At 41.9% G+C, this 70980-nt stretch overlaps 4 protein-coding genes across 5 annotated transcripts; all 4 read right to left on the bottom strand.

The window, feature by feature from the left end:
• Positions 1 to 15947: 15947 nt before the first annotated feature.
• On the bottom strand, positions 15948 to 22995 carry ppp1r35 (protein phosphatase 1, regulatory subunit 35). Its single transcript, XM_070923677.1, has 6 exons — positions 22865 to 22995; positions 20694 to 20940; positions 20200 to 20299; positions 17467 to 17582; positions 17271 to 17361; positions 15948 to 16429 (listed from the first exon to the last, which is right to left on the bottom strand). The coding sequence occupies exons 2-6, from the start codon at positions 20937 to 20939 to the stop codon at positions 16128 to 16130; spliced, it is 855 nt and encodes a 284-aa protein (XP_070779778.1). The 5' UTR covers position 20940; positions 22865 to 22995; the 3' UTR covers positions 15948 to 16127.
• A 6289-nt stretch (positions 22996 to 29284) lies between these two features.
• Positions 29285 to 45534, bottom strand: lin7b (lin-7 homolog B (C. elegans)). 2 transcript variants are annotated; one of them, XM_070923153.1, is made up of 6 exons: positions 45304 to 45534; positions 39829 to 39947; positions 38757 to 38828; positions 33794 to 34003; positions 31947 to 32110; positions 29285 to 29916 (listed from the first exon to the last, which is right to left on the bottom strand). In XM_070923153.1, the coding sequence occupies exons 1-6, from the start codon at positions 45377 to 45379 to the stop codon at positions 29895 to 29897; spliced, it is 663 nt and encodes a 220-aa protein (XP_070779254.1). In that variant the 5' UTR covers positions 45380 to 45534; the 3' UTR covers positions 29285 to 29894. The 2 variants fall into 2 exon arrangements, with proteins under 2 accessions (XP_070779254.1, XP_070779255.1); XM_070923154.1 differs by lacking the exon at positions 33794 to 34003.
• Positions 45535 to 46479: 945 nt separating this feature from the next.
• On the bottom strand, positions 46480 to 57648 carry snrnp70 (small nuclear ribonucleoprotein 70 (U1)). Its single transcript, XM_070923466.1, has 10 exons — positions 57506 to 57648; positions 56977 to 57130; positions 56829 to 56891; positions 55192 to 55246; positions 55031 to 55095; positions 54860 to 54922; positions 54121 to 54202; positions 50113 to 50214; positions 47838 to 47937; positions 46480 to 47747 (listed from the first exon to the last, which is right to left on the bottom strand). The coding sequence occupies exons 2-10, from the start codon at positions 57121 to 57123 to the stop codon at positions 47021 to 47023; spliced, it is 1404 nt and encodes a 467-aa protein (XP_070779567.1). The 5' UTR covers positions 57124 to 57130; positions 57506 to 57648; the 3' UTR covers positions 46480 to 47020.
• Positions 57649 to 58769: 1121 nt separating this feature from the next.
• Positions 58770 to 68106, bottom strand: scaf1 (SR-related CTD-associated factor 1). Its single transcript, XM_070923667.1, has 5 exons — positions 64587 to 68106; positions 62558 to 62640; positions 60565 to 60870; positions 59453 to 59581; positions 58770 to 59208 (listed from the first exon to the last, which is right to left on the bottom strand). Exons 1-5 carry the CDS (start codon positions 68011 to 68013, stop codon positions 59050 to 59052), a joined length of 4104 nt encoding a protein of 1367 aa, XP_070779768.1. The 5' UTR covers positions 68014 to 68106; the 3' UTR covers positions 58770 to 59049.
• Between the last annotated feature and the right edge of the window lie 2874 nt (positions 68107 to 70980).

Raw genomic sequence — 70980 nt, 5'->3', positions numbered from 1 at the left:
AAGAGATCTGAAAGTCAAGTTTCCACTCAAAACAGCAGGAAAGGTCAAGTTTTGACTGAAAGAGGCCTGAACGTGAAGTTTTCATTCAAATCAGCTCCAAAGTCACGGTTTGACTCAAAACAGGTGTAATACGCAGCTTATGACTGAATGAGGTGCGAAAGTGATGCTTTCAATCAAAACAGCAGGAAAGGTCAAGCTTTGACTGAAAGAGGCCTGAACTTGAAGTTTTCATTCAAATCAGCTCCAAAGTCACCGTTAAACTCAAAACATGTGTAATACGCAGTTTATGACTGAAAAAGGAGGAAAGGACAAGTTTTCAGTGAAAGAGGCCTGAAAGTCAAGTTTCCACTCAAAACAGTAGGAAAGGTCAAGTTTTGACTGAAAGAGGCCTGAACGTGAAGTTTTCATTCAAATCAGCTCCAAAGTCACGGTTTGACTCAAAACAGGTGAAATACGCAGCTTATGACTGAATGAGGGCGAAAGTGATGCTTTCAATCAAAACAGGAGGAAAGGACAAGTTCTCAGTGAAAGAGGCCTGAAAGTCAAGTTTTCAGTGAAAGAGGCCTGAAAGTCAAGTTTCCACTCAAAACAGCAGGAAAGGTCAAGTTTTGACTGAAAGAGGCCTGAACGTGAAGTTTTCATTCAAATCAGCTCCAAAGTCACCGTTTGACTCAAAACAGGTGTAATACGCAGCTTTTGACTGAATGAGGGGCGAAAGTGATGCTTTCAATCAAAACAGGAGGAAAGGACAAGTTTTCAGTGAAAGAGGCCTGAAAGTCAAGTTTTCAGTGAAAGAGGCCTGAAAGTCGAGTTTCCACTCAAAACAGCAGGAAAGGTCAAGTTTTGACTGAAATAGGCCTGAACGTGAAGTTTTCATTCAAATCAGCTCCAAAGTCACCGTTTGACTCAAAACAGGTGTAATACGCAGCTTTTGACTGAATGAGGGGCGAAAGTGATGCTTTCAATCAAAACAGGAGGAAAGGACAAGTTTTCAGTGAAAGAGGCGTGAAAGTCAAGTTTCCACTCAAAACAGCAGGAAAGGTCAAGTTTTGACTGAAAGAGGCCTGAACGTGAAGTTTTCATTCAAATCAGCTCCAAAGTCACGGTTTGACTCAAAACAGGTCAAATATGCAGTTTGAGACTGAACGAGGGCCTAAAGTGAAGATTTCATTCAAAACAGGTCAAATATGCAGTTTGAGACTGAACGAGGGCCTAAAGTGAAGCTTTCATTCAAAACAGGAGGAAAGGACAAGTTTTCAGTGAAAGAGGCCTGAATGTCAAGTTTTCACTCAAAACAGCTCTAAAGTCACGTTTTGACACAAAACAGGTGAAATATGCAGTTTGAGACTGAACGAGGGCCGAAAGTGAAGGTTTCATTCAAAACAGGAGGAAAGGACAAGTTTTCAGTGAAAGACGCCTGAATGTCAAGTTTTCACTCAAAACAGTTGAAAAGGTCAAGTTTTGATTGAAAGAGGCCTGAACGTGAAGTTTTCATTCAAATCAGCTCCAAAGTCACGGTTTGACTCAAAACAGGTGTAATACGCAGTTTATGACTGAAACAGGAGGAGGGGACAAGTTGTCAGTGAAAGAGGCCTGAAAGTCAAGTTTCCACTCAAAACAGCAGGAAAGGTCATGTTTTGACTGAAAGAGGCCTGAACGTGAAGTTTTCATTCAAATCAGCTCCAAAGTCACGGTTTGACTCAAAACAGGTGTAATACGCAGTTTATGACTGAAACAGGAGGAGGGGACAAGTTGTCAGTGAAAGAGGCCTGAAAGTCAAGTTTCCACTCAAAACAGCAGGAAAGGTCATGTTTTGACTGAAAGAGGCCTGAACGTGAAGTTTTCATTCAAATCAGCTCCAAAGTCACGGTTTGACTCAAAACAGGTGTAATACGCAGCTTATGACTGAATGAGGGCGAAAGTGATGCTTTCAATCAAAACAGGAGGAAAGGACAAGTTTTCAGTGAAAGAGGCCTGAAAGTCAAGTTTTCAGTGAAAGAGGCCTGAAAGTCAAGTTTTCAGTGAAAGAGGCCTGAAAGTCAAGTTTCCACTCAAAACAGCAGGAAAGGTCAAGTTTTGACTGAAAGAGACCTGAACGTGAAGTTTTCATTAAAATCAGCTCCAATGTCATGGTTTGACTCAAAACAGGTCAAATATGCAGTTTGAGACTGAACGAGGGCCTAAAGTGAAGCTTTCATTCAAACAGGAGGGAAAGGACAAGGTTTTCAGTGAAAGAGGCCTGAATGTCAAGTTTCACTCAAAACAGTTGAAAAGGTCAAGTTTTGACAGAAAGAGGCCTGAACGTGAAGTTTTCATTCAAATCAGCTCCAAAGTCACGGTTTGACTCAAAACAGGTGTAATACGCAGTTTATGACTGAAACAGGAGAAAGGACAAGTTCTCAGTGAAAGAGTCCTGAAAGTCAAGTTTTCAGTGAAAGAGGCCTGAAAGTCAAGTTTCCACTCAAAACAGCAGGAAAGGTCAAGTTTGACTGAAAGAGGCGTGAACGTGAAGTTTTCATTCAAATCAGCTCCAATGTCACGGTTTCACTCAAAACCAGGTGTAATACGTAGCTTTTGTCTGAATGAGGGGCGAAAGTGATGCTTTCAACAAACAGGAGGAAAGGACAAGTTTTCAGTGAAAGAGATCTGAAAGTCAAGTTTCCACTCAAAACAGCAGGAAAGTGTCAAGTTTTGACTGAAAGAGGCCTGAACGTGAAGTTTTCATTCAAATCAGCTCCAAAGTCACGGTTTGACTCAAAACAGGTCAAATATGCAGTTTGAGACTGAACGAGAGCCTAAAGTGAAGCTTTCATTCAAAACAGGTCAAATATGCAGTTTGAGACTGAACGAGGGCCGAAAGTGAAGCTTTTCATTCAAAACAGGAGGAAAGGACAAGTTTTCAGTGAAAGAGGCCTGAATGTCAAGTTTTCACTCAAAACAGTTGAAAAGGTCAAGTTTTGACAGAAAGAGACCTGAACGTGAAGTTTTCATTCAAATCAGCTCCAATTTCAGGGTTTGACTCAAAACAGGTGTAATACGCAGCTTATGACTGAATGAGGTGCGAAAGTGATGCTTTCAATCAAAACAGCAGGAAAGGTCAAGTTTTGACTGAAAGAGGCCTGAACGTGAAGTTTTCATTCAAATCAGCTCCAAAGTCACGGTTTGACTCAAAACAGGTGTAATACGCAGTTTATGACTGACACAGGAGGAAAGGACAAGTTTTCAGTGAAAGAGGCCTGAAAGTCAAGTTTTCAGTGAAAGAGGCCTGAAAGTCAAGTTTCCACTCAAAACAGCAGGAAAGGTCAAGTTTTGACTGAAAGAGGCGTGAACGTGAAGTTTTCATTCAAATCAGCTCCAATGTCACGGTTTCACTCAAAACAGGTGTAATACGCAGTTCATGACTGAAACAGGAGGAAAGGACAAGTTCTCAGTGAAAGAGTCCTGAAAGTCAAGTTTTCAGTGAAAGAGGCCTGAAAGTCAAGTTTCCACTCAAAACAGCAGGAAAGGTCAAGTTTTGACTGAAAGAGGCCTGAACGTGAAGTTTTCATTCAAATCAGCTCCAAAGTCACCGTTTGACTCAAAACAGGTGTAATACGCAGCTTTTGACTGAATGAGGGGCGAAAGTGATGCTTTCAATCAAAACAGGAGGAAAGGACAAGTTTTCAGTGAAAGAGGCGTGAAAGTCAAGTTTCCACTCAAAACAGCAGGAAAGGTCAAGTTTTGACTGAAAGAGACCTGAACGTGAAGCTTTCATTCAAATCAGCTCCAATGTCACGGTTTGACTCAAAACAGGTGTAATACGCAGCTTATGACTGAATGAGGTGCGAAAGTGATGCTTTCAATCAAAACAGCAGGAAAGGTCAAGCTTTGACTGAAAGAGGCCTGAACTTGAAGTTTTCATTCAAATCAGCTCCAAAGTCACCGTTAAACTCAAAACATGTGTAATACGCAGTTTATGACTGAAAAAGGAGGAAAGGACAAGTTTTCAGTGAAAGAGGCCTGAAAGTCAAGTTTCCACTCAAAACAGTAGGAAAGGTCAAGTTTTGACTGAAAGAGGCCTGAACGTGAAGTTTTCATTCAAATCAGCTCCAAAGTCACGGTTTGACTCAAAACAGGTGAAATACGCAGCTTATGACTGAATGAGGGCGAAAGTGATGCTTTCAATCAAAACAGGAGGAAAGGACAAGTTCTCAGTGAAAGAGGCCTGAAAGTTAAGTTTTCAGTGAAAGAGGCCTGAAAGTCAAGTTTCCACTCAAAACAGCAGGAAAGGTCAAGTTTTGACTGAAAGAGGCCTGAACGTGAAGTTTTCATTCAAATCAGCTCCAAAGTCACCGTTTGACTCAAAACAGGTGTAATACGCAGCTTTTGACTGAATGAGGGGCGAAAGTGATGCTTTCAATCAAAACAGGAGGAAAGGACAAGTTTTCAGTGAAAGAGGCCTGAAAGTCAAGTTTTCAGTGAAAGAGGCCTGAAAGTCGAGTTTCCACTCAAAACAGCAGGAAAGGTCAAGTTTTGACTGAAATAGGCCTGAACGTGAAGTTTTCATTCAAATCAGCTCCAAAGTCACCGTTTGACTCAAAACAGGTGTAATACGCAGCTTTTGACTGAATGAGGGGCGAAAGTGATGCTTTCAATCAAAACAGGAGGAAAGGACAAGTTTTCAGTGAAAGAGGCGTGAAAGTCAAGTTTCCACTCAAAACAGCAGGAAAGGTCAAGTTTTGACTGAAAGAGGCCTGAACGTGAAGTTTTCATTCAAATCAGCTCCAAAGTCACGGTTTGACTCAAAACAGGTCAAATATGCAGTTTGAGACTGAACGAGGGCCTAAAGTGAAGATTTCATTCAAAACAGGTCAAATATGCAGTTTGAGACTGAACGAGGGCCTAAAGTGAAGCTTTCATTCAAAACAGGAGGAAAGGACAAGTTTTCAGTGAAAGAGGCCTGAATGTCAAGTTTTCACTCAAAACAGCTCTAAAGTCACGTTTTGACACAAAACAGGTGAAATATGCAGTTTGAGACTGAACGAGGGCCGAAAGTGAAGGTTTCATTCAAAACAGGAGGAAAGGACAAGTTTTCAGTGAAAGACGCCTGAATGTCAAGTTTTCACTCAAAACAGTTGAAAAGGTCAAGTTTTGATTGAAAGAGGCCTGAACGTGAAGTTTTCATTCAAATCAGCTCCAAAGTCACGGTTTGACTCAAAACAGGTGTAATACGCAGTTTATGACTGAAACAGGAGGAGGGGACAAGTTGTCAGTGAAAGAGGCCTGAAAGTCAAGTTTCCACTCAAAACAGCAGGAAAGGTCATGTTTTGACTGAAAGAGGCCTGAACGTGAAGTTTTCATTCAAATCAGCTCCAAAGTCACGGTTTGACTCAAAACAGGTGTAATACGCAGTTTATGACTGAAACAGGAGGAGGGGACAAGTTGTCAGTGAAAGAGGCCTGAAAGTCAAGTTTCCACTCAAAACAGCAGGAAAGGTCATGTTTTGACTGAAAGAGGCCTGAACGTGAAGTTTTCATTCAAATCAGCTCCAAAGTCACGGTTTGACTCAAAACAGGTGTAATACGCAGCTTATGACTGAATGAGGGCGAAAGTGATGCTTTCAATCAAAACAGGAGGAAAGGACAAGTTTTCAGTGAAAGAGGCCTGAATGTCAAGTTTTCACTCAAAACAGTTGAAAAGGTCAAGTTTTGACAGAAAGAGGCCTGAACGTGAAGTTTTCATTCAAATCAGCTCCAAAGTCACGGTTTGACTCAAAACAGGTGTAATACGCAGTTTATGACTGAAACAGGAGGAAAGGACAAGTTCTCAGTGAAAGAGTCCTGAAAGTCAAGTTTTCAGTGAAAGAGGCCTGAAAGTCAAGTTTCCACTCAAAACAGCAGGAAAGGTCAAGTTTTGACTGAAAGAGGCGTGAACGTGAAGTTTTCATTCAAATCAGCTCCAATGTCACGGTTTCACTCAAAACAGGTGTAATACGTAGCTTTTGTCTGAATGAGGGGCGAAAGTGATGCTTTCAACAAAACAGGAGGAAAGGACAAGTTTTCAGTGAAAGAGATCTGAAAGTCAAGTTTCCACTCAAAACAGCAGGAAAGGTCAAGTTTTGACTGAAAGAGGCCTGAACGTGAAGTTTTCATTCAAATCAGCTCCAAAGTCACGGTTTGACTCAAAACAGGTCAAATATGCAGTTTGAGACTGAACGAGAGCCTAAAGTGAAGCTTTCATTCAAAACAGGTCAAATATGCAGTTTGAGACTGAACGAGGGCCGAAAGTGAAGCTTTCATTCAAAACAGGAGGAAAGGACAAGTTTTCAGTGAAAGAGGCCTGAATGTCAAGTTTTCACTCAAAACAGTTGAAAAGGTCAAGTTTTGACAGAAAGAGACCTGAACGTGAAGTTTTCATTCAAATCAGCTCCAATTTCAGGGTTTGACTCAAAACAGGTGTAATACGCAGCTTATGACTGAATGAGGTGCGAAAGTGATGCTTTCAATCAAAACAGCAGGAAAGGTCAAGTTTTGACTGAAAGAGGCCTGAACGTGAAGTTTTCATTCAAATCAGCTCCAAAGTCACGGTTTGACTCAAAACAGGTGTAATACGCAGTTTATGACTGACACAGGAGGAAAGGACAAGTTTTCAGTGAAAGAGGCCTGAAAGTCAAGTTTTCAGTGAAAGAGGCCTGAAAGTCAAGTTTCCACTCAAAACAGCAGGAAAGGTCAAGTTTTGACTGAAAGAGGCGTGAACGTGAAGTTTTCATTCAAATCAGCTCCAATGTCACGGTTTCACTCAAAACAGGTGTAATACGCAGTTCATGACTGAAACAGGAGGAAAGGACAAGTTCTCAGTGAAAGAGTCCTGAAAGTCAAGTTTTCAGTGAAAGAGGCCTGAAAGTCAAGTTTCCACTCAAAACAGCAGGAAAGGTCAAGTTTTGACTGAAAGAGGCCTGAACGTGAAGTTTTCATTCAAATCAGCTCCAAAGTCACCGTTAAACTCAAAACATGTGTAATACGCAGTTTATGACTGAAAAAGGAGGAAAGGACAAGTTTTCAGTGAAAGAGGCCTGAAAGTCAAGTTTCCACTCAAAACAGTAGGAAAGGTCAAGTTTTGACTGAAAGAGGCCTGAACGTGAAGTTTTCATTCAAATCAGCTCCAAAGTCACGGTTTGACTCAAAACAGGTGAAATACGCAGCTTATGACTGAATGAGGGCGAAAGTGATGCTTTCAATCAAAACAGGAGGAAAGGACAAGTTCTCAGTGAAAGAGGCCTGAAAGTCAAGTTTTCAGTGAAAGAGGCCTGAAAGTCAAGTTTCCACTCAAAACAGCAGGAAAGGTCAAGTTTTGACTGAAAGAGGCCTGAACGTGAAGTTTTCATTCAAATCAGCTCCAAAGTCACCGTTTGACTCAAAACAGGTGTAATACGCAGCTTTTGACTGAATGAGGGGCGAAAGTGATGCTTTCAATCAAAACAGGAGGAAAGGACAAGTTTTCAGTGAAAGAGGCCTGAAAGTCGAGTTTCCACTCAAAACAGCAGGAAAGGTCAAGTTTTGACTGAAATAGGCCTGAACGTGAAGTTTTCATTCAAATCAGCTCCAAAGTCACCGTTTGACTCAAAACAGGTGTAATACGCAGCTTTTGACTGAATGAGGGGCGAAAGTGATGCTTTCAATCAAAACAGGAGGAAAGGACAAGTTTTCAGTGAAAGAGGCGTGAAAGTCAAGTTTCCACTCAAAACAGCAGGAAAGGTCAAGTTTTGACTGAAAGAGGCCTGAACGTGAAGTTTTCATTCAAATCAGCTCCAAAGTCACGGTTTGACTCAAAACAGGTCAAATATGCAGTTTGAGACTGAACGAGGGCCTAAAGTGAAGATTTCATTCAAAACAGGTCAAATATGCAGTTTGAGACTGAACGAGGGCCTAAAGTGAAGCTTTCATTCAAAACAGGAGGAAAGGACAAGTTTTCAGTGAAAGAGGCCTGAATGTCAAGTTTTCACTCAAAACAGCTCTAAAGTCACGTTTTGACACAAAACAGGTGAAATATGCAGTTTGAGACTGAACGAGGGCCGAAAGTGAAGGTTTCATTCAAAACAGGAGGAAAGGACAAGTTTTCAGTGAAAGACGCCTGAATGTCAAGTTTTCACTCAAAACAGTTGAAAAGGTCAAGTTTTGATTGAAAGAGGCCTGAACGTGAAGTTTTCATTCAAATCAGCTCCAAAGTCACGGTTTGACTCAAAACAGGTGTAATACGCAGTTTATGACTGAAACAGGAGGAGGGGACAAGTTGTCAGTGAAAGAGGCCTGAAAGTCAAGTTTCCACTCAAAACAGCAGGAAAGGTCATGTTTTGACTGAAAGAGGCCTGAACGTGAAGTTTTCATTCAAATCAGCTCCAAAGTCACGGTTTGACTCAAAACAGGTGTAATACGCAGTTTATGACTGAAACAGGAGGAGGGGACAAGTTGTCAGTGAAAGAGGCCTGAAAGTCAAGTTTCCACTCAAAACAGCAGGAAAGGTCATGTTTTGACTGAAAGAGGCCTGAACGTGAAGTTTTCATTCAAATCAGCTCCAAAGTCACGGTTTGACTCAAAACAGGTGTAATACGCAGCTTATGACTGAATGAGGGCGAAAGTGATGCTTTCAATCAAAACAGGAGGAAAGGACAAGTTTTCAGTGAAAGAGGCCTGAAAGTCAAGTTTTCAGTGAAAGAGGCCTGAAAGTCAAGTTTTCAGTGAAAGAGGCCTGAAAGTCAAGTTTCCACTCAAAACAGCAGGAAAGGTCAAGTTTTGACTGAAAGAGACCTGAACGTGAAGTTTTCATTAAAATCAGCTCCAATGTCATGGTTTGACTCAAAACAGGTCAAATATGCAGTTTGAGACTGAACGAGGGCCTAAAGTGAAGCTTTCATTCAAAACAGGAGGAAAGGACAAGTTTTCAGTGAAAGAGGCCTGAATGTCAAGTTTTCACTCAAAACAGTTGAAAAGGTCAAGTTTTGACAGAAAGAGGCCTGAACGTGAAGTTTTCATTCAAATCAGCTCCAAAGTCACGGTTTGACTCAAAACAGGTGTAATACGCAGTTTATGACTGAAACAGGAGGAAAGGACAAGTTCTCAGTGAAAGAGTCCTGAAAGTCAAGTTTTCAGTGAAAGAGGCCTGAAAGTCAAGTTTCCACTCAAAACAGCAGGAAAGGTCAAGTTTTGACTGAAAGAGGCGTGAACGTGAAGTTTTCATTCAAATCAGCTCCAATGTCACGGTTTCACTCAAAACAGGTGTAATACGTAGCTTTTGTCTGAATGAGGGGCGAAAGTGATGCTTTCAACAAAACAGGAGGAAAGGACAAGTTTTCAGTGAAAGAGATCTGAAAGTCAAGTTTCCACTCAAAACAGCAGGAAAGGTCAAGTTTTGACTGAAAGAGGCCTGAACGTGAAGTTTTCATTCAAATCAGCTCCAAAGTCACGGTTTGACTCAAAACAGGTCAAATATGCAGTTTGAGACTGAACGAGAGCCTAAAGTGAAGCTTTCATTCAAAACAGGTCAAATATGCAGTTTGAGACTGAACGAGGGCCGAAAGTGAAGCTTTCATTCAAAACAGGAGGAAAGGACAAGTTTTCAGTGAAAGAGGCCTGAATGTCAAGTTTTCACTCAAAACAGTTGAAAAGGTCAAGTTTTGACAGAAAGAGGCCTGAACGTGAAGTTTTCATTCAAAGCAGCTCCAAAGTGACGGTTTGACTCAAAACAGGTCAAATATGCAGTTTGAGACTGAACGAGGGCCGAAAGTAAAGCTTTCATTCAAATCAGCTCCAAAGTGACGGTTTGACTCAAAACAGGTCAAATATGCAGTTTGAGACTGAACGAGGGCCTAAAGTGAAGCTTTCATTCAAAACAGGTCAAATATGCAGTTTGAGACTGAACGAGGGCCGAAAGTAAAGCTTTCATTCAAAACAGGAGGAAAGGACAAGTTTTCAGTGAAAGAGGCCTGAATGTCAAGTTTTCACTCAAAACAGTTGAAAAGGTCAAGTTTTGACAGAAAGAGGCCTGAACGTGAAGTTTTCATTCAAATCAGCTCCAAAGTGACGGTTTGACTCAAAACAGGTCAAATATGCAGTTTGAGACTGAACGAGGGCCTAAAGTGAAGCTTTCATTCAAAACAGGAGGAAAGGACAAGTTTTCAGTGAAAGAGGCCTGAATGTCAAGTTTTCACTCAAAACAGCTCTAAAGTCACGGTTTGACTCAAAACAGGTCAAATATGCAGTTTGAGACTGAACGAGGTATGAAAGTGAAGCTTTCATTCAAAACACAAGGAAAGGACAAGTTTTCAGTGAAAGAGGCCCTAAAAGTCAAGTTTCCACTCAAAACAGCAGGAAAGGTCAAGTTTTGACTGAAAGTGGCCTGAACGTGAAGTTTTCATTCAAACCAGCTCCAAACTCACGGTTTCACTCAAAACAGGAGGAATACTCAAGTTTTCAGTGAAAGAGGGCCTAAAGTGAGGTTTTGACCCAAATCAGCTCCGAAGTGAAGTCTTCACCCAAATCAGCTCCGAAGTGAAGTTTTCACCCAAATCAGCTCCAAAGTGATGTTTTAACTCAAATCAGGTGGAAAACTCAAGTTTTCCCCCAAATCAGCTCCGAAATGACGTTTTAACTCAAATGAGGTGGAAAACGCAGGTTATGACTGAAAGAGAAGTTTTCACCAGAATCAGCTCTGAAGTGACGTTTTAACTGAAATGAGGAGGAAAAGTCAAGATTTCATTGAAAGAGGCCCGAAAAGGAAGTTTTCATTCAAATCAGCTCCAAAGTGACGTTTTCACCCAAATCAACTCCGAAGTGAAGTTTTCATTCAAATAAATTGGATAACTCAAGTTTTTACCCACATCAGCTCTGAATTGACGTTTTCACTCGCGTGAGGTGGAAGATACAAGTTTCACAAGTTTTCAGTGAAATCACTTTCAAACACGTTTTCACCCATATCGGCTCCAATGTTGTGTTTTTCCTCAAAACAGGTGGAAAAGTCAAGTTTTCACTGACGGAAGCACCAAAGTGAAATTTTCATTCAAATCCACTCCAAAGTCACATTTTCACTCAACGCAAGAAATCACTGGAAGAGGCGCGAAAGTGACCCTAACTTGAGTTTTCCACCTCTTATGAGTGAAACCGTGACTTTGATTTGGGTGAAAACTTCACTTTTGCGCCTCTTTCAGTGATAACTTGCGTTTTCCAACTCAATTGAATGAAAACTTCACCTTTGCAACTCTTTCAGTGATAACTTGCGTTTTCCAACTCATTTGAATGAAAACTTCAGTGAAAACGTCACGTCAGAGCTGATTTTGATAAAAACTTGAGTTTTCCACCTCATTTGAGTGAGAACGTCACTTCGGACTTGATTTGGGTCAAACGGTCACTTTGGAGATGATTTAGGTGGAAACGTCATATCGGAGCTGATTTGGGTGAAAATGTCACTTTGGAGCTGATTTGGGAGAAAACTTGTTTTTTCCACCTAATTCGGGTGAAAACGACACTTCGGAGCTGATTTGGGTATAAACTTCACTTCGGAGTTATTTTAGTTGAAAATTTGAGTTTTCCAACTAATTTGGGTGAAACGTGACTTTGGAGCTGATTTGGGTGAAAACTTCACTTCGGAGGCGATTTGAGTAAAGAGGTCACTTTGTAACAGATTTGGATGAAAATTTGTGTTTTCCACCTCATTCGGGAGAAAACGTTTCTTCTGAGGTGATTTGGGTGAAACGTCACTTCGGAGCTGATTTGGGTGAAAATGTCACTTTGGAGCTGATTTGGGAGAAAACTTGTTTTTTCCACCTAATTCGGGTGAAAACGACACTTCGGAGCTGATTTGGGTATAAACTTCACTTCGGAGTTATTTTAGTTGAAAATTTGAGTTTTCCAACTAATTTGGGTGAAACGTTTCTTCGGAGGTGATTTGGGTGAAACGTCACTTCGGAGCTGATTTGGGTGTAAACGTGACTTTCCACTTAATTTGGGTGAAAATGTGACTTCAGAGCTGATTTGGGTGAAAACTTCACTTCGGAGCTGATTCGGGTCAAAACCTTTGTTTTAAACCTCATTCGGGTGAAAAGATGACTTCGGAGCTAATTTGGGTGAAATGTCACTTCGGTGCTGATTTGGGTCAAAACTTCACTTTGGAGCTGATTTGGGTGAAAACTTGAGTATTCCTTCTCCTTCGGGAAAAAACCTTTTATAAAGAGGAGTTAAGTTGGTCAATGCCACAAACTTGCTTAAATTTGATTGCTGACCTAAAAATAGTGCAGAATCAAAACATTTCTAATTGATTTTACATGTCATAATTTCTTGTGTTTCTGAATCCTCTTTTTGTGATTTTTTTGTGACCTTATTTCCAAGTTTATGTGAAAATATTTGAGATTTTCGATGTGGTCTCAGACTTTTGGACCCCACTGTATACACACACACACACATATATATGTAACTTTATAATAAGTAACCATTAGCCAGCTGATTGTCTAGCTATAAATATTCATAACATTCATAACAAAAATAATTAATAAGAGTACCAGATCGATAAGCAGTATCAGTAAGAGTAAGTTAAAATCTTAACCGTGCCCAGTCAGATGGTATGGTGGAAGTAGGGTTTCCGCCAGTATATTGCAAGGCTCCCCCGCTGGGCCGAAGTAGCGGGATTTTTTTTCTGAATGTATTTTTAAGGTGTTTTTTGTAGCTATTGTTATGCAGTACAAGTAGTATAACAAAGATGCAGCTGCTGCACAGATTGGAAGTCAGACTGTAGACGTTAAGCAATCACTGAGAATCCCCCTCCCCTGGGTTAGGCGAAGGAGGAATTGGTGCTACACATGTCTAAATGTCTGTATGTAGATGGTAAATGGTCTCACTTATATAGCACTTTTCAACCTTCACGGTTCCCAAAGTGGTTTACAGCTAAGTCTCATTCACCCATTCACTCACACATTCACACACCAATGGCGACAGAGCTGCCATGCCATGCAAGGTGGTCTCCTTTGGGAGCAACTTAGGGTTCAGGGTCTTGCTCATGACGGGGAAAGCTGGGGATCGAACCCCCAACCTGCTCTAACCAGCTTTACCTCCCATGCGACAGTGCTAACCACTGCACCACCATGCCACCCCAATTGGAGTTTCCATTGTCACTCAGCTGGCTGTGCACCTGCTCCCTCGATCAAACTTGATCATTCTATGGAGAAAATGTGTTCTGGTTTTCCCTCTGATGTCCTCTGGCTGCTCTGCCTCAACTCTCTGTGATTTATGGAGTTTCCTGATGGACAGAAAGCTTTAGAAAGTAACTACTAACTGCTGCTAACTGTAGCTACAGTTCACTCTGAGCACCAGGGGAGTGTTAGTGTTTACACCGCCAGCACGGGAGCTTTGGACTGCCAGGAGGAGGAGGTTTTCAGGCCCAGGCTCCAAGAGTCAGATGGTTAGAGTCAGCTAACTAAGAGTATAAATATAGATATATATCTGAAATATATATATATGAAAATAAAGAAAAGCATAATAGGTCCTCTTTAAGGAACAGGGCAGTGCGAGTGTGTGGTTGAGAGAGTGAGAGAGAGAGAGAAGGTGGCTGCTGTGCTCAGCGCAGACAGGTGAACAGAGGGAATGGTTAGCAGTGAAGTTGTCTAGTGGCAGTAAATATACAGTGTAGGTTATAGTTTGCCCATGAATAAACACTGCAGCTCCTCAATGGCAAAGAAGTTCCCGCATTTTGCTTCCCAGCTGCTGGATAAAAGTGAAGGAGGTTAGCCCTGAAGACGATCTGCCTGGAGGAAAACAAAGTCTTCCCTGTGCTACCGACAAGGGTTTGGAAGCTAGCACAGGAACTTTGGTCTGCCAGGAAGAGAAGGTTTTCAGGCCCGGGAAGGGGAGATTTAGTGGGGGAGCACCACTGGAATGGGCAGTTAGACATTATTATCAGGCCTCAAGCAAGGAATGACACTTAAAATTATTGATGATGTATTTGCCTGTAATTAAAAATTTATGGTGGTTTACAATAAAAAAAGACATTGAGGAAATTTGTTACAAATTTGGACAGATTTTTGAAATCATACTGAAATTGGTAAGAATGTAAATGCAACAAGTCACGTCAATTAACAGGACTGCTCAGCAGAAGTTAGGCAGAAAGTAGTTCAGATACATGCCTGTTGTTATGCAGAAGTTACATAAAAGGTAAGTAGTGACAATTCATCCCCTGCTACCCTGACGTGAATTAGTTTTATATTATATTTTTTACTATTATATAGGTCTGTATGGTCAATGGTATCAGTTCATTTTAAAAATAAAAAACCTCACGGCTGTCGATTAATTTAGCATTACTTTCCTATAAATGTATTAAAGATATTATCAGCAATTTATTACCTGCATATTGGGAAATAGCAGAATATAATTATTAACTAATGTTGGGGTTATTTTCTGGGGTAAATATTGGGGTAATTTGGGTGTCATTTCAAAGAAATTTCAAATACATATCTAATCATCACCTACTTACCATGAAATTTTTCTTGTCCTCTCCAGACAGCAGATCTTCACCGGTGAGATAAGTTCATTTTCAACAGTTTCATGAGTTATACTGTCAACCTGGGTTGTTTTAGGTGTCTTTTATACTGTAGAGTCAGCAGATGTCCATTTGAGCTGTTTTGAGTGATAACTTCACTTTTCCCACTTTTAAAGTTTTCATCTGTCTTTTTCTGAAGGATTTTACTCCAGACAGCAGATGTCCACTTCTGAACTTGTTTTGGTAAGATAAGTTAATTTTCAACACTGTGATGAGTTATAATGTCAACCTGGTGTGATTTAGGTGTTTTTTTATATTGTAGAGCCAGCAGATTCCATTATTATTATAGTTGCTATGGCTATAACTGGTGCTGCTATACATATCTGTCTGTCTGTGTCAGTGTCTCTATGTCTCTCTCTCCCTCCAACCCAACCGGTCAAAGCAGATGACCACCCACCTAGCGTCTGGTTCTGCTTGAGGTTTCTGCCTCTCAAAAAGAAGTTTTTCCTTGCACTGTCGCCAAGTGCTTGCCCATGGTGGGAACTGTTGGGTCTCTGTAATAATATCATAAAGAGTACGGTCTACACCTTAAGTTTTGGCACTATGTAAATAAAATTGAATTGAACTGAAATGTTAAAAATCCCCTTAGTTATCACAGTGTGCCAAAATCTTGAACAACTCCAAGTGAAAATGCAAGCTTTGGTTAAAGCATACAATTCAGCTGACAGTACAGAGTGATGGCCTGGAAGGAGTGCACTTTCAATAATGTCATGAACCCCAGTGTGTGTACAGTCTGCAAATGGTCTGTTTAGATCTGGTAGTCCCAGTGTTGGTGTAGTAGTCAGTCTGTACAATTTCAGTCAATAAAGTAATTCTGATTCTGATTCCGTTTTAGTTGAGTAAATACTGTGTCAGCATCTTCTGTCCATGTCAGATCTTCTGTTGGACTGGAGCGTCCAGGGATGCTTTCCTTTTGATAAAGCTTATAGGCCTAGACTGCTGGGGGACTTCCCATAACGTACTGAGCTCCTCTCTCCTCCTCTCCCTCTATACGCATTCATGTCCCACCAATGCATGTTACTAACTTGATATCTTCCCTGGAGTTTCCTTGTGCTTTCTCATCTCGCAGGTTCCTGTAGATCATGGCCATGGTCATTTTTGCACTCTCTGGCTGACACTCCTTACACATACATATTGATCAGTTCTAAGGTGCTAAATGTTTTGATAAATCAGGCTACTCTTTTTACTCACAAAGCTTTTATTGCACTTTCAGTAACGAGATGTTACACACCAAGTGGAAAATATCCCACATTTGGCGCTTGGCGGGAGTTAATTTCGTACCTTTCGTGCCCATATACTGACACAGTAAGGACACACTTTCACATTTTGTCCAGTATCTACAACTAACCCTTCTGACTGAACAACCTGTCATGACATCATCCAAGCATGAACGCATTTGAAAAGACTTTATTGGAAAAAAAAAAAACAATTTTGCACATTGCAGGAATCAAAACAGATTTCAGTTTTCATTCATTTATAAATTGATTAGATAATTTTTATTCAATGACATCACAGAGCCTGTCTAACTAGAACCTCAGAACATCCAGCCAATCAGAGCTGTCCTGCGCGTGTCAGGGTGTGGCCTCCCAGCGTCTCAGTCGTCTGTAGAGGTCAAAGGTCGTGTAGATGGGGTGTGTAAATGGGCGGGGCTTGTAGTTGACTGGCTCCTCTGGTGGGAGGGGCTTCTGTCTGACAAGGTCAGAGGTCATGAAGAGGTGGAGGGAGGGGCTATCTGCAGCCTTGTTGCCCTGGCAGCGTGGGGGCAGGGCCAGCAGCAGTCTATCCTGCAGCAATTGGCTGATCATCTGATCCTCGTGCATGTCAATGCTGACCAATGAGGTGAAGAGAAGCTGAGAGCGAGAGACATTCACTACTACAGACACACACAGGGAGAGCGAGATAGTAGAAACTTAAACAAGGTTGTGAAATACAAATTGGTAAAAGTTAGTAAGTTAAAGTGAAGTCTAAAAACCCAAAGTAAATACAAACTAAAACAAATGAAGCTATAATTTAGCACTCTGAGTTGACTACTAAACAAACTAAAACAAATGAAGCTATAATTTAGCACTCTGAGTTGACTACTAAACTGGTCATGTTTAAATTCACTTTCTCCTTTTCACATCCCCCAAATTTCTGATTTAATCTCTACAAACATCCACCCTAACCCTAGCTTTGCTTTTCACCATTCCGCCTAGAATACGGAAAGTAAACCTCAGGATTTTTTCAGAAAGACTAATGAGAGAAATCCTGACTGAGATTGTAAAAAATTTGCTAGTGTTTGTAATGTGTCTGTTCAGAACATGGTAGTTTAAGTTGATAATTGTCATTTTTGTGCTAGTTTATAGTTTCAACCATTAGTGAGAGTGGCATTTCTTGACCCCAGCTGTATTTTGCAACCGCTTTGAAGAGCACTTGTCACTCTACTGGACAAACTAGGTGATGACACCATTTCTAAATTACCCCAAATATTTTCTCAGCATTATGTTCTTTAAAGTTATAAATATGGGCACATTTCGGACATATACACTGACAAGGACATATCTGTGATACCCATAAATTGATCATGCTCTAGTTATGATGAGAATGTTTTAGTAACATAATTTAGTAGTGTACGTATGAGGTGTCAAATGATGATGAAAAGCACCCTGTGTGTGTGTGTGTGTGTGTGTGTGTGTGTGTGTGTGTGTGTGTGTGTGTGTGTGTTTGTTCAGTACCTTCAGTAGCTCTGGTGCTGATCAAGTTTTTGGTCCTCTCTGACCTCTGTAGAGCCTCCTGAATGGCCTTCTGGGAGTTAAACTCTGCACCCTAGAGGACAACAGACAGGTTACCATGGTAACCGGCTGTTAACCAGCTACGAACCAGTTCATTAATAAGCTCAGTGATGAATTATTGGTCTGAAATAGTTTGAACCTGCAGTGACTGAAGCTCTGCCTTCAGAGCCAAAGTGGTGTTTAGCTCCGGCCTCTCCAGACAGCCTGGATCTTGATTGGATGCTGCTGCAGGACGCTCCACCCACTGCCTGGGGGCTCCACCAAGCAGAGGAGAGGGAAAAAACTGCTTTTATTCATCATTCTACTGATCAGCGGGGATACCTATCCCAATCTTGTCTGACTAATGAGGAGATAATAGAAATAAATACAAATAAACTGTACTGGAGACAACAAAAGCTCAGTCTTCAGACTGCTCACAACGCTCCGTTCGCTTTTCACGTCTTACTTCTGTGAGACCTATTACGTAATAAGCCTCAGGGATGGTGATCTGCTCAGGGCACAGCAGTGACAGCATGCCCACGAAGAAGAAAAAAGAAAAAAAAAGTATGAGGTAGAGGGACGCACCCATCCACCCACTTAGCCTGAGTTATTGGGCTGCTCTGCTCAGGACTGCTCTTTACTACTACTCAGGTTGTTCAGTATGTCTCACAGAAAGTGTTTTTTTTTCTGTTGTGAAGGAAAGTAGGTAGGTAGTAAGTAGTTTCTTGATGGACAGATGGCTTTACTTGTTGCTAAAGTAATCGTTAACTACTGCTGTAGCTGCCGTTTGCTGGTTAGCTGAAAACCTCCTCCAGTCCAAAGCTCCTGTGCTGGCAGTGTAAACACCAACACTCCCCTGGTGCTCAGAGTGAACTGAGCTAACGGCAGCTACAGTTAGCAGCAGTTAGGGGTTACTTTATTAAGCTGTCTGTCCATTAGGAAACTCCGTAAATCGAGTTGAGGCAGAGCAGCTGGAGGCCATCAGAGGGAAAACCAGAAAACATTTTCTCCATAAAATGATCAAGTTTCACCAAAATGAAAGATGTGTGTTTTTGTACAGTAATCATTCCCCAGAAACACTCAGCTCCAGCAGCATCTATTGCTTTTTCCAACTTACTTCTTCTCTCATTTGTGGTCTGATAAACAGTAAGTTCATCACATTCAGTGCCCCATATCTCTATTTTCCAAGCTAAGTTATTGTTGCTGTCATGCAGTTGACCACAGTGGCTCGAGTATGAAGTGATGCGATCTGTGTGCAGAGCACAGAGGCATCTCCCTGCCCCTCTTGGGCTGCAGGGAGCTGGCCAATCAGAAGAAGGTGGGCTTTTAGGGAGGCGGCCCTTGAAGAGACAGGAGCTCAAACAGCTTGTGTCAGAGGGTGAACTGAGGGGCTGCATGAAGGGCCAGAATAAGATGAATAAGGACTTATTTGATCTGTGAATCATGTAAAGTTACTCTAGTGGTGTCCCAGAATAAAGATGAAAATGAGCATAATACCTTCTCTTTAAGATGTAAAATGATATTCAACCATGATTCAACAGCGATTAAACCTTTATTTTTTTATAAATCTGGTAATAAGCTGAAATATAATGGTGAATAACAATGGAACACAGTATACATAATGAAGGCCTTGAGGAATGCTGGCTAAGACACATAACAGAAACATTGGTGTCAGAGAATGCAGAATGTAATTAAGGGGTGGACACCTGATTTAAGGCCCACAACAGGTGGAGCTTGTCTATAGTATAAGAAAAGGCACACACACAGAGCTTATTCAGTTGCTCCTAGAAACATCATTCTTCAATAAATCTAAAGTATACCAGACTCCGAAGACCTAGTAGTAGTGTTATAGACAGTGTGTTGGGAGACCTGCACCCATCTGGCCCTGGTGAGGATTTTCTTCCACCAGTTATCTAGCTATCTAGCTTCATTTTGGCTTTTTCCACACAGCAGGTCACAACGCATCCACAGCAGCCAATGCTCAAGCTCCATTGGCTTTATGGAAGTTGCTTTAAGACTTTAACACCGAGTGTGTCGTCGGTGACACGTTTGCACAAGCACACTTTGGATTACCATAATTACGTCACGGTTTGCGCTATCGGAAAAATTCCAATGGTTTCTGAAAGCTGAGATGTTGCGCTTTACAGCCAATATGATGTCATTATGGTAATTTCACTCGCGCCTCTCAGTCAAAATAAGCAAAAAGGTCCAGGCGGACATTTTGAGGCTTAGGTTTTAACCCTTTAAAACCTAAACCTGGCTGTAAAGCGCGACGTCTCAGCTTTCAGAAACCGTTGGAATTTTTCCGCTAGCAGTAATCCAAAGTGTGCTTGCGCAAACGTGTCTCCGACGTCACACTCGGTAAAGGGTTAAGTAAGCAGGCTCTCAAATACCTCTCCCCCCAAATTTATTTGTCATTGGATGTGCACGAATCTCATAGGTGACTATTCTGCTCCAACTATTTTGGATTCGAAACAGCGAATTTCGCCTAAATCTGACAAGTTATATAGGCTTCCAACGCCCACAGGACACAGAACGCCACGCTTTTCTCCTAACAACACTGACGTTCATCCATAAATATTACAAAAAGCACAAGCCACAGGCAGAGGTACATACAGTCCTCTCAAAAAATACAAAAGCTGTCATGTACGTTGAATTTTGCCCTTTTCACTTTCTCTCTTCAATATCTAATCTATTAAAGATTGAAATAAAAAATATTTATATTATATTTATATAAAATAAAAATTATTCCAGGGAGCTTTCAATTTTTCTGCTTAAATGCAGCATCTGACAATACATGTGCAGTAATGGATCACTGCAATCATACTGAACACAGATGTGACAGAAACAGAAAACTGAAAACTCCCTGACACTCTGTGTAAATGCTGGTTACCATGGTAACGTCTTCTGCTCCTCCTCTGACTTCTGATTGGCGGGGAGTCTCTGTTCGGCTCTGATGTTACCGTGACGACCATTGGCTCTTCAAAACACATCTGCAGGAGACCAGACACAAAATGATGTCATCACACACACACACAATGGGATGATGTCATCACAAAAACACACAACAGGAGCCTTTCTCAATCTGCATTCGTCTGTACTTGTGTCCTCTTTTGCGGCTGTCCCAATACACAAGTTTGCATTACTCCAAGAACGGTTAAAATTCCCAAAGTGTTCTCGACATGGCCATTTTACAGAGGATGCATCTGTGGGTAACTTGTATGAACTTGACAGCACAAATATCCCAACATTCATTTCGGTCAAGTCTGTTCTTTTCAGTCTTGGGTTTGAGAAATGCCCCAGGACTGTCGGGTGATGTCATCACTCATACATCGAAATACAGGATGATGTCATCACACATGCATGAGGACTACAAGATTATGTCACCTGTGCATTCCCCTTTCTTCCTGTCTGTCCTTGGGGGCAGGGCTTCAGCTGTGATTGGTTACTCTGCTGACTCTCCTTCAGTGGACGGGGATTCAGGTGTGTGTGGCCGGTCTTGGGGGCAGGGCTGAGTGTGACGGACAGGTCGAGTTCAGGACAGTGAGTCAGAGAGGAGGAGGAGAAGGGAAGGGGAAGGGGGGAAGGTTGAAGAGAGGGGGGAGCAGAGAGGAAGAAGGAGGAACTCATCATCCTGACAGGAAACAAAAAAGTGAGACATGTTTGTGATTTTCAGGAGGTCTTCTTTAAAGAATGTTTGTGAAAATGTCTCAGAGTCTCTGCTGTACACATCATCATCACAGCTTAATAAGTAGTTAATACAAACACCTTTTATAAATCTAGGATAAAATATGACATACAGCACCAGAGATAAATGAACAAGTTCATTAATAAATGAAATGGAATAAAAAACCCATCGGCAGGACCGGTATCTGCTCCTTTGTGCAAGGAGGAACAGGATGAGCACTGCCAGAGCCCTACAAAATTACCTCCAGCAGGCCACTGGTGTGAATGTCTCTGACCAAACAATCAGAAACAGACTTCATGAGGGTGGCTTGAGGGCCTGACGTCCTCTAGTGGGCCCTGTGCTCACTGCCCAGCACCGTGGAGCTCGATTGGCATTTGCCATAGAATACCAGAATTGGCAGGTCCGCCTCTGGCGCCCTGTGCTTTTTACAGATGAGAGCAGGGACACCCTCAGCACATGTGACAGACGTGAAAGGGTCTGGAGAGGCCATGGAGAACGTTATGCTGCCTGTAACATCGTTCAGCATGACCGGTTTGGTGGTGGCTCAGTGATGGTCTGGGGAGGCATATCCATGGAGGGACGCACAGACCTCTACAAGCTAGCACCCTGACTGCCGTTAGGTATCGGGATGAAATCCTTGGACCCATTGTCAGACCCTAACCGGGGCAGTGGGTCCTGGGTTCCTCCTGGTGCACGACAATGCCCGGCCTCATGTGGCGAGAGTATGCAGGCAGTTCCTGGAGGATGAAGGAATTGATACCATTGACTGGCCCCCACGCTCGCCTGACCTGAATCCAATAGAACACCTCTGGGACATTATGTTTCAGTCCATCCGACGCCGCCAGGTTGCACCTCAGACTGTCCAGGAGCTCAGTGATGCCCTGGTCCAGATCTGGGAGGAGATACCCCAGGACACTATCCGACATTGTCAGGCATGCTTACAAGCACGTGGGGGCACATGGTACAGTGCTGAGTACCATTTTGAGTTGCTGCAATGGAATGTAATGTAATGTAATGGGGTGTCTTTGAATTCAGCCCTCTGTGGGTTGATAATTTTCATTTCCATCAAACGATGTGGCATCCTTTCGTTCCTAACACATTACACAGTCCATAACAGTATAGATATCCAGCATGATTTGTTTCCCATTGAGATCTGATGTGTTTTCAAAGTGTTCCTTTAATTTTTTTGAGCAGTGTATATGTACATATATATATATATATATATATATATATACACATACATATATACACATACATATATACATATATATACACATATATATATAGATATATATATATACCTCGTTGTTCTGTCATTTTATTCTATTGTGTTGACAGAATTGTACTGTGTACAGAAGTTAAAGAAGTTAAAAAGATGGTTAGCAGGGAGAGAGGAGTCGAGAAGGTCTTGTGCTGAGGTGTTTCCATACCACAAAGGTGATGATGCTCTCTATCCTAGCATGATAAAATTGATTCAGAACGTTACCTTCCCATGATATGGAAAACTTTTTCAGCTGTGAAAGTTGACAAATTAAGCCAGTCTTTAACCTCTTGAATGCAGGTAGACAACTGTCACATTCAGGCAGTTTATCATCGGTTAACTACTGGACGAGGCTCGTTAACTAGCTAACTCGCAGTGCTAATGTTAGTAAATAAAGGCAGTTAACTTAGCTTCCAGGTGATAACTGAGTTTCTAGTGACTATCTTAAATCCTGACACAGTCCTGTGCTAAATAAAGTTAGCGTTGGCTCTGTTCTTCGTGTCTGTTTGGTTTGGAATTTAGAATAAATTCAAGGTACAGAGTAAATCCAAGCTACAATTAGCCGCTAACGCTAAAACATCAACACATCATTATCTGTCTGTTAGTTACCTGATTTAGTCCGGTCAGAAACGATCCTCAGCAGCGCCAGATCCTCTCCTACAGAAAAACCTGAAGATGATCAAAACGTTTGTATCATCAGTTTCTCTTTTAAATTTCCCTCCTCAGTCAGACTAATTTCCCTCTTCGTCTCCTTTGAGGTTTTACGACACTTGTGATCCTTGGCGCATTCTTCTTCTTCTTTGGTTTGTAATGGTTGTTTTAGGTGCATTATTGCCACCTTCTGGGGTGGAGTGTGAATCAGAACGGTCACTATATTATAACATTCAATTCTCTTATTAATTCCTGTTTTCTAAAAATATGAAAATAGCCCTGTACCCTGTCTCTCTTGTTGATATTTAGGACAGTATAAAAATACATGCTGCACAGTTTCCTGTAGTGTGCAATGCTCATATGCTTGTTTATTATGTTTTATGTTCAGACCAATGTGTCCAAACCTCATCCTTGATAAAATGTCCTCCTCCTTTCTATTGCTATTGCTTCCTCTCTTTCCCTTTCTCCTACTTTTCTCCTTTGAATGCTTTTTCATTTCTGATTTGATTATACTTCAGCCTACTTTTTCTTGTTGCTCCTTCTGCCAGCTCATTTCTATTCACACCAACATGAGCAAGAATCCACATGAATTGTCCGTCTATTCCTGCCCTCTTAATTTCAAATATAGTTTCAGCTATGTCAAGTACTATGTCATGTCTTGTACCTGACTGCATGTATTTAATACTCGCAAGTGCACTACAAGAATCAGAACCTATCAGAATCAGAATCAGAATTACTTTATTGATCCCCAGGGGAAAATTGTACAGTACTGGTGCTCCCATTCAAGAGTAGAAAGTAGCAAAAATTTAGAACTAAAAGTATGTACAAAATATGAAAATATTTATAATAGAATAAATAATGAGGTAGTAATTAGTCCAGAATCTGTCTGTTTCTTCTGAGTGTCTAACACTCAGAGGGAGGAGTTAAACAGTTTGATGGCCACAGGCAGGAATGAGTTCCTGTGGTGCTCTGTTGTACATTTGGGAGGAATGAGTCTCCCACTGAAGGTGCTCTTTTGCCTGACCAGTACATCATGGAGAGGATGTGAGACATTGGCCAAGATGACCCGCAGCTTGGACAGCTCCACCCCCACAACGTCACTGGCCTTGCGGATCAGTTTATTGAGTCTGTTGGAGTCCGCCACCCTCAGCCTGCAGCCCCAGCATGCAACAGCATAGAGGATAGCACTGGCCACCACAGACTCATAAAACATCCTCAGCATAGTCCGGCAGATGTTGAAGGACCTCAGCCGCCTCAGAAAATAGACACGGCTCTGGCCCTTCTTGTAGAGGGTATTAGTGTTCACCGCCCAGTCCAGTTTATTGTCAATGTGAACTCCCAGGTACTTGTAATCCTCTACAATGTCCACACTGACCCCTTGGATGGAAACAGGGGTCATCAGCACCTTGGTCCTCCTCAGATTCACAGTCAGCTCCTTTGTATTTGTCACGTTGAGCTGCAGATGGTTCTGCTCGCACCATGTGACAAAGTTGTCCACAGCAGCCCTGTACTCATCCTTATCACCCTTACTGATACATCCAACTATTGCTGAGTCATCAGAAAACTTCTGAACATGGCAGGTCTCTGTGCAGTAGCTGAAGTCCGTGGTGTAGATGGTGAAGAGGAAGGGAGAGAGGACAGTCCCCTGCGGGGCCCCGGTGTTGCTGACCACTCTGTCTGACACACAGTGTTGTAAGCGCACATACTGTGGTCTGCCAGTCAGGTAGTTGACAATCCAGGACACTAGGGGGGCATCCACCTGCATCTCCGTCGGCTTCTCTCCCAGTAGAGCCGGGCGGATGGTGTTGAACTCACTGGAGAAGTTAAAAAACATGACTCTCACAGTGCTCGCCGGCTTATCCAGGTGGGACGCGGTTGAGCAGGTAGATGATAGCATCCTCAACTCCAAGTTGGGGCTGATAGGCGAACTGAAGGGGGTCCAAGTGTGGCTTGACCAAGGGCCGGAGCTGCTCCAGGACGAGTCTCTCCAGGGTCTTCATGATGTGGGAGGTCAGTGCCACGGGTCTGTAGTCCTTGGAGCCACTGGGACGCTGCGTCTTCAGCACAGGAACGAGGCAGGATGTCTTCCACAGCACGGGGACCCTCTGAAGACATGGTGAAGTACTCCACATAGCTGGGGGGCACAGGCTTTAAGCACCCTGGGGCTGACACCATCAGGGCCTGCAGCCTTGCTTGAGTGGAGTCTCATCAGCTGTCTCCTAACAGCAGTGAAGCATACTGTAGAGGTGACCGGTGGGGGAGGGGTGGAGTCGTCAGGTTGAAGAGTGCCGTCAGCCTGGGGACTGGGGAACGAGGTGTGAGGAAAGCTCTCACAGGGGGGTGGGGGGCTGTGAGGAGCAGGAGGAGCAGGACTATCAAGACTTGACTGATTTGTCTGACTTCCTCTATCCAGCTTAGAGCTGGAGAGAACAGTTCCCCCATATATACTGCTAGGTTAGCACTAACACTTTTATTTGACATTACATTTAATTCTGGAGTGATAAACACTACTCTATTGTCCAATGTTTTAGACACATCTGTATATACTGTAACATATTCTGAATAATTTCCTTTGACACTACTGCTAGAGTCCACAGTGGGACAATGCAGAATTGCATTGTATGGCAGTCCACTATTCCTTGCTCCTTGTCCTTGGGTGGCATGGTGGCGCAGTGGTTAGCACTGTTGCACAAAAAGTAGAGCAAAATATAGTGGGTTTGGGGTTTGATCCCCCCCAGTCATGTTGAAGTGTCCGTGAAGGTTGAAAAGTGCTATATAAGTGAGATCATTTGTTTAATTTCATTTACCTTATTCTCTATTGTCCAACCAAAACTCTTAATCTGTCCTTTTTCCTTCTTTTGACATAATTTTAAGAAAGAAATCTATCTAAAAACTATCTATTGCAAATTCGTATTGCTGCCAGTACGAATAGTTTTGATGTGAAATATTCACAGGCGAGCAGGAAAGCAGACAGTGCTAGTTTTCTGACTTGCTCCCCTTCTCACATTCTTGAGAGTATCTGCAGACATTTCACACTGTTTGCCGGTTCTGATGATATGTTCATTTTGGTGATTGGACTAATGGTCTCTGAACTCTAAGCAAGAGTTTGAGAGGTTGATTCTCCACTAAATTAATGCCTGAAGCCTTCTTTATGGTCACACAAGACACCGTAATGCAGACCTCCGTAGATGTTGCATGAGCTTTGTGACTGCACAGAGGCATTTAAGCTTAAGGCTATCCGTTGCAGTATTCTTTGAAAAGCCAGGGGGCATAAAAAAAATAGTGGAAGTGGAACCTATCTATCTATCTATCTATCTATCTATCTATCTATCTATCGCAGGCGCAGGTGAGCAGGAAAGCAGACAGTGCTAATTTTCTAACTTGCTCCTGTTCTCACATTTTTGAGAATATATGCACAAATTTCACGTTGTGTGTTCACCGGTTTTGATGATATGTACATTATGTCTATTGAACCATCTTGGAACTGTAAACAGGAGTTTGAGAGGGTGATTTTATAGACTAAATGAACTGTCTGAAGCCTTATTTATGTGAGACACTGTAGATGTTGCGTGAGCTTTGAGATTGCATGGAGGCGTTTATGTGGGTTACCTGTCGCAGTATTCTCCGAAACACCAAACCAACATGGCTGCACCCTGCACTAGAGCTTGGCTGTATTCGAAAACCGCCTACCACATACTACTGACAAATGCAGTATGCAGTACATACAGCATGCTGCTTTTCTTAATCAGTACAACATCTGAGTGTTTTTGACATACTGGATATTTTGCTTTGGTTTTTCATACTGCATGCTACATTTGGCCAGACGGTTTCAAATACAGCCACAAGGCTATTTGTCAAACATTAAACAGTTTCTTGCAAGAGTTGAATTATTGTTTCCTGTTGGCTCCCAATGTGTTTCAGTTGTGCTACAATTTCTCCCATGCAGCTTAACATTTTTGCTTTCGACGGTTTCTTTCCTTCTCCAGCGCTCCTTTCTGGCTGTGCCAATGACTCATATGCAATGGTCCTCCTCTCTGAATGGGCCTCATACAGCTAGAAAGATGAATGGGAAACTGCTCGTCGAGACTGAGATGGTCAGGGGGGGTGGGCAGGGTCATGGAGGGACCAGGCTGTTCCTCAAAGGCATCAGAAGGATCGGGCTGCTCCTCAGAGGCTGTGGTGGGAAATAGAGGGGTTGAAACAATGGTGCCTGGTGGTGCACTCCCAATCCCGCACTTTCCGAATATGTCGTCCATTATCTGTGGAATTGCAGAGTTGTTAAAAGGGAAAAGTTGCTTTTACCAGCTAGAAGTGCAAGAACAAACTGCAAACATTTGGGCTGCAAGAATGTTATCTGAAAAAGCATATACATCAATTAAAGTCATATTCCACATTATTGTTATGTAATTTAGTTGTTTACTCACCATTTCAGTCTTTCTGCAATTTCTTTTGTAACTTTTATAGTATGGCCTTTGTCCTCTCTCAGGGTTAGGAACACAGATTCCATTTTAACCTGTAGACAAAGGTGACCTCCATTGCCTTATATGGGTTTGTTAACTGACAATGAGAAACCACACCAGTAACTGGGTTCCATAATTGGGAGTGCTCCTCCCTCTTCATGTTTGCAAATCTGATAGATGGAAAGGCTAAAGCAAATGGTGTAATCACCTACACTATCAGAGTCCCCTCAGATCAGTAGACATGAAGGGCAAGCTTAATGAGCATGAATTGAACAATGACCTGCTGTGTTGTTAGATGTAGGCGATTGTTCCTGGCTATATGATGTCTACATGGATGTATACGTAATTATATCCTGCAATTGTAGTGCAAACAGCAATTACAGTTCCCAGACCATTTGTAATGATTTGGTTATATCTTAAGCGTATATGAGAATTGCTAGAAATAACACCTAATTTTAAATGATTGTGAATTGAGTGTCTGTTCATTTTAAAACAAATCAATGCAGGGCGTTTGAATACTGCATGTAAAATGCAATTATTATTTTTCCAAACAATTTCGGTCTGTGGTTTTTACCAGTTTGCAATTATGGAGAATGCACAAAGGCGTTACATTTTCAGAAACGTACTCAATAAATGCTTTTCTTGCTGCTTAAGTTAATGTAGATAAACACTGTGGAATAATGATGAAAAATTAGAATGGAACTATGTTTTTTCAGCTTTATTCAACTTTATTCAACAAGAAAATGTACATATTACATCAGGCACAAACAAGTACACAACACAATACAGGAGATCTAATTAAAATAAATAAATAAGGACAGAAAATAGCAATACATTTGACTTCAGGGGGGTTTCATCAAATGTGTTTCTGTAATATTCTAAGAACATGTTGCTTTTCTTTATAGTTTGTAGGAGCAGTAAATAACATTAGTGGTATTGCAAGCAGGAGAATTTAAATCAGACCAAAATTTCGTTGTTTTTTTACACTGAAAGAACAAATGGAAAGATGTTGCATGTCCACAAAAAGAACAAGACAACACCCACATATCTGGAGGTTAGTTAGAATTCACTGAATAGATTTTATGTAAAATTTTGAAATTAAATTCTTTGACTTTGTCAGGAATACAACATTTATTAGGTAAAGCCATGTTTTTTTTTCCAGTTTATGTCTTCCAAATGTGAGCCCCAATAAAAGTATCCTCTCGGGGTGATTTCGCTTTTACTTTGAACATTTTGATGAATATGTTTTTGAAGTGTCATCATTTAATTGTGAGTGGTGTTGTGAAACTTTTGCGCAGCCAATTGGAGTTTCATCAATACCATGGGGTAAAAACACCCAATGGGCGCTCAGCTTGATCTATTGGCAAGCCAGTTCCTATAAAGCATTTTCACTTCTGCAGCTGATAGCGCCTAGCTCTCTGAACTACGCGCGCTGTTCTCGCGAAATTTCCAAGTCTCACGCACGGAGAAATTCACTAACCATCATGCAATCCACCCAACAAGACGGCGATTGGAACTAATTGATTTGAGTATTCATTATATAATCATTCTACATGAACACAAGTTCTACATTCATTTTTGGAATTTATGGCGCGTAGATCTCGGTTATCTTAAATAAGTCAGCTGATGAGTCGAAAGCGGAAAAGAGAGTGAGAGACGGGGAGAAAGAGGGAGAGAGAGAGGGCAAGAGAAAATGTACTGCTTCTCTCGCAGAGCAAAAATGTGTAGACAATTACTAGTACATATACAATACAGTTTACAATTTAATTTGTAATTAAAAATTTGCCCCCAGGGCCCCACACTGACTTAATCCAGCCCTGCCCGCCTATTTGACTTATTTCTGAGAACAACTTCAGCTGCGTATACTGAAGGAAGATTTTAGAGGGCGACGCATATGCAACAGGAAAGAAGATAGCAATCAGTTTACACAGTTAAGACTTTATTTCATGAATAATTATGCAATTATGCATGAATACACAAATAAATGAATACAAAACAATTATCAAAACTTGACATGTGCCAGCCACTGATTTATGTGCGGTTCATAATGCTAATGGTTAGCCCTCTAGCTGGGACATCTGATGGAGAATGGCTGTGAAGGTTGTAGGTGTCAGTTTCCACGTTTCCTCTGCTATGGAGGTCTAACTGCTGACAGTGGACACTGCTGCGGAGTGCAATGCACTACATAAGAATGGAGTAAATAAAATGACATGAGAATATTAACACTAGGTTCTAGTTAAGCCACACACACTAAAGACAATGTGTTGTCCTTATGTAACAGGATGCTGAGGATGATTCCACACATGGTGTGGAACACATGACAACAAGCTTACTCTGCATTTATCTAAGAAACGGAAAAAGGGAGGGGAGAAAATCCTAAACTGCAGCGTTGGCTTCATGAAGAAGTTCATGTAACAGGTGTTGGTAGGCTACTTTGGTTTTTTGCTTCTTGTTTATGGTCTTGCCTCCCACTGGAACAGAAGAGCGAGGAGGGTTGGACAATGAGGTGGATACAGGCATTGGATTAGCTAGCCCCTGGACTCCAGAGACCTGCAGGAAGAGAGATAGAGAATCATGCTGCATGATGGTAAACTACACTACAAAAAGTGAAATAGTGAAAATTTGAACAAACAAGGTTAAACTTATTGCATGCTTAAAAAATGTGTCTCTTGGTGACTGGTTCATTCACTTAACATAAGTACCACAAGTACAAAGTTGGCTGGTGTGTAGAACATGGAGGCCATGAGAAGAACATCCATCCATTCAGTAAATCGCTATCCTATTCAGGATCATATGGGACTGAAGCTTATCCCAGCGTGAGAGGGGTCTTCCAGGGTTAACACACATTCCCAGTTACTGGCCACATTTCACCTGTTATTAACATGTGATCTGTAGCTCGATCTCTCATGGTATAATGCAGGTGTAAATGCCTGCTGCATGCATTGCAGTTGAAATGCGATCGGCTTGGCCAGACCACATCGTGATCAGATCACAGCCAAGTGTAAACATCAGTCCTGTTTGGCCATATTCTTCAGAAGAGGTCACCTAACTCCTCCTCTTCCTACTATCCAAAGCTGTACATCCAACAGTTACAGAAAAGGAAAAATAACTACACAAGTCTGCTAGCTAGCAAATATAGCCCTTGTCTACTGGTCCGACGCACACTGGAGATTTTTTCAGAATCAATACGACATCCGGGTGTTTTTGACATACTGCATATATTGCTTTTGTTTGCATACTGCATAGTACATTTCGTGCAACATTTTGGTCAAATCAGTACATACTGCTGGTATAGTAGACGGTCTCAAATACAGCCACTAGGCTTGTTTGAGATGAGCTGCGGCTTGCCTCGAAAGTAGATGAGAGTAGCTGATTGTAGTTGGGGGAGTTATCAAAAAAGCATGTCTCGAACAGCTCAGAGATGGCTGACTCGACTTGCAATGGTGGAAGCAAACTTTGGTGTTCTTCTTGCAGATGAAGTGGATGAAATTGAAATTGCACTATTATTGTTGATGAACACCGTTTGTGGAGGCAATTACTGGCAGTATCAGTATAAATTTAAAAGTATGATAACATTTCCTGACTGATCACTTTACAGATCACTTAAATTGTGCAAGAAACATTTGACACTATTAGTTTTTTTTCTAATAAGTCAAAGGCGATAAAGATATTGAAAACAAACTAGATAGAAGTGCAGAGATACAATAAATATATAAAAGCATAAGAATAAAACTACAATCATGTGAGGATCATATACAGCAGCAGCAGTGATGACAACAACAGCAAAACACCAAACAATGTTGAATCTCCACCTACCCTATTTGCATATTGAGATCTGATCATAATGCAGGGAATTGGGATAGCTAGAACGCTTGATAAGAGCAGGTGTAAATGCAGAGGCATGTGATCAGATGTCATTATTCAGACAATGTATCCAGATACAGATCACATGTTAATGCCAGGTGATGTAAGCAAACTGTGGAGTAGTGTTAGTGTGAAATAGAAATGTATGTTGATTTTCTGTATACCAACAACTAAAACAGTATACTATGATGATTTGTATGTAGTACATACTATTGAATTAGTATTTAGGGTATGGTGACACTGTGTACCCGAATATATATATTAACAGTGTGAGTGTGTGCAGACCATAGACTGTATATAAAGATGGACAACGTGTCTCCACTTTCTCCCACTGTACAAAGATGAAGCCAAAATATCCTGGATATGGCAATTGCCATCTTGCGCTGGTGACGTCATTTGGAACCAGAGTCTGCGAAGTAGTGATCAGGGGTGGAGCTGCAGCATCGAGGTCCCGCCCATACATCCACCCGAACCAATCGCGAGCACACCACAGTCAATCACAGCTGTCAATCATGATGTCTGGCCCCCTTTTGACATGTACTTTGATTTTTTTGTTTGGCCCATGTCCCATCCACTAACATGGAAGGGGAGGGGTTTATGACCTTATACTGCAGCCAGCCACCAGGGGGCGAGATGTTTTGGCTTCACTTTGGGGGAGCTGTTATGTCATCCATCTTTATGTACAGTTTATGTTGCAGACTAACAAGAAGCCTCACGAGTAGCTGGTGTGCTGCTGTCGTCTCCGGGCACTCCTCATCTTCTCAAAGCGAGCCTCCATTTCCTCCAGGACCTTTGGGGTGTAGCGGACCACCAGCTTGACTGAACCCTGGGCTGCCTTCAGCAGCTCCACAGCCTTCTCATGGTGCTCCCCCTCAACGCTCTGCATGGGCACCAACACACAACAGCCTCAGACCGCATGCTGAGGGGCCAAAGGGCTGCAGTGTACCGTTCCGCTACAACGGTTACTTTCACTGATCATCACAACTACTGCCACAGAGGAGAAATTAATTAGTGAACTCTACAAAGCTCTACAAATCTTTGTTAAAGCCTTTACAGTTAAAATCTGGTCCAAAATGTTTCTTTTAAGTATTCAAGAGCTGCATTTTTGGACTGGAAAACATCTTTTGATTGACATTCAAAATGACCAACCACAGACCGCTTTGGTGTGACAAGCTGAAAATTTTGGAATGATGCTACCTGAAAAACATACATACATTTAGCCTATATTTACATTTGTCACTTCAAGTATCTTGTATCTGGATAAAAGCCAGCATTTTATCCAAATACAAGACACTTGCATCTATCTTGGTTTTCCCGAACTACATGCAATTCTGGGTTGGCCCTACTTCAGCCCAGAGGGTGGTGGTAATGCACCTGAGGCTGTTAAGTAACTGCCAAAAAGCCAGAACAAGAGCTTGTTTAGCCGCTTACAACCATGATAACAACAATAACAATTAAGCTAGCTAGCTAACAACTATCCATAAACTAACACAAACACATGGATGAATCACATTGATGAAAGAAAAACGTTTTATTGTCTTCATGGACTCTCATTCACACTGCTCCCTCACCCACACAGATCAGTCAGTGTTTGCACTGATCAGTGACCAGATAAATGTTACAACACCTTCTGTAAGATTGTATGTGTTGAAATTGGGTAATCTGATTTCAGTTCATCTTGAATGCTTATGCTTAGCCTTTTTGAGATCCGATCAGTTTTTTTTCTTTCTTGTTTCCGTGAATAACTGAACTAAATGTAGACAAAATACATCATGCTAAACTATTTCCACCACAGCAAATTTAACAGAGTTAGCAGAAAAGGCAATATCTATAATTGTTTTGTCATGATAAGACAATAAACAATAATTATTAACAGCTGTACCCTGAAAACTCAATTCAATGTCTGTAACAATATGTGCCGATAAATACATAGCAAATAAAACCTAAATAATTTGCTGAGAATCACAAGAGGGAGAATTTTTTTTTTTTGTAATATTGGTGAAGTGACATGTTTGGATATATTTTTACTACAAGACACATTCAATTCTTAATGCTTATTTCTCTCGTCTGATTTAATATCCATCCTGATGGGGATGATTACTAAATAGCTTGTTAATTGTCAGTTGTTCTATGTGCAGGTGCTGAGAGTAAAGCAAATTTTATAGTTTTCATGTCGGCCCATCTCAGCGAGGGCTGCACAGTCTGGACAGCGTGATTACATCCATGTATACAAGCAATAAAGTATAAACATTGTCCGCATCCGTTTTTGGGCTATATCTGTCCCATACACCAGCTGTGGACACTGAAATGGCTTTGAGAAAGGCAGCACCAGAAATATACGTCTGCAACACTTTGGCTTTAGTGCAGGCCTCTCTGTATATTTGCTTTGCTAATCATTAAAGCTAACCATCTAGAACCTGATAAAGTGGATAGTCGTCTGTATGGATATCTGTTAAGTTTATTGTTTTGTTTTTAATAACTGGCATTAAAATAAACTTGTCTGCGTGTGTGTAGATCCTGTTAGTGGGACTCAAGTAGTTCACAGTGGGCCTGAGCTCCTTACCACTCCATTGACAGACAGCAGCTGGTCTCCTCTCTTCAGCCCTCCTTGGCGGTCAGCCACACCCCCAGGGATCACTCTGGAGATGTAGATGGGGGAGTTCTGCTCTTTGCCCCCCATGATGTTAAAGCCCAGACCCTCTTCTGTCTTGGGCAGCTCCACCACCCTTGGGTGGGCGTGGCCCTCGCTGGCTGCAAAGGCTGCAACTGTGGCCTGGTCAAGAGGTAAAGATATAATCAGCAAAAAAAAGGTCTATTCCATATAAAAATGTTTGTGGAAGGAGTTAAATCTCCAGTTACATCACTGAATTTATCAGACAAAGCTGTGTCAAATTAAGCTAGGCTGTGGACTGTAAAAAGGTTTGGACATAATGGGGCCTATTTTCGTGTCGGCTCCAACGTAAGTGATGAGGGACACAACCTACAGTCCTTGTTCTGTACAAAAATATATTTCGAAGTTTATCTGAAGTTGATATCAGGCTTTGGCAGTCTGAGTCAAATCAAGTTATCTTTCAAAATTACAGTGTGGTTCAGAATTCGCTCATATGAACAGTAGCAAGCACAAAGTGTTTCAATAAACAAACAGGCCCGTGAATATTGTTTTAAGACGGACTTAAAACAATGTGACCCTATCATTTAAAATGTAATTAACTATTTTTTTCCCCAACAATACATTTATTCAACTTTTTTTGTTTATACACATGTATGCATACAATTGTCACAACCATATACATATGTGCTTCAACAAACAGCACACTTTTTGAGACATGTGTGATATATAAACAAAAACCACAACAAAAGAAAATCAGTAAAGAAGAAAGAGAGAAAAAATAAAATTATATATATATATATCTCTCAGACATGAGACAATCTATGTATACATCTCAAAAGTGCGATATAGTCAAGGGCACTTCATCACTCACTTAAGTTAAAACTTATTGTACTGAACCACTAGGTTTACATCACAAATCAGTCATTCCCCACGTCCTCATCCTCCAACTCTACAGATTTCAGGAACACCTCAAATGGCCCCCATATTTTCTCAAAGAAATCCTGCCTCCCTTTTTGCATATATGTCACCTTTTCTAAAGGAAAGGCCGATAACATTTGTCTCACCCAAAATGTAACGTTTGGCACATTGGTCTTTGGTCTTTTTCCAAAACAGTGCGATTGATCTTTTAGCATGTAGAAGACACATATCCATCATTATTTGTTCACTTTTGGTGAATTTGGAGTTCTTTGGACATATTCCTAATATATAGAGAGCAGGATTCCTTGGGATATGCTTTGAGATCATTTTTTCTATTGCTTTACTAACCTCCTCCCAAAAAGCTTTTACATTATTACATTGCCATATACAGTGAAATAGCGTCCCTTTCTCCTCAGTACATTTCATACACAAATCCAGAGTATTCCTATTATATTTACTCAAAATAACTGGGGTAATATATGTTCTCATAAGCCATTTATGTTGTAAGTCTAAATCGTGTACTGATTGATTGAGTGAGAGCTTTGGTACATGTTCTTTCCCTGTCCTCTGATGGTATATCCATTTCTAAGTCTTCCCTCCACGCATTTCTTTTATAATCTGAATTTTCAGTTGAATTGAATAGTAACAAATTGTATAGCTCTGATACAGCACCTTTACTTGAGCTGTCTTTGGACACAAGCTTTTCTAAATCAGATAATGAAGGCTTGGTTAGTAGATTATTTTGGCTTGTTCTGATGAAGCTTCTGAGCTGAAGGTATTTAAAAAAGTATTTTTTATTTATACCGAATTGGCGCCTAATTTCTTCAAATGTCATCATACTTTCTGAGTTGGGCAAATATATTTGAATTTCAATTTTTTGAAACACAGCATCCGCCCTTATGAATTGTTGGTTTCCCCAAATAGGACTGTACTGGGATAATATATTGGGCTCTTTAATAAATTTTCGTACTTCAAACCATACCGTAATCATGTTTTTAACAATCTGATTAGTGGTTTGTTTCATCAAATTTGTCAATGTATCTGAGTAGAAATACATTGGTAAAGGCAGCTTTAAACATTCTAATTCCATTTCTTTCCATTGTGGAGTATCGCTTTCTGCAAAATAGAATTTAATAGACCTTAATTGTACTGCCCAATAGTACCAAATCATATTTGGACATTTTAGACCTCTTAACTTATAAGGTAAATGTAGCAGAGACAGCCGAATTCTAGCTCGATTGTTTTTCCATATGAATCCAGTTATCAGCTTTTTAATTTTATGAAAAAAGCCATCGGGTGGAGGCAGTGGGATATTCTGAAACAGATATAACAATTTAGGAAGAGTGTTCATTTTTATTATATTAATTCTACCAATCAAAGATAAGGGCAGAGGCATCCATCTATTAATTGATGTTGTTATATTCTCCATTAGCGGTTCATAATTGGCTTTAACAATTGAAGCCAATTTAGGTGTGATTTCTATTCCCAAATAAGAAAATTGGTCAACCACTCTAAACCGAGACACTTCACTTATTGGGCTTTCCCTCTATTTCTCATTTAGTAGTAAGACTGAAGACTTGGTGTTATTGTGTATCCAGAAATGCCACTAAACGATTTTATTAGATCCAGCAGTGCAGCGATAGTTCTTTTCAGGTGTGAGATAAACAGAACAACATCAGCTGCGTATAACGCCAACTTGTGTTCTGTACTGCCAATTGTTACTCCAGCTATTTCCGCATGCGTTCATACAGCTGTTGCTAATGGTTCGATTGCTAAAGTAAATAATAGTGGAGATAGAGGGCATCCCTGACGGCATCCTCTTTTAATTGATATAGGTTCTGATATATTTTTGTTTGTCAATATTTTTGCTGTAGGGTTTGCATACAATAATTGGACCCACTTTAAAAACCTCTTTCCATATCCAAATTGTTCCAAGACAAAGATAAGGTCACTCTACCTTATCAAAAGCCTTTTCAGCAAAGATAAGAGAGCTGTATCTGAAGTGTTTTCCAGACCCTGAATTATATTAAGAACACTTCTCACATTATGGAATCCTTGTCGTCCTAAGACAAACCCATTCTGATCTCTATGCACTACACCAGGCAGAGTTTCTTGTATTCGCATTGCTAAAATTTTAGAAAGAATCTTAAGATCGAATTCAACAAGCTTATTGGTCTCATATTTTCGCATCTATTACTGGGTTTTCCTGGTTTTGGCAACAATGTTATTAGTGCTCCAGATATTGAAGTTGGCAAATTACCACTATGGAATGCTTCTAAAAACATTTCCAGCAAAAGCTTCAATAATTTGGATTTAAATTTTTTGTATAAGTCTATTGGCAGCCCATCAGGTCCTGCCATTTTACCTGCTTTCATGCTATCAATAGCTTTGCTTATTTCCTCCTCTTTTAGATCTGCCTCCAGTTGCGCTACGAATTCACCTTAAACAGTGGGAATTTTTAATCTATCCAGGAATAAATTGTGGGCTTGTGGGTCATATTTTACATGGGGCTTTTTACTGAAAGCAAAGATCCCTGAATGATCAAATATCTCCCAAATTTGTCTTCAATTACATTAGAGACTTGAAGTGGCACTGATTTGTGGATGAGAATCATAACTCCTCTAGCTTGTGATGTAAATGAAGCTGTGTAGACACTCTCTGGTTCTTGTAAAGAATGTCTTTCTTCATCTTGGCTGCTTTCATGACGAGCATTTTCTGTTTGTAGTTATGGAACTTCATTATCAAAGTTCTGGGTGAGTCTTCAGTGCTTCTCTTTGGCCCGACGCGGTGCGCTCTTTCTAACACTATCGGGTCCCTCAAAGGGGCCAGGTCTAGCACCTCTGGTAGCCAGCCCTCCAGGAATGCACAGGGATGCGGTATTTCGGCTCCCTCCGGCAGGTTCACTAACCTCAAGTTATTCAGCCGTGATCTCGTCTCCATGTCGATAACTTTACTCTCCAGGGCTTTGTTCCTTCTTTCCAGCGACTGAACCGTCTCCAGTAGCCCTATGTGCTCGTCTTCTACAGCCGACAAGCCTCCGCCTGTGTTGTTCTTTCGGTGCAGTCAACCAGATCTTTCTTCGTTTGCTCAACAGCAGACAAAATCCCGTCAAGACGGGTTGAGAACTCAGTTTTTAAGTTGTGTATTGCCGTTAAAATTTCGTCTTTAGCCCCGGTGAGCTCGCTTCCACGGTGCCCTGTAACCTCAGCGCTAATGTCAGCTTCTTTGCTAAGGCTAGCTTCGTTGCTAGCTTTTTGCTCCATACTTTGTGCCCCGAAGTCAGTTAACTTAGCTTGTGTCGTCGTCTTCTCTCGATCCCTGTGCGTTTTCCCGGAGTTCGGCATCCCCGCGTCGGACTCAGTGTTCGTCTACACTTTTTTTAAAAGCAAGCCTGCAATTTATATCAAATTGAAGCGGAGTCGGGTTGAGCGTGACTTTCTAGCTCGCGGCCATAACCGGAAGTGTAATTAACTATTTTAATTGAACTTTCTCCAAGCAATAGATGCGTTTTAATTAGCATCAAAAATCATGTTTAATGTGATTAAAGCAGGAGAGTCTGTTATGCAGATCAGTCTGCATTTAGCCATTCATGAATATAAGGGATTCTGCTTCATACTGTCTGAAAAGCCTGTCCTTCAGTTCATGAAATCCCTGCATACATCTGAAGGCAGCACGACACACATGTTGATAAATCTGCCGTTACAAACAGCGTGTTCACCTGGATTACATGACATGCACCTGACATCAGGCTGACAGAATAACTTCACACACCTCTTTTCTCACAACAGACTGGTCGATTATAATTCACCACATTGAATTATGTGATTATAATTAAGACATGACGTAACCATTTGCAACATTAGATACAGTATGATCGTATAAACTGCTTCACCAAACTGTTTTCTTAGTGTTTCTATCATCATTGCACTAATTCACTGTTAAGAAAACCCACACCATCATGTCGTGCTATTTGACGACGTTAGTTTGCATGTAATACCTTGGCTGTTGCCTGTGCTCGCACCTCTGGTCCTCCAACAATGTCTAGAGTGTCATACAGCTGCTCATATACCTGAAGGACAACAGACCAACATATGAGTATAGTAAAGTGACATGTACTGGCAACACAAGTGATAGACAACATTGCAAACATCCAAAAAATTTGAACCTTTAAGTAACTAAATCATGATGTGTTTGTGCCCAAGAGATCTCACACACAGTACTTTGATAACTGAGTTTTCAAAACAAACATGGGGTTAACAGTGAAAGGAATAGTTCAATGCTCTGGGAAACATGGTAACTTGCTTTCTTTCTGAGAGTGAGAAGAGAATGGTCTCACGTCAGTGTGTTTAGTACAGAGCTGGAGTCAGGACGTGGTTAACCTTGCTTAGAATAAAGACTGGAGGCAAAGGGATACAGCCACAGCCTGGCTCTGTCCAGTGAAAAAGTACGCCAACCAACACCTCTGAAGCTCACTTATTACCATGGTATATCTTGTTTGTTTATGATTGTTTTGTTTATTATTTAAACATTATTGTTTATTTTTATTATCTAATTCAAATTTAGTTCATCCCTGAGGGAAAACATGTCCCACCCCAGCACTGGCTAGTTCCTTCAGTCACAGGCTGCTTCACCCACGGTGTGTGAAGGAGAGATACCGCAGGCTCTACAATCAGCACTGCTCCCAGTAGACCACACACACCGGAATGGACCATCCTCTCTCATGCTATATGTCTGATTGTATAATAAATGGTGCAATATCTACATCTCTCTATGTGCAATACAGTATAATTCCTTTACCTTTATTTCTTTCGTTCTGTGAACTTGTAAACTACAGTTGTTTTTTAGTTTTAGTAGCTTTTATATAACAGTCTTTATTGTTTTCATTTATTATATCTTGATTTTCTACTTAATGTCTCCTTTATGCTGCTGTAATAATGCAAATTTCCCTGCTGAGGGATTAATAAAGGATTATCTTAATTTATCTTATCTTAAATCAATAATTAATTATTATTATTATTATTGGGAAGGAAATATTATTGTTTCCCTAACACTCTGCTGTACATCCATACCTCTCTGATGGCGGCACAGAATTTGCTCTGTAGGACTCTCTGCAGGGCCTGCAGTTTGGGAGGAGGCAGCTCACCACTCCGCTGCAGCCGGTCCAGCAGCTCGATCACCCTGCACACATCTAACACACACAAAACACAAACAAGGCTGGATTACCAACATGGCAAAGCAGGCAACTATCCCTGAAGGCCCCAGATCCACAGGCCCCATGTTCATTGTGTGCTGCGATTACATTACTATGTCAGGCAATTACTTTGAAAGAATTTGATTAATTTCAAACAATAACTGAAGCACAATAACAACTACAATGTAATGGGCTTTAATGTGGCCCCTACCTAATCAAGAGGGCGTGTCTGTTAGCGGGGCCCTATATCAAGATCTAGTTTTACTACATCAAGTATTTCAGGTGTCACTATGTCAGTATATTACAAATATGTTGCATACTGGCATTTTATTTATTACAAATATGTTGCAAATAAAATGATCACAAACTAACTGACACAGCAAACCTTGGGTATTTCGGCATAGGAATACTTGGGCTCGGGCAAAATGGGATGGGCCCTGAGGGTTCCTCTTTACTGCTGCACTGTCACTTTACAGTACATGTCAAATTCGCATGACAATTTGGCATGAGCAGCATTTTTTCTTATGCCGTCAGATTTATGTCATATGACGCGACCGCGATAAAACATGCTCATGAGCAAATTATATTATTTCACATGCAGATATGAACTGCCACTTGCACAATATAAGTCCGCAAGCACAAATTCAACAACCAAGTTGTACAGGCAGCTGCGAGCCAGAAACAAATCACAGGGGGAAAGAGAGAGAGGGCAAGGAATGGCACCTGCGTGTATAGTACTAAACAGTAAGCCCACAAAGCAGCCACCACCAGGGTGAGTTATAACAATGACAAACCCTGGTTCACAGCAAGACTGCAACAGTTGAGGTTGGAAAAGGAAGAGGCGTTTAAGAGTGGCAACAGAGTTTAAGGAAGCCAAGTACAGGTTTAGCAAGGTGGTGAGGGAAGCTAAACGACTATACTCGGAGAGACTACAAAATCAGTTCTCCTCCAATGACTCTGCTTCTGTGTGGAGGGGGCTCAGGCAGATCACCAACTACAAGCCAAGAGCCCCTAACTCTGCTAATGACCGACGCCTCGCCAACAGCCTCAACAACTTCTACTGTCGCTTTGAAAGACAATGGGTCAGTCCTAACACCATCCCCCACACCATCACCCACCAGCTCCAGCCCAACAGCCCCAACCCCCTCATCACACCTGGGGCTGAACTTTCACACCTCCTACCACCACACAGACATCTTCAACACCTCACTGGAGACATGCCACGTGCCAGCCTGCTTCAAGGCCTCCACCATCATCCCCGTCCCCAAAAAAACAGGGCCCACAGGATTAAATGACTACAGACCCATCACCCTGACCTCTGTGGTCATGAAATCATTTGAACGCCTGGTTTTGTCCCACCTCAAATCCATCACTGACCCTCTGCTGGACCCCCTGCAGTTCGCCTACAGAGCCAACAGGTCTGTAGATGACGCCGTCAACTTGGCCCTACACTTCATCCTCCAGCACCTGGACTCCGCAGGATCCTACGCCAGGATCCTGTTCATGGACTTCAGCTCTGCCTTCAACACAATAGTCGCGGCTCTTCTTCAGGACAAGCTCTCCCAGCTTAATGTGCCTGACCCCACCTGCAGATCAGCACCGGCTCCCCTCAAGGCTGCGTTCTTTCTTCTCTACTCTTCTCCCTGTACACCAACAGTTGCACCTCCAGTCACCAGTCCGTCAAGCTCCTGAAGTTCGCGGACGACACCACCCTCATCGGACTCATCTCTGGTGAGGATGAGTCTGCTACAGGTGGGAGACTGACCATCTGGTGACCTGGTGCAACAACAACAACCTGGAGCTTAACGCTTCAAAGACAGTGGAGATGGTTGTAGACTTTAGGAAGAGCGCCCACCCGCCCCCATCACCCTGTGTGACTCTCCAGTGGACACTGAGGAGTCCTTCCGTTTCCTGGGCTCCATCATCAGCCAGGACTTCCCTCATCAAGAAAGCCCAACAGAGGATGTACTTCCTGAGGCAGCTGAAGAAGTTTAACCTGCCACAAACAATGCTGGTTCACTTCTACATTGCCATCATAGAGTCCATCCTCACCTCCTCCATCACCGTCTGGTACGCTGCTGCCTCCACCAAGGACAGGTGCAGACTGCAGCGTATCATCCGCTCTGCAGAGAGGGTGATTGGCTGCAACCTCCCATCTCTTCAGGACCTGTACTCCTCCAGGACCCTGAGGAGAGCAGGGAAGATCGCTGCCGACCCCTCCCACCCCGGACACTATCTGTTTGACACCCTCCCCTCTGGCAGGAGGCTGCGGTCCATCAGGACCAAAACCTCCTGCCACAAAAACAGTTTCTTCCCCTTTGCAGTCAACCTGACAAACATGGCCAAAGACTTGCACTGATCCCCCCCCAACACAAACACAAGTTATACGTTATATTAACGTACACTGCCCCTGTCCCCCCCTGCGTTACATTAACACACCCACCCCCTACTGGAAACTTTATTTGGTCACTGCACTGTTATTTATCTTATCTTATTTTTTTACCTTTATATTTTTACATTTGTTGTCAGCACCATCAGACCACGGCAAATTCCTTGTAATGTATGTTACTTGGCAATAAACAGTTTCTGATTCTGATTCTGATTCTGACCATGCACACATGTGAGAGAGTTTCTGATAGGTGAGCGCTGGAGGGCATACATGCCCTCACGTTTTGTCTGCTCTTGATGTTGAGTTCTGCTTGCTTGAATCGACCTGACTTTACACAATTTGGGGTCAGAATCCAGGGGAGGCACTGGCCCTCTGATGATTGATCACTTTCAACGCGATAACACCAGTATTGTATCGAACTCTGTTTGCCCCTAGCCCTGCCCACACAGTAACAGTAACATTCCCAGCTGTAAAGATGTGTTTCCCCCTGCTATGATGGACAAATTTAGGAACAGCCGGCTGAAAATCACAGGACTTACCTGTTAGCCTGTGGGCTTCCTTTCATATCAAATACAAGGGGAACGGCATCTGACAGTAACATTCCCAGCTGTCAGGATGTGTTCCCCCATGCTATGATGGACAAATTTAGGAATAGCCGGCTGAAAATCACAGGTTCATCTTCATGAGTAGGTTGTTGTCCACATGGGGAGCAATCTCACATAGCTCCCTTTCTTGCCTAGGTAAGATAGGGTAGTGTGGAGAATGTGTGCTATGGTATCTTCCGTTGATTGGGTTAGGACGGTAGGCAAACTGTAGTGGGTCCAGTGTGCTGCGTAGTGAGGAGCAGATGTATTCCTTGACCAGCCATTCAAAGCCATTTCATCACTACTGGGCGGTAGTCATTCAGGCAGACTGGTCTTAGTTTCTTGGGAGAAGCATGTGGTATGATAGACCAGCCCACGTGATGCTACTCAGCCAATCAAATCTGTGCATTCCAGGTGCTAAACATTGCGACTGAATACAGACAGACGAGAGAGGTGAGAGGCGAGTGACCGATGATAAGACGAGTGAATGATACAGGGAGAGAGACTGTTAAGTCAAGATGTGAAACAGTTAACAAAGAAAAAGGGAAACTTTTTTCACAAAAAAGCCCTGCTTTTCTGAGCCACCTCCATGAAACATCCTTCAGGTTAAATGTGTGGTAATACCTCGGCATGCGACCATGCCTTGAATTAACTCCTGGCGGCATAAGTTATAGTACTATATTGGCAGAATACAAACCATATAAAACATTCGCTCCTCCTTCATTCAGATGAACTTGGAAGGGGACTTTTTTCGCCCTGACTTTAACACACCTTTATTGCACTCTCTCTGTACTCCCCTGTACTAGGCTAATACATAAGCAGGCAGTGGGCCTACAGATGTAGCCTATTATATAGCCTTTTCACACATCTTTATCAAGGGAACGCTTAACCTAATATGGGTTGGGAAAATTGCTTATACTACGCTATTTGGCATTGTCTGACTGAGTGAGCACCAGCAGTAGCTGATGGTCTCACTTTATGATTACGATTATGTTATGTTATATTACACTGGGGAACACAATTTTTGTTGAATTAGGTCTGACAGCTGTTTTTAACTAATTTTTGGGTGCGGAATCCAAAAACTGATCTCAGTTTTTCTCTATCACGTCAAGTTTTTGAACCATAGGATCCCCGTTTTCTTAAGAAATATGAAAAATACTGTACTTAACAGATATGTGTGTGATAGTACTGACCTATTGGGAGCTGCACACACCTCTCACCGCACTGTCTCAATTGTGACTGCACAAACAAGTTGCCACGTAGCTGTAGATGAGTCCAATCGTAATCAGCTGGCAAGTCTTACTACAGCTAATCAGTGGAATTTTGCTTATCTGGAGGGTAAGCTGTGGAGAAAAAACTTGACGTGCTAGAAAAAAAACTGACTGCAATTTTGGAATCAGCATGCCAATTTTAGTTTTAATCAGCATAAAAATCTAACTCAACAGAATTTTTTTTTCAAATTGTTCCCCATTGTTATTCATCATCGCCATCATGGCATGACACACGCACTACCTCCCTGAGAGTCCTTGTTTTCTTGCATGCTACTCTCTGCTTACCGCTTCAAGTACACTCACTCTGCTCACTCTGTTCCTCCTCTGCCTGGCAGTGGCCGTTGTCAACCGCCTGTCCTCCTTCCACCTGTTGCTGCATAGTGGCGGGTATTGCTGTCGCCATAAATGTTGAAGCTACTGCTGCAGCCCCTTAAGCAAACATGTCTGATTATGATTTTTGCAAATTTGGCGGCATCCGCTTATAGACTGTTCTCCGCACCTCCCTTGTATTGTATCTTATCCATAACGGTAACCTTTTTTTCCCTTTTTATTTTTTTATAGATGCGCATGCGCCGTTTAATGAAGGCACTGAGCCCAAAGGGGGAGAGGTTTAAAGATGTGATTGGGCCAGCCCAGTGTCAATTAAGAAAATATGGGCCAATGCACCTGTTTTATCGGCTGGCCACACAATAAAAACACAGTTGAGTCGGTCCTAGGTGCAAGTCGGCCCACAGGGAAAGTACCCGGTCCGCCAGATGGCCAGTACAGCCCTGATGTCAACAATGAACTGGCACAGTGTGCATGGATTCTACAGACAATGGCGTTTACTACAAGAACGAACCCAGACAGGGCCTGAGCTACTGGACACGCGATAGGCCGAACCTTTGCAAATGTGTATAAACGTGTGTAAACGTTCTGCGACATACACTGTGTTACTTTGTTGTACAAATGACAAATATGTAATTTGCCATCAATAACTTACTCAAGACGAAGAGCTAACTGTGCAAAAGCACCAGCATTTAAGGAATACTATAGGTTTACCGTTACAGACATTTATATTTTAACCAGTTAATTATTGTGAAGCGGTCAGGCTAGTACGTTAACGTTACCTCTTTCCAGGCAGAGCGGCTCTGTCATGGCCGCCATGTCCGCTTCCTTGGCAGGGTGGTAGTAAGAGGACATCATTCTGATCTCCTTCGCGTCCAGGCTGATCTCCTAATTAACACTGCGTAGATGAGCAGAAAATGTGGTTCAGCAATGCGTGGTCCATTTTTTATGATGACATGGTCATCAGACGGAAGATTAGCAGATACTGAGTAAGGGCCGAGATGCTGGACTGAGGACCAGCCACAACAACCAGACAGCAGCTTCACTACGACTCCGGGCTTCAATGCCTGACGATGTAATGAGCCGTTTCAGCATCCTCTACGTATGTTTAAAGTAAACCTACTCGTACAGCGCAGATTTGAAGCAGAGACGCAAATTAATAACAAATGTATTTTTATACAATTTACTATATCAGTTAAGTATTTCGAATTGGTTAAATAAACGTTGTCCAGCAATAAACAGGAAGGAATCATTACTTTGCTAAATTTATGATGTTGTGTTTGTAAAAGGCCATACTAGCGATTTCCACGCTTATAGCACTGTTACTGCATATCGTGTAACTTTACATTCCTGCTTACAATATTTCATTTCATACTGCAATATTTGATATTTTTTTTGTCCATCTCAGTCACCAGTTTCCTACGGAAGTCGGGAACGGCCGTGCGTGCAATTTTTTTTAATGCCTCATCTCGATCTCTGAGAAAAATTTAATTTATTTCAAGATAACGAGGTAATCAACACAATATCGCAGGAAAACAAAGGGTCGCTCTTATTAGCCTACCTGTTTATCAGAGATCAGGAGTGCCAGCCAGCATGCATAGATGGCGTCTTGACAACTGCAGCAACTGATTTAAGCTGAAAATGTCAAATCGAGTAGTACCCATTATTGATCAACGCATCAGACTGTACTAGGTCAAGGTCCAACACAGGCAGAAACTGCAATATCCCTGTTAGAGATAACATTAAGTTCAGTCCTTGTTATTTGAAGATTATTCTACGCGATAAATTAAATGGTTATCGCGAGAAACTGAATAGTTAACTTGTGATCTCGAAATGTGTATTGCACGGTAAAGCACGACCGTTCTCGGCTTCCGTAGAGTTCCATTCATGCAGTATATTAGACTGTGGAGACTTGATATATTAAACTGACACTGAAAATCTAACATACAAACAGCAGACATAATTAAAAATGTTTTATTCCAGAATGAATAAACAGAACAGTCCTCAATTGTTACACAAAACTACATTTCCTTCAATTTCACAAACATTGAGCAGAAATTGGTCACTGGGTCCAAATGAGCATACAATCTAACTGCTTTATGAATCTGGAAATAAAAGACAACACAATTAACCCATCTAAAAATGAATAGAGCTTGTTCATCCAAAACCAAGTGGGGAAAAAAAACATACCTAGTTTGAATTACTAAAGTAATCTGATAACATTTAGTGGCACGGATTAGATGGGCAATGCAGGAAAGCTGCAACTTTAGTGCGACCAAATCAGTTATATGCATCAACTGTACGTGCAACAATATCAAGTGGAATATTTAAACAGATTTTTGACAAATAGGAGGAAAGCTAGCTAGACGTCTGGTACTGAGGAAGCCCTGATATCATTTAGGCTTCCTCCTGTGCCTTGGCAGAAAGTTAGGGGCCAAGTTAAAGTATAGTATGAAACAACTTATTTATGAGTGGGAATCTGCTGGGCGAGGGGCCATCTCAGTACTCGTCTCCTGGTGCCTCCATCTTGTAGCCATTCTCACTGGAGCCATAACCGTCAGCTGATGGCACCGACTGCTGGTCCATCATCATCCCATCCTGACTGTACTCCTCCATGTGTGGCGGTGCTCCTCCCTCATCCTCATTGCCCATGTCATCTTGGGGACCTGTGTCATCTCGTAGGGAGCTGTGACGCTCCTCTCTGCGATCCCCCCTGTCTCTCTCCCCCCGCTCCCTCTTGTGCTCCCTGTCTCTCTCACGGTCTCCCCTGCGCCTGTCTCTGTCCCTGTGGCTGCGCCTGCGGTCCCTGTCCCTTTCTCTGTCCCTGTCTCTTCGCTCCTCCATGCCCTCACCCACTTCTCCTTCATGTTCCTCTAGCATCCGCTCCCCACCCTCAGGGGCTCCATCTCCCTGGCTGACCTCCTCCCCATCCAGCCCCTTACCTCTCTCCCTATCTCTCTTGCGATCCCGGCTCCTGCTCCTCCTCTTCCGTTCTCGACTCCTCTCCCTACTCCTGCTGTCTCCTCCTGCTGCCCCCCCACGGTCCCTCTCTCTCTCTCGACGCCGGCTACTACCGCTGCCGTCCTCTCCTGCTCCAATCGGTCTCTCTCTCTCTCGGGAACGGGTACGTCGACGGCGTTCGCGGGATCGGGACCTTCTGCGTTCTCTGTCTTTGTCCCGGTCACGTTCCCGACTGCGCTCCCTCCGGTCTCCACGGTCCCGATCACTGAGCAGTCAGGAAAAAATGAAGACTGTTATGCACAGCAGTTCACAATCTTAACCTAAACCTGAAAAAGTCTTCCCTGAAATTACTCACCCCCCCAGGGGGCGATCATCGTAACGTGATGCATCATCACGGCCAGAGTGCTTGATGTTGACATCAGCTCCACCTCTCCTAGTGCCACCCAATCCGCCACCTAGTTAAGAAAAACAAGCAAAACATAAGAGAAAGTTACAGAGGCAACACTGGTTGCTGTAGGTAACCTATCCACCCATGCAGGTGATGGACGTCAAATTTGAAGGCTTATCAGACACAAAGACAGCGGTGTATACACAGGCATGAGTTTACAATACTGGATGCAGCATGTAAATGACGTGCTCAACGTAACTCACCCACAGGTATAGATTTGGCCAGAGACTGCCAACTACTTTATATCTATTTGTGTGAACACAGCGTTAAACCTGGCACTAGGCTCTAAGCACACCTGCAAACCTCCGCAATTAGATACTTTGTCTGAAATTGGAAACATTGCCGTCAGTGGCTGCACTGACTGCGGGAAGTAGAAAACCGCACTCTTGCTGTACAATGATGATATGCAGCAACTGTAAAATAAAGATCCATCGCGTTCGGCTTTTCCTGCTTTTTCTCCTACAGTGGCCTTCCTGTGCGTTTGCTATAGATTAGTCCACAGCATCCACCCAATTATGTACATTTTAATTGTTGTGGGCACACCAAGTTCTAATATTTGTTTTTTGTGGTACAGAACTTAACCTCTCTGACTGCAGTGCTCCTCCTAAAATAGTTCATGTACAAGTCTTGGTATTACTGTCTTACCAATTCTGCCCCCTAAATATTGAGGATTCGATTCATGGGTTGGAGAGGAATGTGTGGAAATCAGATGCTTTTCTTATAACAGATGAACAAAGACATAAAACGCATAGTATGTAATTTCAGCCTCTAGGGGTCTCTCAATCAACAAAATAACGAGACGTAGTTTGATGACGTCACGAAGTATAATAAATTAGGTCTCTGTGTTGCAAAATGGCATGCAATTAATGAAAAAGATACATAACAGTAATTATAATTATATAATTATTAATCTCAGCTATTATTACAGCTGTAACTACTATTATCAGTCATATTTCCATTATTATTATAATTATAGCTGCTATTTCTACTGCTAGTGCTGCCATACATCTCTGCCTGTCTGTCGGTCGGTCTGTCTATCTGTGTCTCTGTCTGTCTGTCTGTCTCTCTTTCTTTCTCCCTCCCTCTCTATGTCTCTCTCTCTCTCTCTCTCTCAAACCCAACCGGTCAAAGCAGATGACCGCCCACCTAGAGTAAGGTTCTGCTCGAGGTTTCTGCCTCTTAAAAGGAAGTTTTTCCTTGCCACTGTCGCCAAAGTGCTTGCTCATGGTGGGAACTGTTGGGTCTCTGTAATAACATCATAAAGAGTCGGTCTAGACCTGCTCTATTTGTAAAGTGTCATGAGGACTTTTGTTGTGATTTGGCGCTTTATAAATAAAATTGAATTGAATTGAGTATAATTCTGTAATTATGCAAACTGTAACCTACACTGTACATTTACTGCCACTAGACAACTTCACTGCTAACCTTTCCCTCTGTTCAGATCGCCAACACCTGTCTCTCTCGCTCACTCAACCACACACACTTGCCCAATTCCTTAAAGGAGCCACGTTGCTCTTATAACAGGATAGGGAGGAAAGACTGAATGAGTAGGTGAGGGTGGGCTCAAATGTGCACAAAGAGAAAATTTACAATATCCAACATATACACATAAAGAGTATAAAAGAAAGTATCTAAAAAATTACATAGGAGTAGCCAATAGAATGATAAAAATTGAAGGTTATCCCAGCGCTGTTATCTGTGGTCAAAACAATCATACCAAAAATAATGCCACATAACCATAGCAGTTGTGTTGGTAGTCGACTCATCTAATGGTAAGTTAGCTAGTTAACATTACGTTAGCTAACATTACTTGCGGCTATTTCATTAGAAATAAATGACAATGTGACTAAATGTGAATAAAAATTCAACACATTTCTTCATCCATGAATGGGATCAAACTCAGAACTTGAGTTACATCCAGTAACTACAATTTTCACAGTCCGTTTATTGCTGTGAGATAGATTTTCATTGGCAATGGCAGTTGCTTAACATTCAAGACAACTCCCATGATCACACACCATTTCACGACATCAAACTACATCTTTTGTTATTGCTTTGACTGAGTCCCTTAGAGGCAGAAATGACATACTGTGCATTTAAAAGGTCTGTTAGTGTTAGGGGTTATTAATTAAAACTTGCTTCATTCACAGCTTTGAAGCTTAATATAAAACAGGCAGCTCACCTAGCCTACGAGGATGCCATCCTTTGACAGTGCGCCCTCGTTCCACGTCCACCAACACCCTTCTACCGTCAATCTTCTTCCCATCTGCATGCTTGTAGGCAGCTGGAGAGGAGGAATGGTGAGAGGGAAGACAGAGGTGAGATAGGAGTATGACTGCATCAATGGCCAAGGAAACAAACAGTGCATTATTATACTGACCAGGAGCAGGCGAGGCCGAGATGGCTGCTCTCTGGGTAAAAGCCGAAGGATAATGGGAGTAGACTTCCTTCCAACCGATGAGTGATTGATAGGTTACCTTTTTAACTGCATCATTTAACGACCTAGCTTTCAATAACAGTGGTGTTGAAAAGTGTATATTGTAGTAATTTTAAGTGGTCCAGGTTGTAGGATTATGTAAGGATAATCGTGCAAATATAACTAATTTTCTTGGGGTGCGGCCTCCTTAAATATATTACTACTGAACAAGCAGAATGACAAGTTACTCATATTTTGGTAAATGCGCAATCTCTTAAATCAGCTCCTCTGTATTTGTTATTTGCATTTACTACATTTAATCCAACCTGCTGGGATAATTGACACTAGCTTTTACAATTAGCAGTGCCGTCATCATAACTGTAGTGTATTCACTACCTGTGACAGATATCCGATTTTCCAGGTTGCTTACAGGTGAAATGTTATTTCTTTGAAAATCAAAGTGCTATCATGGCAGAAAGAACACTGCGATGTGTTTCAATTCAAGGTTTCTGAATGACTGAAATTTAAGTCCTGACACTTGATTTTCACCTTTAATATTTTACAAGTGCTTGAGAATAAATGAGCGATTATGCACGCACGCACGCACACACACACACACACACACGCATTTTACTGGTCAAGCAAATTATAATAATCTAGCACTATTAACAGTACAAAATTTTCAACAAATATGATATGGCAGTAGACTGTTCTGTTGCAGTGGCTTTAATCTGCTGAAACCTTTTACAAGCTTCATGAGAAAGCAACATGATGGAAACAACCAAGAGTAAGGAGCTTTCATCAACAAGACGTTTCCAGTATTTGGCATTTTTCCAACCTTGTGTACATTCAGACTTTGCCCCACACCTCATCCCATTATACCACAAAACAGTCTTGATACATCTTGTATGATTGAAGGACTTGGAAAGATCCATGCAGCTCATCCTGGCTGCTACACTGGTCTGATGTGGTGATGATCCCTGAGGGTAAAACTTATGTCCAAGAAGAGGGCCTTACCAAAACCCATCAGTTATAGCATACAGTCTGAGGGCCTTACCAAATCCTCACATATACACATTCTGAGGGCCTTACCTCCCTCACTCATAATATTCAGTAGATGGTCTTACCACAGTCCCTCATTCATGGGCCTTATTAAAGTCTCTGCCCTAGTCTAGGGCCTTACCAAAATCCCTCAGCAGCAGAATACACGTACTGTCACAACACCTCTACAAGGGGCCTTACCAGAACCCCTCCACTGCCTTGTGTTCACAAAGAATAACAACTTCTCATCCAATGATAGGGCCTTACCAAACCCCCACCAGTCCTACCAAAACTGACCAACTGAAAAAAGTAAACCAAAACAACAGCAACAAAAAAAAGAAAAAGAAATTAAAAACAAGAAACGGGGCTACCTTCCTTACAGGAGTTGCCTTATCACAACTCCAACCAACTAATGAGAAAGAGTTTTTTAAAAGAATTAAGTCATAGTCTAGTTAACTTGAGTCATGTTTCTATCACTGATATGTCTTCGATCTAAAGTGGCCTGAAATATCAAACTCATTTAGGGCATCCAGTGTATAAATTTATTTACAGATATAACATAAGCTGAAACTGTAGGAACAATTTCTGAAAATCTTGACCTTACTATTGGTATGAATTCATCTGTAAGGCTACATTAACTATTATCTACCTTTAGTTATGTAGTGAACAAATAATGTATGAATAGCCCATTTAGCAGAATTACCAAGAACATTTCCCTCATCTGCCTTTTCTATTAAAGCCAGCTCAGACTTATTAGTTGGGACAGTATTATGCTTCAACCTCTCAGGTAAGATTTCAACATTCTCTAAATTAAATGGGGTTGTGAACTTTATTAAACTAATTAGGGTCTAGAACCTGCTAGCCTCCCAAAGTTTTGCTGGGAATTGAGTAGCAGAAAGTGTGTATTAATGGTATTGACAGGTACAGACTGTTAAGCTTAACAGTTAAGGCACAGCTTCCATTACTTACATCTTGCAGTTCCTTGTTAATTGGCAATAATATTTAGCAGAACACTTAACGCTAACAGACATGAGGTGTAACTGCAGGTTACTATCAGCACAAACTCGAGGCTACAGACAGTTACAGAATTCTAATGAACCTGCCACATTTGTTTCTGAATTTGCCAACAAAAATCAAACTGTACTCAAACTTGTGAACATAATTTTTACTCAATGAAAATAATTATGTATTATGATTGTTGAATTCTTTAAACAAGTGCCTTCCCTGCTGACATATTTACACATCATCATCGCAATTTGTTTGCTACGCAAGAACTGAAAATTCCATCACAATTTTTTTCTGAAAAGCTGCTTCATATTCAGTGAATCTGCACAGCATTATTCACAAACTCCACAAGAAGCTGCTGGGACTGACTTCTGTGTAACAACGCATTTGGATTTCTCTTTCTTGTTGACTGACCTCGTGTCCCTCCATACAGCTATGTCATGGCTATTGCAGGCATGGGCCCTCAGTAACCTGAGGTGGCTTTAACATAAAGGGCCGAATCATTGGGCAACATTTAATACACTAGTAGTCAGGGGTGCGTTCAATGGTCAAAGCCAAAGATCCAAGTGGTAATTGCACTGAAAGCACTTTAGGGCTTGCAAAGAATGACGCTTTACCCATTGAACGTAGCTCCTCTTCCCTATGTAGGAGATGGAGGGTGGAAAGAAATCTTACCCATCATACAAACCCATTATACCAACCATATACTGAGCTGTGGTAGTAGGGTGTAGATGTATCATAACCATCATCATCTGCCAGCCAGCTCTGGCCAATAGCCATCACAGATTGGCGGCTGCAGTGGCAATGAGAACAACACACAGTTAATATACTGTTTAGCCCCACATCCCCCCTCAGTCCACCCCCTGCTGTGACTACATGCTTGCTGTGATTCAGCAACTCTGGTCTTGAAGAGCTGATCGCACCAATATCCCAGAATGGTGTCACTGTATTAGATGGCACCATTCACTTGTCTAATGAGACAGTACTCCATTTTTCACTGTGGCATCACTACCAACTTAAAATGTCCAACTAGTGTGGTGAAGTTGAACTAATCTCACCATGACCAGGGTTGAAGACCACCAACAAAAAATTTGACAAACAAGCTCAATACCTAGTCATACAAAAGATGGATTTCCATACAGTCCCTGACACACTTCTGGTTTAAAAAAAAAAAAGAAAAGAAAAAAAGAAACCCATTCACTGCTTGGTGACCAGTCTGACCTTGTGCTTACCATTACAGTCCAACCAGGAGAGCTGCTCTTCCACAGAGCTACAACGCCTAACAGTTAAAAGACAATGTGCCCTTTGACAGGCGAAGAGGTTCAGGTTCACAGATGATAGACACAGTTCTACCTCTCGGTCGTCCCATTTTTCCCATGATGCCCCACTGAATGAAGCAGTTCCCCTCCTCAACCAGACTATTAGTCAACTGATGACACGCATCAAACACAGACACACATATCACACAACCACCAGACTTGGATGTCAACATGCAAATTGTAGAACACACTTCCATACAATAACCATCAATTTGCTCATTAGGTAGTGGCCACCTTCCCTAGGTGTTACAGAAAGCTGCCACCCCAGTATCATTACAAAAATATCCATTCAGAAAAAGGAAAGGGGGCTCAACTGACGAACCACCCTGCATGTCACAGAGATCAGCCTTCATGAACACGTGATCATATACAGAATGGTTTTGGCTAAGTGCTCTACATTGGTACTCACAGTGCATATCTCGTTCATGCTCATACTCAATGAATGCATAGCCCCGAGGCTTCCCCGTCCTCTTGTTGTAGACTATGTAAATCTGGAACAAACAGGCATGAAGACATTGGTTGGCTGTAGGATTCATCATTACACAGACGTGCCACACAGTTTTAGACATTTACATGCCACATCAGCTGTGTGTATGCATATATCAGTGTCATGCAACAAAAACCATGACGAAGTTGAAAACCCTGTCTGACTTCGTCCACAAAAATAAAATATAAGCATCCTAAATGTACCAATTATTGCATGTGTTACACTGCAGTTCCATCATCCAATGACTGAGCATATTTCTTTTATTTTTTCTGTTCATTTTTGCATATTTGCACGCTTTCTTGAGGTACAATTTGCTGGGTTTTGTGTACGACATACACATGTAATTTTAATAGTAATTCTATTTAAGACGGTAAATTCAAATAAATGAAGAATACAGTGTGCAAAAGTTAAGGTGCGATCTCTTTATGTTTTATATCTTTTGCTGCTCAGGTGTCCCTGAGTTTTCGGGTCAAGCTTTGAATATTTAAAAAATTGTAGTAACTTAGCCTTGAAATTGAATGGATTTCAAGGTGTAGGTTGGGAGAGATACAGTACCTCTAAGGCTTTTTTATTTTAGAATATAAAATCAGTGTAATTTCAGTGTCGTTTGTACATTTACTGTAAACATGTGAACATGTCTAGACAAACAGCAGCTACATACCCGTTTGATGGGGCCATAAACCTCAAATTCACGGCGAAGCTTGGACTCTGTAGTATCATAGTTCTACAACAAAGACAGAATATCATTAGACACCAACAGTTTTAACTAAATAATTACATTTGCTTAATCCTCAAACCTGGAGTACTGAATGTGTGATTTTAACATACTCACCACTCGGGCAACAAACAATGTCTTGAAGGCATCCCCTTGTGCATTGGGGTCATTATGGGGGTCCCCTTACATAATGCAAATAGGAAAGCAGGATTAGTTTAAGCCAAAAAAAAACATATACAGAGAGAGCACTTGTACTGCATGTCACTGTGAAAACTTACAAAGCTTGAGTTCTGTCTCCACCACTGCTTGCCTCCTTTCAATCTTCTCTCGCCTCTGCCAAAGCAAAGCATTTGCAGGAAACAGTCAATCATCAACTATAACTCAGGGAAGGCTCTCTGAATAGCGATGCTCATTAGGACGCTAGTGCTGATTTGGGATCGCTGTCCCAGTCGGTGTGCAGCCCCATGATATGCACTGAAGTCAAGATTTCACACACACTCAGTGGCTACTTTATTATTAGGAGCACCTTTTTAAAGCCCCTATCAGACATTATTAAAAAAAAAAAAAAAATCCACATTTTCAAGAACCATAGATTCGATAAGACGCAAGCATTTCGATGCTGCTCATCGGTTCATCTTCAGCATACGTCAGTCGCACTCCCGAGTGAAGGCAGTGAGCTTTTTACAGTCCATAAAAGTTGCCCATATCTGCCAGGACCTGCTACGCGGACCTAACGTCATGAGATTTGTTACGCAGTATGTCATTACAACGTTAACATTAGCAACGTCTCATGCACAGACATTCACCCTTTACATAGAAGGTAAACAAATTCTAAATTATTCTTATTTCATCTCCATTAAATCTTGATGCTCTGTGTGAAACCATATTCTGCACAGTTTGCTGATCCCAAGGAAAAGACTTTCACTTGAACAATTTTAGGAGTTTCAGATTAGGTGAAATGTTTCATTTCAGTCAATATTGTTAATTATTGATCATTTTTAATTACCTTTCTTTTAATAAAGACCAGGAATAAAAAAAGTGAACCCATGGACCCCCCTAGCTGGCTACTTTTTCCTCGCTGGCTGTCAACTCCATATCCTTGTGGAAAGCCCTGCTGGTTACATGCAAGTTATTACATAGCACTTAAATGCCTGGTATATTAAAATGATTGTTTTTATGGGGCACTGGTAATTCACCTGGTAGCCTTTGTACATGAGACACAAGCTCTGAGTCCATACCGCAGGTTCAATTTCAACCTGTGCCCTTTGCTGCATGTCACCCCCCCCCCCCCTTTCAGAATCAGAATCAGAAATACTTTATTGATCCCCGGGGGGAAATTGTACTAAAAACAAACAGGAGCGACTAACAGGCTGCATGCACGGTCGGCGCATGCGCACTTCCTGTCCATCTTCAGCTGTCACCATATAATAAAAATAAAATGCCAAAAAATATCTTTAAAAATGTTTGGTATTTATCAGAAGGTGATGTCATGACCAATTCCAGACTAGCGGTTTAACAATCAAAAACACTCATAAGAGCTACCTTCATTTAGTGGGGGCATTTGATGACCATGCTTAACCCAACCGTATGTGCTTTCACCATCAGTGAAACTGCAATCCCTTTGACTAGGATACTGGCAATGATTGCATCACTACGTTGAACAACATACAGTATAAACCATCCGGTGAATGTTAAGTGACTGATGCAGTGTTCCGTTTTCCCTTTTCCTATTTTGATTTTAACACCAGGTGTGCAGCCATATAGATATCCAGTCAATGGTGTGCCCCCCACCCCCACCCCACACACACTTGTGTAGTATCCCAAGCCAGAACCATCACCCGCTATGAAGGGGGGAAAAGTCTTAAATTGCTCCTTTTATTATATACATGTCAAGGCCCCTATTTTCGTATCTCACCTTTCTCTCCAGCCGCTCCTCACGGGTCTCTGCCCTTGTTGGTGGAGGGGCATCTCTAGGGTCCTGATCGCAAAGGGGAAATAAACACATTGTGAAGAACATTTGCATAAACAAAAAATACAAATATTACAGAAGATTAACTATTCACCTCGAAGTGCCTGATGAACGGTGCAATGCCGCTATATGGTTGGTTGTGATGTTTCTCGTGGGGCAACTTCTCGAGCTGAGGCAGGAAAGGTATGGGGTCCCGCGGTGCAAAGAGGGCCAGCAGGTTCGGGGGTAAAAACTGCGTCATCCTTCACCTAAATAAAGAATAGCATGCATAATTACCATAACTAATATCTGACACGTTGCAAAATCCTAAGCCACACCAACACCAAGAACGGAAGCTCGCACGCCAGTTAGCTTGATGTGCTAACTGTTGTCTTCATTAATACGACTGCCCCAGTAACACTAGCATGTGCCCAGCTTGTATACGTTTCGCCACTTGGCCAATCATCATTCTTTATATACAAACACAACGTGACCTCTATTTATAGAAGTTATGCAATAATAGTTTCACTCCGGCCATCATCTCATCAACGTAACGTTAGTTTAGCGTTCAGACTTATGTGAAGCCCTTTGCGTTAGCCATCAAGCTAACTATGCTAACAAGGAGCCTCGAGCATTATTCTTACCTTCTCTCCTCCAATGTCTTGACGAATGTCAGACCATGGACCAGAGGAAGACAGGTACGATATGTGCAGGTCTCCTGGACCAACTTACTCTTGCAAAAAAGGACAAACAAAACCTTGAAGGCGGACCGCTTAGAGCACCCAAGGCCGTGTGGCGACAAATAGTTCAATGTGTGCGAGCTGCTAGTGTTCTCAAGAAATAAAATGGCGGGATGCCGTAAATCGACGACTCCGACGTAAACCGTACCGGTAGAGAATAAATCGAGCACAAACCACCACTAACATGGTGATAATGTATCAATGTGGATTTTAACCAAAATTGTGAAATAAGTGCAGTGTGGAAAATATGATCTTTTGTCTGCATCGTATAGGTTAGGTGCTAACATGTTTAAAACTCTGTAAATCTTTTGTTCTCAAAATAATTCAACCCAAGTGATTTTTAGTTTAAGTAATCCGCATTTGTAATAAGTAAGTAAAATGTCTATACAACCCCTCAGATTGTCACTTTGTAACATATGGTGGGAACACTGCTTAAATTCCCTTCAGAATGGGTTACCTGCACCTATGATCTACTAGGACATTTAAATTGAGTAAACCCACAATTATTTCATTAGCTTTGTTTAATGTGCAATAAATTCAGTTGAAATAGCTGAGAGAACCCAGCATTTGTTGATCTTTTTGGATTACTACATTAAATTAGTCTATCTGTGACTGTGCTGCTTTATGCCAAAGCTTTCTATACCAATGACGATTATTTACTACTATAGCAGTACTGGAGGACATGTAATGCAAATACAGAAAGCAGTCTAAATAAATCAGTCCATTCTGTTGTGTACTGGTTTTCAAGCAACATTTATATTTTGTTGGTCAAGTCATTTTATAAAGAGATTCAGCAACTTTCTCAACCTCACTAACGCATGCACACAAAACACAGACAGCAGAATCAAAGAACTGAGAGGTCAAGTGTCAGTGTATTTGAACCATTATCATTCAGCTGTCCAACTCACAGACAGCTCCAGCTTGCATACTGTCTGCAAAGACGCAGAGACAGAGGGGAAATGCGGTGTAGTGTCCTTACAGTACTGTACAACATATTTTGGTGTATGCAACTGGGTATTACATCTCCACTCAGCTTGGATTATGGTACACATGGGGATGGAGTAGACAAAGTAGCATGAACACAGAATCCAATGCTATTGGAAAAATAGCCCTGCAATTAGCACCACCACTGTGAAGCTTCTAATGGACACAGTCAACAAAAACTGTAAGCATCATAAAGGTAGTATTTATTGCAGGGTTGATGTACTGGACTGTATTAGATCACACAGGTGTGCATGAGAGCATCCACTTTCTGAACATTGTATACATGATTTTCTATGTGTGACATATTTTACAGTAAGATCACAGTGATAAGGGGAGATAGTTCCATAAGATCACATAAAAGCAGAGACAAAGTGGGATATGAAAACATTAAAAAAAACAATCAGTAGATGGCCCAGATCTTGAGCAGAAGGCGGTGTGGGGGAACATTTTTAAAAAGTCTCCAATCAGGCAGAGGAATGCAGCGCACCTGGCTCCCTGTCGTCCCTCTCTTCCTCATCCATTTTGCGTCCATGTTTCCGGAAGTATTTGTAGCGCTGGACATATAGCTTTACAAGGTTGCTGACTTTAACCGGGTTGATTTCCCCAGTGCGGCTGTGGCAGATCTGAGACAATGACACAGTGAAATTAAATAGCCAGTTTCAGTACAAGAACATTAGTTTGTGTTTTGTTCATGTGGTTTCATTGTAGGAATAGATACTACTTCTGCTTTTCAGCCAGATTGACTTGTTTTTAAGCCTTACTCAAACTCCATGTAGTAACACATTAACTACATTAAGTAAGATGTGCATTGAGGTACACACACTGATTTAACTAGGTGCGTTACTCGATGTGTGTGCTGATGCCGACCTTATGCACAGCTTTCCTGAGGATGTCTTTGTATTCGTCCTTGTTGATGTCTTTGCGCTGATAGTAAGGTTTGATGGCAAGCTTCACCTCCTCCACTGCCCGCTCCTGGGTGTGCAGCTTCTTCAGGTACTGGCAATTCAGGTAACAGAAATTTTCAATTAATGATACAATAATAATAATAATAATAATAATAACATTTTATCTGTATAGTGCTTTTACAAACACAGTTAAAGTGCAACACAAGATAAAAAAAAGATAACACTGTAAGAAATCACAAAATACCGTAAATTTGTGCAACTGCAGACACAGCCAGGCCTGTATTTAAAAACAGGCTTATATAGTGACAGCCCTTTAATACTAATTTCCCATTCCCAGACACAAATATTATTTTCGTTCACTAATTATTACATTTTGAGCAATTTACTATGTGAGCCGTTATATTTGTACTCAAGATATTATTTGGATACTTGCAGTTCAGAATGTACAGTATATAAGTTAAATGATAACTTTAGGCAGAAATCAAAGAATGATTATGCATGAAGTATTAAGGATAAAAAATATACATGTTAACAGCATAGAGTTCTTCAAAATCAATGTAAGATGTTTGAGGTCACTTGACATGAGCAGTCTGATAGGGGAGTGGTTTGCATTCATCACCAGAGCTGAGAGCATCGGAGCGTGCAGAAACAAGTGTGAACGAGGGAGTGCAGAGCTCCCCATTTCCTCTACAGTTAGGTTGACAGGTATGTCATTTTATCTCAAGATTAGGTTTATAAACTTTATAGCCAGCCGTGCTCATACCCCATTGTTCTGTGTTTTTTTTTTGTTTTTTAGACTACTTTATTTGTTTATCAATCAGTCTAACACTTGAATATGAAAATGGATGCATAAGATTAAAATAAGATAAAATAATTACAGCTTCTGTAATTTTTCCATGTTTTAAAACTGTATGAATATGTTTGTCTTATTCAAGTAATTAATAAGTTGACATTGTAGACTGAAAAATATTGGCCTCTGTGGTAGACGCTGATAAGCAGGCATGCAGCAGTAGTGGGATATGTTATATGGAGGAGGGCAAATTGCCCTGATCTGTACATGAACTTCTACTTTACCTTATCAGGGTCTTTGCTCTCATTGTCCCATCCAGTGTCACCAGAGCTCCCAGTCACTCCTGACAGCCCCACAGGTATGATGGAGGGTGGGGTCTGTGCACATCCACCACCTATGGAGGGATGCAGGAGAGATGGTGGAGTTTTGGTGCAGCCAACCAATGGGAGGGAGCTGTGGAGGATGAACTGGGCTGGGCTCAGACCAGGAGGCGGAGGGAGACATGGAGGGGGAGGGATCTGGGAGGAGGAGGAGGCTGAGGAGGGAGGAGCGTGCTGCTGGGACTGGCTCTGATTGGCCTGTGAGAGGATCTATATGAAAGACATGAGATAAAGTAATGGCACAGTCAGATGTGGAACAGGGCAAGACACATTTGCATCTAGTGGCTAATTGACCCACCTCCTTCAATCTGATTGAACTTTGAGCCTGTTCAGACGTGGTATCAACATGCGTCCTGGGTGATCCGATCACGAGTGGACAGCTCAAAGTACGCCTGTGCACATCTGGCATCAACATGCGTCTAGAGTGAACACTTGTGATTGGATCTAACTTCCCTGCTCCATATGCAAATAAACATGAACATCATTTCCATTTGCAAAGACCAAATACATTGTCGTCTTTAACTTGAATTTGATGAATTTACTGTTCATCAGAGCACAAATGAGACAAGAATTAGGTTGGAAAAACAATAGATGCCGCTGGAGTGTAATGTTTTTGGGGGCCATGACTCACTGATTACTGTATGAAACACAACTTTATTCAATGATTCTGGTGAAACTTAATTGTGTTTTATGGAGAAAATTATTTCTATATATATAATTTTCCCTCTGATGTCCTTCGGCTGCTCTGGCTCAACTCTGATTTACGGAGTTTACCAATGGACAGATAGCTATATTGTTGCAAAAGTAACCGCTAATTGTAGCTGCCGTTACCTAATTAGCTCAGTTAGTCATGCAGCTAGCAGTCTATTAGCTGTAAAGCTTACATTAAGCTTTATTAAACCTCCTCCTCCTGGCAGTCCAAAGCTCCTGTGCTAGCAGTGTAATCACCAACACCCTCCCGGTGCTTTGAGCTCACAGTCCGGGCAGCTAGAGCTTCTCTAGCTCTAGTTGCATGGCCAACTAACAGCGGCTACAGTTAGCGGTTACTTAAACAACAAGTAAAGCTATCTGTCGATCAGGAAACTCTGGAAATGAGAGTTGAGGCAGAGCAGCCAGAGGACATCAGACAGCGTGTTTCGTGTGTACTCCATCCACAATAATCTATTGCTTGTTGTTTCACATTTTGAGTGACTGCGTATGTCCGCTTACACAGAGAAAATCAGTTGAGTTGGCAGCCCTTCAGTGTGGCCCAGGATGCATTTGCGTACATGTGGCCATATGTAGCCTAGACCACCTCTGAATGTGGTCTGAGCGATATGATCTCAAAAAATTGTTTATATTATTGTTTTATAACTACACAGCAAAATAATTCAAGCAACAGAGAAGAAGAGATGGTGCTTGGCTGCAGTGAGAGCAAGGACAGTGACAGAGGTTAATGACAGTAAAATGGTAACCCTAACCCTAATAAAATGATGTATGATTAACTCAATGGACTGCTGTTAACCTGTGAGCCATGCTAGCTCTCATGGTTTACATTTACAACCCCATGTGTCAGATATCAGATTGAAAAAATGAAAAATGGGTTTTAAAAATACCATTAGCTGCACAGCACAGCAATTACTTAAGGGATAATCAGCAACAGAATGGATCTGACAAATTTACTTCTCCAAATTCAGTCACCATTGCAACCCTAGCATGTAAGTACAGTCAATTTTTCTGAAAGTTGGTTGTGCTTTTTTTCCAACAATGGAAAACAGACAAATTGCAGACATATTGTTTTTGTACATCCCTGAAGGTGCCTCTTAATTACCTATTTAAAAAACATTAATTTCAAATGAAGACTGAGGAGAATGACCGCATAAGACAAAGAGACAGTCAGTCAGTGTCACTCTCTCACCTGGCTGGTTGCTTGAATGAACTCTTGTGCTTTTGCTCTGCTGGCGATATTGGCCTCCTCCATTTTGAAGAGCAGAGCAGTCACTGAGAGGAAGAATGATAGAGACCATTATTACAGGACAAGAACGTGTCTATAAGGCTATACAACTATAAGGCTATACATTAACTGATAAAGATAACGCGTATACAAACATACATACATATACACACACACATATATATATATATATATACATACTCATATATACAGTGCTTAAGAAATTAGACCACCTGTCATAAAAACGAGAAAACACAAATATTTTAGAAATCTGTCAAAAACTTGTTTCAAACTAAAAATTGTATTGTTATTTATTAGGCAAATAACAAACTGGAACAACTAAATAGTCCTTATTCACATAAGTTTGCATTCTTGCTGGCATTGTTTTTATGTACTTTTCGACAGTCTCTTTTGTTATTGAGTTCCAAATAGTTTCTAGCTGTTCCCAGAGACTTGCTTTTAGATGAAACTTTTGTGCGATCTATTTTTGAATTCAATAAATCCCAGATCTGTTCAATAGGAGTCAAGTCTGGACTTTGACTTGGCCAGTCCATCAGTTCCAGTACTCCAGATTCCTTTTTCTTGGTCAAGTAGTCTCTGCACAGCTTTGCAGTATGCTTGGGGTCATTGTCTTCTTGTTATATGAACTCACGACCAATCAGGTTCAATCCAGAAGGGATTCCATGATGCACCAAGATGTTGTGGTAGACCTTCTTGTTCATGATACCGTCAATTTTAACTAATTTGCCCATGCCGTTTCCACAAATGGAACCCCATACCATAATGGAATCTTCACCGTGTTTCACTGTGGGTGCAATGCATCTAGCATCAAAACATTCTCCAGCTTTTCTGTGGACATAAAGACGACGATGCTGACCGAAGAGTTCTAACTCCAGAGTTTAAGTCCAGAGTATCTTCTTCCAGTCATCTACAGTCCAGTGTTTGTGCTCCCTGGCAAATTTTAGGCGTTTTTGGATGTTTGCAGGCCTCAATAATGGCTTCTTAGCACCTATTCTTCCCTTTAAGCCTTGTTCCTTCAGTCGTCTGCTTATGGTCATTCTGGAGACTTTCTCAGATTCTGATCTAGAAGCATTAATCTCAGACTGAAGATCAGCAGTGGTCTTCCTTCTGTCTCTAGTACTTAAAATCTTGAGGTGCCTGACATCTGCTTCAGTTAGCTTTCGTTTTCGGCCTCTTCCTTGACGCATTTTATAAGTACCAGTCTCTGCAATCGAGTCCGAGGCATACTTGACCACACTGTGAGAACACTTTATGTCTTGCCCTATTTGTCTCAAAGACCATCCAGCATCATGAAGTGCTTTAATTCGGACTCTTTCTTTCTAAGTGAGTTCCCTACGCTTCACAAGTTTGAACAGGAGTGAGGAATTTCAAACTGAATTCATGTTTTTATACCCAAATTTGAGCCAGCACACTGGAATTCTCTGAGAAGTCAGAAATTAATCAAGAATAACATACAACCACTTAAACTAATTTTTCTGTTCAGGAATGCAAGTAAATAACTGTAATTTGGCATCTCAATCAAAAAATAATAATGTGCTTTTTTTCCTGCTTTTTTGTAAAACAGTAAATTTCATGAAAATTCATGGATAACAACAATAATTATATTTTAGCATTAAAGATATCATTTTGATTAAAGAGCTTGCACATACTGGTGCATTAACCATTACAGAAACATAAAAAAATATTTTGGTAATCAGCAATACTGTTAATTTAGGGCAGCGGTGGCAAACACCTTACACTGGGTGGTGGTCTAATAAATTTGTTAAGCACTGTATATATATATACACACACATATACATATATATACACACATATACATATATGTTCCAAGTCTCTGAAAGTGTTTTTTAAAGTTAAAGAAATTAACTAAAGCTAGTAAAAGTCTGTAAAATAAAGCGTATTCAACATTAGTAAGGTATGAATGTTTCGTAATAACATAGCAGACTTCTGTACATCAATGGAGGGAACTCACAAGCTAGGACTCCTCCAGTTGTGCAGTCCACCCCAGTCTGCAGACTCCAGGGGAGCGCAGGTGCTGCTGGAGGGGGAGGAGGAGGCTTACTAGCAGACGAGGAGGAAACAGAGGAGGAGGAGGGGTCTGACGAAGACAGAGGCAAAGAAAGGGCAGTGAGACCGCAGCCTGCCGAAGAGGATGAGCAAGGAGGTGAGGCCAGAGATTTGGGTGCATCATCTGGAGGAGGGGGCTTGGCAGTGGGAGTAGACAAGGTGATGCTGAGGCCAGCTCCCTGGGGGGTGGACAGGCTGGATGGACTGGATGCCGGGAGTGTGGGGCTGGTCTGACTTGGACAGTCCTCAGCTAGGAAAGAAGGGTCTGGAGTCTTACAGCTACTGTCCACAGTCTGAGAGTCAGGCGAAGACTCTCTCGTGTCCCGTAAAGGAGCCATAGCGGGTGGAGGGGTGTGGGGTGGCGAGGATGAGGGTGGGAGCACACTGGTGGAGGAGGATGAGGATGAGGAAGAGGAGGAAGAACAGGGTACAGGGCCAGCTTGGCCAGTATGTGGACTGACTGATTTGCTCCCATCTCCAACTGCTGACTGAACATCTAAGGAGGTTCCACCCCAGCCCTCAGATGTCGCTTTTGTTTGAATGCTGTCTCCAGCTGTCAAGCCTCCACCTTTTTCTCTTGTCTTCTTGGCCAGGCGACGGCGGCGCTTGGTTGCCAGAGATGATGAGGGAGAGGAGGCAGAGGAAGAGGTGGATGTGATGGAGCTTGCTTTTGATTTCTTGGATTTCAGTCCTGCAGGACTGGTTAAGGACGATGGTGGTGCAGCCAGGCTGCTTCGCTTTCCCATACTGGCCAGATCTTTACTGCGGCTGCCCAGTGACAGCGGCTCTGAGCAAGGTTTAAGGAAAGGAGACCTGCTTTCATTGTCCCTGCAGAAAACTACAGCAATTGAGCCACCCACCACAGAGCCCCCAGCACCCCCTCCTGTACCTCCTGGCCCTAGGAGGTCCATGCCCAGCTTTCCAGAGCCAACTGAAGCCCCTGTGGTGCTGCTCACACCCTCACGCACCAGTACAGACACTTTGGACTGAAGCTTGCCTTTCCGACTGCCGCCACTCTCTTTCTTGGATTTTCCAGAGCGACCCAAATCCTTTCTGCTGCCTTTGTCCCGGTCTTTGTCCTTTCCCATCTTCCTGGCTCGCTTTGCTGAGGGGAGGCCAGATGAGACGGAGGCAGAGCCTGAAGTGACCGTCAGTGAGGAGAGGCATTTGCTTTTGGTTCTATTGGAAGAGGAAGAGGAGGATTCAGATTGGCCAATTTTCTTTAATGTGCGAGATTTCTTTTTCGGGTGAAGTCGTCCAGTCTTGGGGGTAGCTTTAGTTTTAGGGATGGGGACAGGCGGTTCTGGAGGCAGGACGGCAGGAGGTGTATCCTCCAAAGATGGGTAGTCCGAGTCCAAAGCCTCACCATCCAAAGACAACACATCAATCTCCAATTTGTCTGAATAGCGGTCTGACTCATAGCTGTGATATCTTGGTGGTGAGAGCGACTGTGATCGGCTGTGACAACTTCCATGGTCCTCCATCTCTCCAGCTGAGTGCCATTTTCTCTTCTTCTTCCTCTTGTGGGGTTTGTCAGATTCCTGCGTGGGGCGAAAGGGAGAGGTCGGGGCGAGTCTTGGGGAGCCAGGTACGGTGGTGGTGGTTGTGGTAGTGGTGACTGTGATGGTTCGCTTAATGGCAAAGAGGTCAGACCCATTGAGGTCTTGGATAGATGGCGGGACAACAGGACGACCGTCCCGTCGCCGCTCCCTCTCGCGCTGCCTGTCTCCATCATCTTCCCTCTTTTCCCTGCTTCTTTTGGACCTCTTTGAAATGCCCCGCTCTCTGCTGCTTGAATGTTGTCTTCCCTTCCTTTCCCTCTCCTTCTTTTGAGAGCTAGAATCTCGATCTCTTTCATCTCTTCTACCGCTACTGGTGCGATTTTGTTCTCTCTCTCCCCCTCTCTCTCTATCCCTCTCTCTGTCTCTAATTCTGTCCCTGTCTCTGTCTTTATCTCTTTCCCTCTCTCTATGCCTTTCCTCAGATAGGCTTGAAAAGGAGTGTCTAGTGTGGCCCCCTCTTCCTGAAGAGTTGCAGGATCGTGTGGCCTCTGGGCTGCTGTGACGTCTTTTCTTCCTCTTCCGGCTACTGCTCCTGCTGCTCCTCATTCCTTTAACCTCCTTCCCGGTCCTGTCCCCTCGCTCCTTTTCTTTGCTCATCTCCCGATCTCCCTCTTTGTCCTTCCTTCTCTTCTTCCTTTTCTCCTCCTTCTCCCCAGCCTTTCTATCCTTGCTTTTGTGTCGATCTCTGTCCTTGGAATTCTTGGAGGACTTGCGGCTCTTGCTGCCTTGTTCTACAGGAGGTGTGAGAGGGGAAGAGGGTGTAGGAGCAGGGGGGGGGGGCGGTGGCTGAGGAGAGAGGGGGGAAGAAGCAGGAAAGGAGAGATACCTTTCCTTCCGCCTGCTGACCAGCTTCCTTCTCAGATCCTCCACTCCTACCACAGGCTCATCCTCAGGCTCCCGGTCCGTCTCCCAGTTGCCCTCTGTGCGGACTGACACAAAGCCATCCCCGTCCAGCACCCGTAGGATGCGCTCAGGCTTTGAACCAAAGAAGGAGACGCTGGGAGAATTCAGGGGGAGGATATCTTCAGCTGGTCTCTTATTGCTTCCATCTCTGTCCGCAGCCCCAACTATCTCCCCCTCCTCTATCTCAGAGTGATCAGAGTCAGCACTCTCCCTCTTTCCTCCAGCTTTGGTAGTGCTACAGTCCACTCTCCTTCTCAGAGGGAGCTGGGTGGCCAGACAGGGGCTTGGCAGGTCAGTCAAGGTGTCAGTGGAATCTGGAGGTTCTTCCTCTTTCCCCTCCTCCTCATCTCCTCTCTCAGCATTTCTCTTCACCCCTCTCACTTTGCCACTCTCGTCATCTGCGTCTGATGCTGGGGAGCCAGTTGGGTCAAAAGGGTCATATTTCTCTCCTTCCTGCTCCTCTCCCTTCACTCCCTCAGTTGGATGGAAAGGATCATACATATCCCTTTTCCTGTCCTCTTCCTCACAATCAACACTTAGCTGCAATGATGTGTGAGGGTAGGAATCAGAGGAGGTTGAGTAGGGTGTAGGGGTGGAGAGAGACTGTGTTGCTAGAGAGGCAGAAGTGGAGGACACCCTTGCCACCTCTGTCCCCTGGATCTGTCCTTTTACATGGTTCTTATAAATTGATGGGTTGGCGCAGACAGAAGAGGATGTAGATAAGGGTGAAGATGGATCAGATGAAGGAGATGACACAGAAAGGGAGGGTGAGCAGGGAGGAGGGCTCCTGGCAATCTCTCTAACTCCACTTGGGGAAGAAGAGGCAGCAGGCCTCCTTTTGAAGCCTGATGCTGGAGTCAAGTCCATGGGCCAGGAAAACTGGTGATGCAGAAGTCAGACAGTGGAACCTGGAGGTTGGTAGTGATGGGCAAAGCCACACTGGATAAATGGAATCCAGGAATAAACCTGGTAGAAAGGACAGGACACATGCAGTCTTTATCTTGCAATAAAAAATAACATGAAATCTAACAGGAAATGTTGAGAAAGTACCCTGTGGTATCATTTGTGAACTTTGGATTAATTGCAACAAATTTCCATGCCAGGACCATGTTAGTCTGTAATAGTGATTTCATCCAATTCCACATCTTTCCTCTTCATCCTACTCACTAAGATTTCTATTACTCTGAAAGGGAAATATTTTTGAGGTCATTTAGAAAACAATGTCTCCATTACATAGTTTGTCCACCAGACAAGTTCATTTTTCACCAATAAAATGTCCTACGCAGTACATATGTCACTATTAAAAAAACGAATTGATGGGCTCCATATCAAAAAGTGTTTGTTTACACTATGTGTTTATGTAAAAAGAAAAAATAAAGTGTATGTAAGCCAATTTCAAATACAGATATGAAAAGTCCAGTATTGGTTGGGCTACAGTCCAGAATCAGAATCAGAATCAGAAATCACACTTGGCTTTATCAAATGAGGTTTCACTTACATGAATGGGGAGAAAGTGGAGACTGTATGCCTGAGAGGAGTAAGTCCAGTCAGAAACAACATAAACGAAAAACTGCACTTTAGCGTATAGTGCATAAACAGATGTATGCAAGTATCTACAGCCCATTGTCTTTCTATGTTGTTGTTTTGCCAATGACCTGTATTTTCTTATACTGCGCTTTAACAGTTATTCATTAATATTTTTTCTGTGTGTCTGCTGACTCAATGGCTGTGTGTTTTGTGACCCTTGTTTACGGGAAAGAAAAAAGTAAACGTTTTGTTTTTGTCTTAAGAGACTTAACGCTAGCTGTATCTATGGCCAATATTAGTCATAACGCTTTAAAGTAACGCCGCTGGCTGTCTAGCTTAACATCTTGGTAGTCAACGTTGGATATGTTACATTACTTGTAATCCGGTTTTATCATTGCATATAAATTACACTTGATTTACTTAACGACGTACACCCTCTGTAAGGATATGTCGGCAGCAGGTTTTCAGCTAGATAGCTAGCTAGCTAATTTAGCTTACAGTAGCTAGCTAGCTAAAGACAGAAAGATAAACTGTGTGCTAATGAGTTACCTTTAGTCTGGTAATCTGCGGTCTCAGATTAAAGCATCCGTCTTGTATTTATTCATATCACTTTAAAATACATTAATTCAACCGTTAAAACACAGCATAAACTGCTTTTAGCCGTTTTAAAAGGGCAACCGCAGCCCAACTCCGTCAATCGCCGCCATCTTCCTTCCCCTCAAACCGGACGACAAAGAATGATGGGAAACATAGTTCTGTGCGCAGTCAGTTTTCACTGCTCCGTGTCTTCTTTTGATTTATTCGCAAATTAGACTTCAACTTAGAGAATATTAACAATTTTAACATAAGCAATATAGAGATACATATTACAAACAGTCACTTCAAATTAATTCAACAAAAATGTTTCTTCGGATTTCTCATCATGAGATTTAAAACATTTGAAACAATTAAAGAGCCACTTGCATTAAAATTACTGACGCAACTATGGGCATGGATAATTATACACTTTACTATGTTGAATTTGAATAAATTCATAAATTGATACATAAAAAAGCTATTATGAACTGATGATTAAATGTACATTTAACTTATGCATTGACAAACTAAATATAAAAAATGAAATGATCATTAACAGCCTGTCTTTTAATGATGATCTCACAATTGATTTTTAAAATGGAATTGCAAATCCATTTTTGCTTTACCTTTTGGTTTTCATTTTGTGATTGCTTTAACTTAAAAGACCGCTCTCTGTAATTTTAAGATGTGAAGTGCACCACATAAAAATGTTTTGATTGGGCTAAAGAAAGAAGTTTGCTAAACTAAGTACTACTATGTTGTATTTAGTTTAATTAACATGTTTGCCATCATCTGACAAAATGTTCAACATTTTTTAAATGCAATTTTAGTTACCAATTCAACACCTTTGCAGCAAAGAAGCAAAACATAAAATTAGTTTTAGACATGAATTGGTTTTATTTCAAAACTGATTACAGGAACCAAGTAGTGCATATATAAAACATCAAATATTCACTTTGTAAACATGAATATGTAACACAAATATGCTTAATTCAACCTCAAGATGCTTCACATCATGTGCTGTGAAACAACCAAAGCTTTTTTTTCTCCCTAATTTCTCACCACCAAAAGCAGAACTTTTACAGCTAAGACATCATATTGCCAAAAAACATTGGCAGAAGCTACTATCAGCTTTTCAACAGAGAAGGCTCTAAATGTCCCACAGCTACATATACAGTACATGTACATGGGCATACAGATGTGGAGCCACAATGATGATTTGGTACCCTCACACTAACAACCCAGTCTGACCAGAAGTGCCACAGGGAGTCTAGCAGGAGCTGTACTGTTCGCCCTCTGGAGGAAAAGATTATTTATGGCAATGAAGTCACACACACACAACACTATCTGTGCACACTATGTCAAACTTTTTAGAAGAGGATTAGGGCCGCGTAAAAAAAACAAACTTTTGAGTTATGTGAGTTGAATCTCAATTTTGAGAAAATACATTTCTTTCTCATGGTTTTCTTCCACAGATCTTCCAATCTTCGATTTCACTTTAATTGTAAATTTTAGACATTTCTTTTATTCTAAATGGTAAAAGGCTGCATTTGTATAGTTTTATCCAAAGTGCTTTACAATTTTTGCCTCTCATACACACACACACACACACACACACACACACACCCAGCTAGCATGCTAGGCTGACCATTGGGAGCAGTTTGGGGTTCAGTCTTCAGCTTGTGGAAAGGACGACAGCAGGGGATTGAAGCACCAACCCTGTGATCAGTG

The sequence above is a fragment of the Enoplosus armatus genome, chromosome 17 (genome assembly GCF_043641665.1).
Source record: "Enoplosus armatus isolate fEnoArm2 chromosome 17, fEnoArm2.hap1, whole genome shotgun sequence".
Lineage (NCBI taxonomy): Eukaryota > Metazoa > Chordata > Actinopteri > Centrarchiformes > Enoplosidae > Enoplosus > Enoplosus armatus.
This window is presented reverse-complemented; position numbering and strand designations above follow the sequence as displayed.

Coding starts and splice junctions, on each gene's coding strand:
- ppp1r35 (XM_070923677.1), bottom strand. CDS start 20,939: ATGATGAGTTCCTCCTTCTTCCTCTCTGCTCCCCCCTCTCTTCAACCT. Junction 17,362..17,466: donor CAGAGCTTCAGTCACTGCAG/GTTCAAACTATT, acceptor GTTGTCCTCTAG/GGTGCAGAGTTTAACTCCCA. Junction 16,430..17,270: donor CAGCACCAGAGCTACTGAAG/GTACTGAACAAA, acceptor GTGTGTCTGTAG/TAGTGAATGTCTCTCGCTCT.
- lin7b (XM_070923153.1), bottom strand. CDS start 45,379: ATGATGTCCTCTTACTACCACCCTGCCAAGGAAGCGGACATGGCGGCC. Junction 34,004..38,756: donor GAGCACAGGCAACAGCCAAG/GTATTACATGCA, acceptor CCTCTTGACCAG/GCCACAGTTGCAGCCTTTGC. Junction 29,917..31,946: donor CAGCAGCACACCAGCTACTC/GTGAGGCTTCTT, acceptor CTCTTCCTGCAG/GTCTCTGGAGTCCAGGGGCT.
- snrnp70 (XM_070923466.1), bottom strand. CDS start 57,123: ATGACGCAGTTTTTACCCCCGAACCTGCTGGCCCTCTTTGCACCGCGG. Junction 56,892..56,976: donor CGTTCATCAGGCACTTCGAG/GTGAATAGTTAA, acceptor CTTTGCGATCAG/GACCCTAGAGATGCCCCTCC. Junction 55,096..55,191: donor GGAGACAGAACTCAAGCTTT/GTAAGTTTTCAC, acceptor GCATTATGTAAG/GGGACCCCCATAATGACCCC.
- scaf1 (XM_070923667.1), bottom strand. CDS start 68,013: ATGGACTTGACTCCAGCATCAGGCTTCAAAAGGAGGCCTGCTGCCTCT. Junction 60,871..62,557: donor TCATTCAAGCAACCAGCCAG/GTGAGAGAGTGA, acceptor TCTTTCATATAG/ATCCTCTCACAGGCCAATCA. Junction 59,209..59,452: donor TCAGGAAAGCTGTGCATAAG/GTCGGCATCAGC, acceptor TCATTGTCTCAG/ATCTGCCACAGCCGCACTGG.